The sequence below is a fragment of the Crocodylus siamensis genome, chromosome 10 (genome assembly GCF_052110815.1).
Source record: "Crocodylus siamensis isolate JL-2025a chromosome 10, ASM5211081v1, whole genome shotgun sequence".
Taxonomy (NCBI): domain Eukaryota; kingdom Metazoa; phylum Chordata; order Crocodylia; family Crocodylidae; genus Crocodylus; species Crocodylus siamensis.
Window position 1 is genome coordinate 60,244,549 of NC_143404.1, and position 70,432 is coordinate 60,314,980.

Below are 70,432 nucleotides of genomic sequence, written 5' to 3' on the forward strand. Positions count from 1 at the left end.
GGGTTTACCCAAAGAACCTGGTCTGGACTAAATATAGACATTTGATTTATGGCACATTATAACCTGCCTCCCATCTAATAACCCCAGGTAACCTGTCTGCATTTTACCAGCTATGTTCTGTCACCAGTTCAACATTCCCCCTTCCCCACCCACCTGTCTCATACCTATTGTCTCCCATTCCCTCTGATCCTCACTGCCACATATTTACATTTTCACAGACCTGAATTTGGCATATTGGCTTCTATCCTACACCAGAACACACCAGCGGACTCTCCCTGTTCCCACAAGCTTGCAAACAGTAATTTTTCCAACTATTTAGTTAGTTTAATAAAATGTATCTCACGTCTACCCAAAAAACTTGTCAGCCAGTGTTCCAGGCTGTTTGAAGATTTAAGATGAGAACCCTTAATTGGCTTATGCCACTTACATTTCAAAGGCTTTCTTTGAAACCATAGGCTGCTGAATTTAAAAATAAATAAATAAAATAAAAGTTTATGTTTGGAAAGCAAATCTACAGGGAGGAGTGCATGTTGCAGCTCTAACAATAATTCACACCTTGGCTGTCCCAGGTATAATGGGTCTCAGATGAGAAGGGAAGGCTACTGGACTCCCCAGTCTGAGAAATCCAACAAATTTTTGCCTAGTCCACTTTCAGTAGTGCTACAATTAAGGAATAAAAGACATGGCAACCCACTGTCAATGTGATCTGTAAGACACTGGCTCCAAAAACTCTTAGCTCAGGACAACTGGACTTCCTGCTTAATGCCAGCAAGTAAAACAATCACAAGAACTTTAATTTTGCCTATAGTTTGAAATCAGACCACCACACCACAGAGCTAAGGGAGTCATAATTAGATCATTTCAAAAAGCTACCCTTCAAAACCCCAAAATACATTCTGAGCCAAGATGTAACAGAAGGTTAACAGTCTCGCCGCCAGAGCAGAGCAAACAGCAACTTTCAGCACTGTCAATAGCTGCCTCAACTTCAGTTTAGCATTTGATTTGGCAAGTAGCTTCCAGATTCTCTTTAATCTCAGTTATCTTTTCTGTCAAAAATTTACAGCAGAAAAAAGCAGAGATAACACAAAGTCTGTGTGGGATGAGTGAACATATGGTTCCAGTAAGTAATGTCCCTTGCAGTCGAGTACAGTTGAAAGGTGTATTCTGACCAACATTCAAAATCTTATCTTGGAGCACAACCAGGAATAAATAAGTACTTAGTGGGCACATCTACATGAGGTTTACTGTGGAGCTAATCAGCTCTGCAGTAAAGTCTCTGCACCTACATTTGCAGCCCTATTAGGCCACCGTAAACTAATTAACTCTCCCATAGGTTGGTACTTGTAAATACAAGTACTTTCCTCCGGCAGCATTATTTACGGTGCTGCAACACACATGTAGATACTGATGGAGCTGGGTGGGGCACACGGGTGCTTCAGTGTAGGGACTGCCTGCCAGCTAGCCCCACACTGGAGCACCCTCATGTCCCAACCAGCCCCTCCACAGCATAGTGAGCCAGGTCAGAGAAGCTGCTCTGACCCAGCTCAATGTGCTGCAGTCCCAGGGCCTGGGAGTAATAAACCCTGGTGCGATGTGTGCCAGAATTTGTTGCTTCACATTAGTTGTGCATGTAGATGTGCCCATTGTATACAAGGATCACTATCGATAACATCTCGAAGAGATTCCTAGGGTTGGAATAGCCAAGAGCTCACAAGTTAAAACTGAAGTACAATGTGGAAGAAGATCTATGGAGCGCTTCACTATTTTGGAAAAGCTTCCCCTAAGAATGTAAAGGGGAGGTCCCATTGATGGCCTCCATTGGTATTCAAACAGTACACTAAATGGGTATGTTGTACAATGCAAGTTGAGGGGCAATGTCAGTTTAGAATTTAAAAAGAAGAAAAGCTTTATATTTTAAAAATCCACCTGCAGTGCTCATAGAATAAACAGTGCCACATCTACAACTGGAACACAAAAAAAAAAAAAGCAGCAAACTAGTTCACACTGGCTATGTCAGTGGTTCTTAACATTTCTGGACTCAAGGCAACCTTCACTGGATTCAAGGCACCACTCCACAATTTGTATGAATTGAGTGGCACCCAATGTCAAAAATGAATTTATATATTATAGTGCTTACCTCCCTACATAGGGGCTGGGCAGTATGGGTAGGGGACTGCCTAGACGGAGATAAGCAGATAAGCAAAGCTTAGGCTCATCTCCTCGCACCTCATGGCACCCTTCATAGGATCTGATGGCACCCTATGGTGCTCTAGCACCCTAGCTGAGAACAACTGGTCTAAGCTAAGCAACATGCAAGTATCTTTGCTATTTACATTATTTAAAAAAATATATTCTAGCATCAGCCAAAGACTCTACCACAGATGAAGAATTTGAAAGGCTATTAAACCCAGACTTCCATGCAAGTAGGATAAGAGACATTCTTAAAGAAATCCTCCTGTGGAAGCATGTCAGTTAGTATGAAACAAGTTCCTGGGGAACCAGGAGAGAAACAGCAGCAAGAGCTGTCCTTAATGACACAAAGCACACTTCACTATTAAAATTACATTGTGCCAAGTTAACAGCAGGTACAAACACCAAGTGCACGTACAAATCAACAACTCCCTCATCCTGGAGGAAGCGTCTTCCAGGTCAAAGCCAGAACACATTGATAGGGCAGCGTGAGAACAGTGTCACAACAATTATGCCCATGTTGTAGCTGCAGTTTGGACACAGAGGCCTTCAGGCTCCGTTGCCTCTATGGTACCTTTCATTAAAATCTACTCCATTCAATCTACAGTTTTCTAATACATCTGTTTATTATTTATCTATACACCTACTATACTATTTGAGAGTAAAATCAGAGGTCTAGCTATTCACACGGCAAATCATTCTCTTCTATTGCTACTCTCCAGGAAGGTTCTTACCTTAATAGTTTTGAATTCCTTTTTCCAGGGATAAAGAAAGACATTAATCCCAACTGTCTCCAGCATACTGAATGCACTATGGAGAGAATGTAAACTTGAAGATTTCAGAGATCTGAGGGAGTTTTCAGCCATCTCATAAAATTTTATCAACCGGAATCTATAATAGGGATCGATTTTGGGAAGGCAGAGCAAGGCTGATGCTGCCACTCGCAGATATTCATCATTAATAGGACACTGCTTATCAGAGGCATTCAGTTTGGATTCGTGGAACTGTACATATTTCCTAAATAAATCGTCTTTGTGTTTTGTATCCATCGAAATACGATTGTGGTTCACTCTTGGGCAGCTACCTTGCCTCTTTCATGGTTACTCTGGAGCAGGCTGGTTATCTGGCACTTGGAGTCCTCAGTAACAGCAATTCTTCTGAAATAAAAAACAAAAACACAAGAGAGAAGTCACACCATCTGTACTAGCATACCCTTAAAGTCTAGGAAATAGTTCACATAGCAGAGGACTCCAACCACAGGCCCTTCAACTTTCTGTGAATGTGGACACAAGCCTCTTGTTCTCCCTGGAGCACCCTTCCAAGTAATATACAGATGTTCCCAGTTGTGCCCAAGCTAACTGGATGCAGCCTCAGCCTGTAAAGAGGCAGCTGGGATGCCTTCAGGGTCCTACTCATCAGAACACAATGGTTTACTGACTAAAGGGCCTAGGTACTGTGAACACACTGGAGACTTTTGAGAGTCTTAGTAAAGTTGCATGAAGAGAAAAATTGTTTTACTTTGGCTGCAGAGGAAATGTTGCAAGACAGAATGCAGAGGATGTCTGTCTGCTTAACTTCAAATCACTCCCGTGTTTCTCTATAGCTGCAGGATGCTGATCCATGCACTGGAGAGACCGTCAGCCTTATCCCTTCTTATTCATGCCTTTCATACAAACTCAGCCAGCTACGTAGAGTCTAATCTGCCACCGGGCTGTAACTACCTAAACATCTCTCACAACGGTGGAACAGTGCCTATACAGCTTAACAGGAAGAGCGGGCATTGATTGGTACAGCCAAGGTTTTATTCTGCAACTGGCACTTGTATCCAAAGGCCAAAAAGTTGGTGCTGCTGCTTTCTTTGAAAGATAATGTTAGCATAGCGCAAACGAATCATTTATGGCTTTTACCTGGGAACTGACATTTGTACTTTGGCTTCACTGAATTAAGGTCTCCTGCACAAAAGAGCTCTTTCCCCCGACTTACAAAGTGCTATTTAACTAAATCCCTGAAGCACAGATGTCCAAGTGTGCAGACTGCACATGGATAACCTGCTGTATTTGTGGTCTGGACATCAGATCCAACATAATCTAAGCTTTCATTTTTAATCAACATACAGGTCTAATCTTTACTTTTACAAGCATAATCTCCCAACTGAGGCACATGTAAACTAACATAGTGTTGTCTTCCTGGGTTTGCAGTCAGCCTGAAGAATTGAGAAAGGTGAACTTCTCCACTACATATTAAAAGTTACTGCCATCAGTAACTACCTTGGTCTTTACAGAAAGAAAAGCAGCAGAATTCTGTTACTCAATTAAAAACAACGACAATTAGGCTACAGGACAACTCCAAAGGGAAATTGTTTACTTCATTCACGGCAAACTGTACCATTTACGATGGGGAACAAGCTGACACTGGTAGGGAGCTGAATGCTTTAACTCTTCTGTTTTTGAGAGAAGTATGATGAACCAGCTTTGGCAAGACAAAACATCCTCTGAAGGAAAAAAAAGGTGGGGTTCAGGGGTCTTTCATAAAGACCTCAGGCACTGTGACTTTCATAGCCACCTCCAGCTCCAATTACAGCTTGCCACTTGTGGATGTGCCAGGGTTCACTAAAAACATGGCTGCAAATCAAAATATTAAAGACGACAACAGACGGCAGCTTTCAAGAGCATCTGTTTTGCCTGTTAACACTTACAGTTTCTGGGAGTTCACACTCATCTCGACCAGTTTGCTAATCATGGGGTGGGTTCCCATAGGTGTTAGGTGGTAACAGTTTACTTTCAACATTGCTGATTAGAGTGCCTGGTAAGTACTGTACACAACTCGGCCTTGATTAATACAGCTGTAAGAATAGTGGTAGCTCAAGAGAATTCATCAAAATACAAAGCCCTTTCACTGCAAGTTACTTACAAGATTTTAATGTCTCATGGCTGATCTCTGACCTAGCAAATGGTGGCGAATACATAGTGAATGGTGGTGATCTTAGCCCAGTGTCCAGTGGACGTAAAGAAAAAACATCTAAATCTAGTCCCTTCAGTAAAAGTCATGGCAGGTAAATCAAAGGGTAGATGTGCCGGAGAGATTCAGTTACCCCAAGGTAAGACAGGAGTGAACATACGGTCACAGCAACATGAGGAAAACATAAAGATGATGGTCGAAGTAGCCACATTGTATGTGGGATAAAAAGGATTTTCATCTCTAAAGATTTTGCCGTACACTTAAAAAAGCTACAGAATTGCACTGAACATAGGAAAACACTTAACATTCCCAAACATTTTTTTTTTTGTGGTTAAGAAAGCCCAGCTGAAAAATGAAGATAAAAAAAAAAAGGCGCAAGAAACATGCATGTGCAACCATTATTCAACGACAACCATTTCCTCTAAAGTATTAAAATCCAGTTCCAAACAAATCTGAAGAAGCCTTGCTGGCGGATATTTGGGTGTGTTTTTTTCCTTACAAGAAGTGCCACCTTCACGGCTTTCTGTCTCAGCAAGAGTAGTGGCATCCCTCCCTCAGCTACTCTTGCTACAGCAGGCCAGCTGCTGAAAGCCGGCGTTTAAGGAAGGCTATCACTTCTGTCCCACAACACAAGCTGCTGTTTCGGATAAGTCTGCAAGGTCTGACTTTACACACAAGGTCTCAAAAGCAGCCAGGCAGAAAAAAAAATCCCGCACTCCACAGAAAAGCCTCCCCGCAGCCATTTCTGCCACCGGCGCAGGCTGCTCTGGAGCTGTTTTAACGAGGCATTTTTCAGAGGAAGCCCAGATGGAAACCCAGTGCTGCCCGGGAACCCGGAGCGACCCGCAGTTCTTCCCAGCCGGTGCGCGCTACTGGTCTCGACGCAGCAACAGGCCCGGCCCCGCGGGGGGATGCAGTTTAAGTCCAGCACCAGCGCAAGCAGCTTCTGAGCCCAGAAGGACAGCGACTGGAGCCGGACGGGGACGTTGCCTCCTGCTCCCTCCCGCAGCCCCTGGTCCCGCTCCCCCGGGAGCTCCGTCCCCCGCTGGCTCCCACCCCGGGCCCCACCCGGCCGCCCGCCCGTACTCACGGAGCGGAGCCGCGACCGCCACCAGCCGGAAGCCACCCGCGACCCGGATGCAGACCCCGAGCGCCCCCCGCAGCCGGAAGTGACCCCCGAGCTGCGCCAGCAGCGAACTCAGGCTCAGCGGCTCGCGCATGCGCGCTTCTCTCTCCGAATCCAGTGAGAAAAAAATCCCGCAGCCCCTTCCCCCACCAGGCTGAGCCCCCACCCGGAAACAGGGGAGTGACAGCTACGACTCGGAAGTAGATGGTTGGGGATGACGTAAGGAGTATACCGGCTTTTCATGCGCATGCGCCTTGCTAACGTCACGCCGCGGGTGATGTCATCGAGAGGATTTAAAGGGGGAGAGGCGAAGGTGCAGGGGATTTTGCTAGCTCTCTTCAGTCTGGGTTAGTACTGGAGCCCTGTCTCAGCTGAGGGGCCTGGGGCTGACCGCTCTCATAACAAGATGTGTCACAAGGACTACCATAGTAGGGTGACATGGGAAGGTGCCTTCATGTGCAACAGGCATCATCCCCTGCATGGGGCAGTACCAAGGCTCCCCACAGTCAGGGGAGCAGGGCTGTGAGGAGCCTCTGGAGGTCGTGTTGCCTAGTTCCTCCTGAGGCAGCATCACCCTTGTCCTAACCACCCTATATAAGCCTCCTCTAAACTTGGCATAAGGCTGTTGTCATTGCTAACACAGTGCAGGCCTTGTGCCCCAACCTGCTGTGGGTAAGGCAAAGGAACCAGGCAGTCAGTGTCCTGCTTCTGTGAGATGTCATTGGTATACGCTCAAGAGATCCTAGGCCAAGGGCTGCACCCTTGCTACAGAGGAAGGCAAACCCCCCAGGCTGTACCAGTGTGACCATGGGGTAAAATTTCTGTCGGACCCTGAGCAAAGGGCAAGAGCCTCTGGCTTTGGTCCCAGCAGGAGCATATGCACCCTCCACAAAGTCCCCCCAATCTTGGCTGTAGCTAACACCCAATGCCCAAGTCTTAAACCCCCCTGATACATGAAGCAGAAGGGGGTGGGGGAGTGACCAGCGAAGCCGAGAAATGTGGGAAATGCTTAATGGTTCTAAAGTCATGGTGCCTTTAAAGATGCTTCTATTTTAATTTGTCTTCTGAGCCCTTGGAGGTTCCCGTTGGTCTCATTCCTGATGTGTTCTGCAGCCACAAATGTTGGAAGTAGTTTAATGGAAATTGTGAGTCTTATGGCATTATAGGACTGGCAGTTGAGGCTTTGGGAGAAACATTAAATTATGTGAGACTTGTCATAAAACCCTCAAGAGTTGATGGGGGGGTGGATGATATTTGTTCTTGGGGCATCCATAGCACTTCAGTATATGTAGTATACAGCAGTGCTCCTCAGTGCAGCTGCCTGTGGGGTGACAAAGGATTTTGCACGTGAGTGGTAGGAAAGAAAAGTTTAACTAGGGCCATTAGATTACTAATCCAGTTTATATTCTCAGTGCTCTGGGATTTTTAATGACTCTAAATAGTCAGGTCTTTGTACTCTCATCTGAAAGAGATTAGGCCACTTCCAGCTGCATGATTTCCTCCATTCTCTCCACCTGGTTCAGTGCTGACTCGTGAGAAAAAACAAATTGCATCATACCCTGCTCTCTGCTAGGTGTTCTTGCATGGCTTCTGTTCAAGTACTAACACAACCCTATTTGAACAATGAGAGTTAACCATGCCATAGCACATTAAAAGGGTAAAGGTGCAACATATTAATGAGATATTCATTTTGTCAGATGGAAATTAAATGTGTGCTCATTAGTGATCATGTTTAGCAACATGTGGGGTATTTTCTGTGTTTCTGCAAGTTTAAATTCCATAGCAGCTGAGTTTGGTCCAGTCTGGCAAGATTATCAAATTCCACTGAGAGTCAATTCAGCATGTATAAATCTAAATCCCTGTTGAGTTCCAGATCAAACTGCATTAGGAGGAAGGGGTTGTGGTGAATACATCAGCCCAAATCAACAGAAATATTTAGGCTCCCATTCAAATCAGTGAGAGCTAGATACTTATGCAAGAGTTAATTGCCTAAATACCTATTGTGAATCTAGCCCTGTGGTTTATCTGTGATTAAAGCTAATGATGTACTTCCTAAGGTAAAAGAAATTTATTCCAGCATAAGCAAGACAAAAAATTAAGTGCTCTTTTAAATAATGTAGGATGTAGCTACTCAGTTACAACAGAAAGCAGTTATTGAATTGTTATACAATTATTTTATAAACTGATTTAATATCTACTTGTCTTGAAAACCACAGACTAAGAGCTGCATTATCCCTTTCTAAAAGGTCAATATTTATTCCAGAGCCAGAACAGTCTTGAAGGTAAATAAAGGGGAAAATAGAATCACATTTTGCTACTACAAGACACTCAAAACATATGTGAGTAATAACATAATGAATAAAATATGGACAATCTTCAGTCCTGGGGCTAATGTCAGAAACCAAATAGATTCTGTTTGCCAACACCAATTACTTACACTCTGCTGTTTTAGCTATTTTTAAAAGCATTTGTTTGCTTTCAGTAACATGGGGACATTTATCTCTTGCTCCTCTTAAACTCAGCCTGGGTCTAACCAACTCCAATTTCCTTTACATTCTGCCTGAAGGGAGTTGATTTTTAACCTAGAAGGCTGCAGCTTTTCCACTATATGAACCATAATAGGTTTGTTCTTCTACTGCCATCAATCACTTTTTAAGTTCTTAGCAGTGGGTGAGTGTGCTTTATGGCTGAATCAAAGCTGAGTGTTTCTCAGAAACACAGTTGTTCTCTCTGCAGCATCAGTACACTGTTTCATATACAGCAAGAGACTCCCATCTGAGAGAGCATTCAGTGAGCATGATGTTCTGGAAGCCTGCATAATTTTCAGCAACAGCAATGCAGAAATGAAATCTAACTTACATGATCCAGGTATCAGGAACCATGTCTGACATGATAAAAGCTCATACTGAATTGGAAATATTAAAACTTCTGCAAATGAGTCCTGTTACAGCTGGTTTACCAATTGAAATGGGAGATCATCTCTCCCCTTAGATGTACACGTGTAAGAGGGGTATGACGAACACAATTCTGATAAAAGAAAAGAGTCCTTCTGTCATTGGCAGTGTGTTTCTGGCTTTGATTTTTCTAATACAGCTAGTTTCATGACAACTGTCACTTGGCACAGTAATGGAAGCAGTTGGCTTCACATATACAGAATGTTTTCTTCTTTTATTTTTCCTGATTTACATTCCACACCACCCCCCTTCTCTCTTTGTCCCAACCAAATGTTAAAAAAAGGTTAAATTAAAACTCATAGAGTGGAATAGAGGATTGGGAAAATAGCTCTGTAATGCAAAACATGTATTGCAGTGACCCTTGGAAGAAGAGAGGCTTCTTTCTTGTATGAAAGGTATATAATTTTTCTATTTATTCAGTCTGAAAAGTTCTCTTCAGTACACAAAGTTTTCTGAATTGCTTTGGTCAGTCCTGCACGGCACAGCTGAAATGGTGCGTGTATAACTGATGGGCAGGAGTACAAGGGAATCTAATTTTGTATTCATAGATTTCATAGACACTAGGGCTGGAAAGGACCCCAGAGGATCATCGAGTCCAGCCCCCTGCCCCAGGGGTAGGAAGTCAGCAGGGGTCATAGGATCCCAGCAAGATAAACATCCAAATGTCTCTTGAAGGCGTTCAAAGTATTAACAGGGCTGTTGTGTGACCGACTCTTGCCTGGTAGGATGAAGGCAGCCACAGTATAGCTCCTTGGACACTCATTGTTCCCTGTGCCACTGCCTCTTTTTTTTAGCCTGTACTATATAAGGATGCAGGTATGAAAAGGACTTGCCTCTGATTCTTGCCCTTTATACAGAACTACTTTGGATCTGATCCAAATCTCACTGAAGACAATGGGACTCTTTAGATTTGCTTTCAGGTCAGCTTTCTATACTTAGCACTAGCACCCACATATAGCTTCTGCTCACACCTGGAGTGTAGCACCTTATGCTTCCTGCTGAACAGTGCAAAAGGACTTACAAAATCAAGTTCTAAAGCATAAGGTGACTTGCTGTGAATAGTAGCCAATATCTACTATTTCAGGGAAAAATGAAACCTCAGTTAGTATTCAGAATGAGGAAATTAGGCAACTAAGCCAGGAGGCATGAGATTTGGAGATTCGTATTTTAGCAGCACTACAGATATTTTCCGGCTTGTTGTAAAATCAAGATAGAGTTTCAGTCCCTGTTACTGAAAAATAAAGCAATTTATTAGTGGTAAGACACATGCACAGCTAGGTGAAAAGGAGCACTCAAAAAGTAGTCATCAATGATTTGTGGATGCAGGGAAAGCAGTTGGCATGATATACCTTGACTTCAGCAAGGCTTTTGATACCATCTCAAACAGCATACTTGCAAGCAAGCTAAGGAAGTATGATCTGGATAAATGCATTGTAAGGTGGATAGAAAGCTGGCTTGATTGTCAGGCTTAACGGGTAGTGATCAATGATTCATTGTCCAGTTAGAAGTCACTATCAAGTGGAGTGCCCCAGGGGTCGGTCCTGGGTCCAGTCTTGTTCAGTATCTTCATTAACGATCTGGAAGATGGAATGGATTACACCCTCAGCAAGTTCACAGATGACACCAAGCTGGGAGTAGTAGTAGGGTAGGTCTAGGATTTAGAGTGACCTAGACACATTAAAAGACTGAGCCAAAAGAAATCTCATAAGGTTCAACAGGGACAAGTGCAAAGTCCTGCACTTAGGTGTTACCAGATTTGCCCATCACTTTGGGGTATGCTCATTTATTAGGGATACATTTCTAGGGTCTTTGTAATTTACACACAGTGCAAAAGGACACACACACACAGATTAATGTGACATGCCTGACCTGGCCAGGTTGATCAGCATGTACAGGCTGACACCCTCATATGCCAGGAATCAGTTAATTAAGGTAACCATAAAGTACAGTTGGACACAAGCACACAGGTGAACAGAATACCTCTGAATCCAGTTGACACCCTCATGGGCCAGCATTCAGTTCATTAGGGCACGCCTGAGCCAAACTGGGTCAATCAGCCTATACAAGCTGATCTCCTTATCTGTCTTAAACTCAGCATGTTCCAATCTTTTGCCCTTAGTGTCCTAGTATTACTGATAGCCTCTTGATGAGGAGACCCCACAGTATTTCTGGGCTTCACAGGGATCTTTGTCTTAGGTAAAACAAGCGTTGCTGCAAAGCAAGTGGGGAAGGGAAGTAGAGAAGGAAAAATATACCCAGTTACCACCAGTTTGACTATAGAAGTTATTTATTGCTAAGTATATGACATTTATGATGGTACTAGTAGTAATAGACATGCAAGAAAAAACAAACAAAAACCAATTACAATATTACCCTGTTTTAATTGAGTATTTGGGGAAACCTAGCTCAAGCTTAACTCATAAAATTCAGGTTCAGAAAGGTATGCCTAGAGAGAAAAAGAAAAAGAAAGAGAGAGAGGGAGCAAGAGCTGGAATCTCACCATTCCAAGGCACTTGGGTGGTTTGTTGACAGGCAAAGTTCCTAGTACAATAGTTGAAGGTTAAACAGGCGACCGAAAGAGACGATCTGTTTCTCCCAGCTTCTCAAGAACAACAGTGGATGGTGTCTGAGATTTTTCTCTTGAAGCACACTGTTTGCTGCTTTACAGCTTTCTTGTACCCTTACAGTCCAGCCTCTTCAAAGCATTCATTTAATTGTGTAAATCAAGAGGGTCCCAAGCCATCATTGACAGGGAAGTTCCTGTTATATAAACAGTTTCAGTTTAGATTAATGACCTTTTTCAGTGACGAGGGATTATCTGGTTTGGAACATCTCAAGAAACTGATTAACAACCAGGAAAAACATAAAGTGTTTAAGGAGTAACCAGACACCTAGGAGCCAGCTTGAAATTATTATGAATATACAAGATATACTGGAAGGGATACCACATTGCACTGTGAAGTCAGCATCAGTGTTTTGTATTTTACCTGTTGTGAATAATCCTCAGCTTAGCATGACTTTCAGATCTTACTGTAGTCTTTTAACATAAGGGGCTTACTTGGAGTGTTCATTAACTTTGTGGGGGGGACTTGCACCAGTCATCCTGGGAAAAGTATGACATCATTTGTGCTCAGGGCTCCATTGGGCTGGATGGCCCCTGTGATTAACCCTTAACCATTGTTCAAATGTTGCCCATACCCGCTCTGACTCAGTCTCTTGCCTCAGCATTCCCTAACCCAGCAACTACGTTTTAGTCAATTAAGTTTAAATAGGCCTCCCATACTGGGACCGGGGAATGTACGGCCCCAGATGCCTATTCAACTTTTCTTCTGCTGAATTCTGGTTAGATGAGGTGTGTGTATGTGGGTGCGGGGGGTAGGAATACAAAAAGTCCGTTGTAAGGCCAGCAAGCTGGGTGCAAGGGCTCCCTCAGGAACACAGAGCTGACAGGTAACAGGACAGAAGAATCCCATGCATCGCTACAGGCTTGGGACTGACTGGCTAAGCAGCGGCTCTACAGAAAAGGACCTGGGGGTTCAAATTATGGGGCGACTGGCGCTGCATAAAAGCATAAAACTCCTGAAAGACCATCCACGTAACAACAAGAGCCCATCTCGGGCCCCCCAAAAGAAACAGGCCAGGGCGCTGTACCGCTTCAGGCTCTGAACCCAGCCAGCTCCACACCCCGTCCAGCACGGAAACCCCGCCCCCTCCCAGCGGCGCGGGGCGGAGCCAAGCACTCTGCGCCCCCACCGCCGCGAGGCGCAGGGTGCAGTCGCATCCGCGCATGTGCGGGGATCTGTGTGGGGGCGTGGCCGCGCCGGCGCCCGCGGGCCACCGTCAGCGGCGGGAGTGTCATGCGGAAGTCCTTCGCGGAAGTGCAGGCAGTGGAACATGGCGGGGGCTGACAACGGCTCCCGCTACCCGGCCGCGGCGGCGCCGCAAGACCCGCTATCGCGCTTCCTCTGCCCCGTGTGCCTGGAGGTCTACGAGAGCCCCGTGCGGGCGCCCTGCGGACACGTGTGAGCGGGGCGGGCGGTGCTGCGAGCGGGGGGAGCGATCCAGCGGGGCGGGGGCCTGGCAGCCCTGTGCGAGACGGTCGCGCCTTCTCGTCCGGTGAAACCCGCTGCCCAAGGGTGCCCCCCCACCCCGGGCCCATTTACCCCGCGGTAACCTCCCCCACCCGCACCCCCCGCAGGACCTGCTTAAGCCCGGCAGGGTGTGCCTGTGCAGGAAGGGGCGGGTTTTGTAGCCAGTTAAGTTTCGGGTTCCTGTCATGACCCGTCCAGAGAAAGCCCCTGTGTTTGCAGGACAGCACGCCCTGCCCTTTGCTGTCCTTGGCTTTTGTTGCTTGCTTGGGATGTTTCTGAAGCCCAAAACCTTCCAGTGGGAAACACATCAGCCATAAATTGGCCAGAGCCCTGGGGCATGGGGCCACACCTAACGTTTCCAATAATCGATTTGTTCTTGAAATGTAGCCCTCGATACCGTTTTGTCCCTTTTGAGCATGACACGGGTAGGGTGAAGTTTTTTGGTGTGCGTTGTCCCTTGTGACTTCCCTTTCGTTATAGGCCAAGTTTAAGGTATATCCGTGATGCTTTCATTGAGAACGGTGCAGGTGTTTTCTACAGCATGCGTTTTTAGAAACCTTGTATTTCTTCCCTATTAGTTTTTGCGCTCCATGCCTGCAGGAATGTCTTAAGCCGAAAAAGCCAGTGTGCGGAGTCTGCCGTAGTACCCTGTCTCCTGGCAGCACAGCTCTGGATCTGGAAAAACAAATTGAAATGACAGAAACTGCTTGCAGTGGCTGCAATAAAAAAGTATGAAAGCATTTAAAAACTTCAGTACACAATTCCCTATGTAGCCGCACCTGGAAAATAACATTTTTTTTTCAGCCTTCTGGAGACTCAGCTATCAGGATTTTAATGTTGTTAAATAATGCAGAGAAGTAATGCTTGGTAGCACACCAATGTCCTCTCCTCCTCCCCACTCCAACCTTGTCTTCTGTTTCTTCCTTTGGGAGGTGAATTTCAAATAAAGGAGCGAGTAATCAGCTAACAAACTGAAGTATGCAGCAAACGTGAAATGTAGAGATATCATGGGAACTTGTGTGCACGCGTTTCTGCAGGGAGAATGCTGTCTTATAAACGCAGCATTTGTCCTGGGAGAAATCAAGTGAAACCTGTCTGAAGAGTCTGTTGGACTGATTTTTGACAGAAGCACCTTTCTAATAGAGTTATTAGAAATTGCATTCAGTATATTAGGGGTAGTTTGCTATGGTGGTGCTGTGTGGTATCTAGTAAAAGTAATATCTTCTCCAGCTTCTGCTGTACAGAGAAGAATCTAATGCTGTGGAAATATGTAATCTGTAGACATAAATGTTGTTAGTCTCTTCTTCACCTTCCATGATACTATTAATACAGAGCCCAGACTTCATATGTTGTAGCATAGAAATTATAGAGCACTGCTGTTACGATGGCAGTGCTGTAGAAATAACAAATACTGATTACCTTTTTATTACTCTGCTACGTGGCAAATTAACTTGTTGATAGTCAGCATAGCTTAATATCTAACGTAGAGCTAGCTTCCACCAGGTAAAGCTAAAGCTAATTAGTTAAAAATCCTTAACGTGATAGTGTTCCTTCTAGATATACCTTATACAAATTCCTACCAACTAAAACTTTTTTTTTTTTAAATTGTATGCTTGCCTTTCATGCTGCATTTCCTGTAAATTGGATCTAGCCAGTTTCACTTTTGTTTCTAGGCAGTTTTGTTTTCTGACTTGCGGGTACTAGAAAAAATACAAGTGTTCAAGTTTGTAAAAAGGTTGATTTGTCATAAAAGAAAAAGAACTGTAGCCTCCATATTTTACTGTCTGAATAAAATATAAAGCCTCCAGATTTAGCACTGCTTTCTAGCAGTCTGCCACATTCATTTGTCAGAGTTCTGGAAAGCATCAGTATTCAAATACCTTCAATTCTTATTTAGTTATAGAACTCTTACTAGGTTTCTTTCCCAGTTTGACACTTGTCTTATCGGAATGACTAGAGAAACTACTTGCTAAATTTAATAAAATCTTATTATACACTCTTTGGAATTAATCAGAATAACATTAGCAGTAGAGGTGCACTGATACATTGGCTCCCTTATCGCAGGGACCTCAACTGTCTCCCCATCACACCCCTGCCTTCCCCACACCCGCTGCAGACTTACCAGCCAGACGCTGCTCTTCAAGTTGGCGGGCTGCATGTTGGCAATCAGATCAGCATTGGCCGATGTGGCTTGTTAATAATTGGCCATCAATATCACCCGAAAAAATCTTTATGGGTGCACCCCTGATTAGTAGGACATATCAATACTAACATTTTGTTTAGCAAAGAATCATTGTACCCTATGAGAGGAAGAAATGGTTACAGTATAAGCTTGTGATCATAAGCATTTTTCTAGCACATCTAATTTACATCTGGCCTAATACTCTGTTGTGTTTACTTTTATAGAATATATTGGCTAATGATTCAGTAGCTTGTCTCTATATTTGAGCCCATAACGGGGAAGAATGGCAGGCAGATCTGGAACATTGGCTTGGTTTAGTACAAAGTAGAAATTAGTTTATTTTCCTTCTGATGTAGAGGAAAAAAAAAGCAAGAATTATGGTACTCAGGTGAACAGGGAGTCAGCTGTTCTAAGCAGTATATTATACCATAATGTATCGCAAGCAGCACGTTAACCTAGTAAGTAGCCTCTGTTCAGAACGGACTGCCTTATGTGCCACAACATTCAGTTTTCCTTATTTTAATGTTCTCCAAACAGAATGTTTCCTGATTCCGGTGATTTGCAGTTCCTCTACTTAACCTTAATAACCTTCACATTCTGTCTCTTGTTTGCGTAGATGTACCTTTCAAAGTTACGCAGTCATGCAGCTTCTTGTTCGAAATACCAGAACTATATAATGGAAGGTGTGAAAGCTGTAACTAAAGAACCACCTTGTAACACCAGGTATTTCTATTTCTAGTCGTTTACAGGGAGGTTGCTGGTGGTGGAAGTTTTAGTTAATGCCAAAGCTTGCTTTCCTGATTTGTTTGTATATGTTTTGGTGCATTTGATGTGTTGCAGGCACTTTCTTGTGCAGCATGTGAGAGTACAAGCAAAGACGGTTAGATCTTCATTTAGTCTGGGAAGTAGTTCTTTTAATGCTGCATTACAATTAAACTAGGCTATAATCCCAGAAATTATATCGCCCAGGTGCACTGCTTTACCGACTTAAATTGCCCATGCGCAAACTGTTGCGAGATCAGGGTCCTGGGTAAGGCAATCTAAATTTTCTTTTAGTTTTAAACTTGTTATTCTGTCTCTGATTAATTACTGAAACGAGAAATGACTACATTGAACTGGTCATCCATATTGTAGACTATCTGGCAAACTTTTGTATGCTTCATAAAAATGGTGCAGACCAGGAAAGCAAGCTGAACTTGATATTTTTGTAAAGGAATAAATGTGTAATTGCCAGCTATATTAACTTTGCCCTTTGAGATGCCATTTCTTCACTGATGGAGAAAACGACTTCTTAAATTCAGCTTGCTCATATATCACACAATAAGGGCTGAACCTAAGTGCTCCGTATTTAAATATTCCCTCTCAAATTACCATGAGTAGCCAGTCCCTCATCAGGTATTAACTTTCGAAAATGTAAACATAATTTTTTTTTTTCTTTTCCCCCAGGAATGTTCCAAATCGCTTTACCTTTCCTTGTCCTTACTGCAGTGAGAGAAACCTTGATCAGGAAGGACTAGTTGAACATTGCAAAAAGTACCACATCATGGATGCAAAACAAGTGGTAATGCTTACAATATCAGATTCAGTACAACACTGGTGTTGCAGGAATATGCCAGTAGCCTGATGTTAGTTTGAGCATTGGATCCCTCGGTAATTTCTGCTCGGGGACCTTAGACACTTAAGTGTGCCTGATTTTAAGCTGCAGGTATTCCTTTTGAGTTAAATAGGACTCCCCTTGTGAATAAAGTTGTGTGTATACAAAAATGTTAATGTTTGGATATTACTCTTGTTCTGAAGATCTGGGAAAATTCAGACCCACTTCTTGAGGAGTCTGTGGGGAGGTAGACAAGTTTTCAGAAAGGTATCAAAGCATCTTTTAAGTGCCTATGCTTGCATTTAAAAAAAACATGTGCACTAGACTAGCCATCTTAACCTCTTGAAGCTACAGGTAATGCTAGAATGAAATTTTGACATCTAAGCCTTTTATGTACCATTCCCTAAATCCTGAGCAAAAGTTCATAACACCGTCTGATGTGTAAACTCTTTTTAATATTGTTACAAGCATTTACACAGATCTTTACCTGCAGATATGGCAGTAAGTAGAATAGAAACAGCAAAACTTGAATTTGTCTCTAACAATTGTTAGCTTTCTCTTATCCTGGGGTGTAGTTTTGAAAAACTTCTCAAGTTTTAATTTATGAAAATACAGTCTCTCTCTTCTATGAAGACATCAATATATGTTCTACAAGAGTATTGGGGTGCAGATATTTTATAATCTGTAGAAATGAAGGTTGAAGGATTTTAGAAAGCAAACTTAATTCAGTATTTTGCCCTCCACAAGAGGTTGGAGGCTCAAACTACCAGTCTTACTTCAAAGTCACAAACTTCTGGATTATGTTAATTCAGTGTCTGAGGAATCAGTTGGTTTATGTAGTGTTCTGTGGCTTGACAAAACACTCTCAATTCATTTTGCATACATAGTGAAATTCTGGTTATATGACCTGTGTTCATAATCTTCACAATCATATAGAAGCATTTTTTCTATTTCTTTGGCACTTCTTCCTCTCTCAATGTTTTTTAAATCAGTTTCTTAGAGGCAAATAACCTGGCCTTCAGGAGGGAAATATGAATTCTAAAAATTACCATGAAATAAGAAAGGCCTCTAAAGAGGTCTCTAGTTCTGAGGGTGTCCTTCTCAGCTGAACATGAAGGGAATTCAACATTGGCTTTTATGGCTTTTTTGAAAGGTTTGCCCAATTTGTGCCTCAATGCCATGGGGAGATCCCAGCTACAGGAGTGCCAATTTCATGGATCATCTTCAGAGGCGGCATCGGTTTTCCTATGATACTTTTGTGGTATGTAATTCCTTATTGGACTCGTAGAATATAGCAAAATGATTGCTGTGTTTGTATTAAAATGTAGTTTAGCCGTTCATGTAGATACCATCCTAATAGGGGCAACGTATCCCTTTCTGGAGATGGATAACATTCTGCTTGTTTTCTGTTGAAAGTCTGATGCTTCCTAAACTTGTTAAATGTTTGTAATGGGTAAACAGTGAAATCAAGTGAAGAGTCTAATGACTTCTGCCTTTTCTGTCCTTAGGATTATGATGCTGATGAAGATGATATGATGGCACAGGTTTTGCTACGGTCCTTGAGGGATAAATGAACTAAGTAGGAGAAAAACTGTAATACCAAGCTTCCATTAGGGGGAGTTCCCAGCATCCCTCACACTTCTCCCTACACAGTCCAAGATGAACTCAGGCATCCAAAAATAAATAAGGAAGATTTTTGAAGAGTCCCAGTCACCTAGCCTCAGCTCCTGATCTCGCTCTACATGTCATTGCTTAACACTAACAAGACAGGCTTTTTTGGCTGCTGCTCAGCCGTGTCAGGCTAGTACTCCTGCTCCTTTCATGCTAAGTTTAGCCAGTTGTCTCCTCTGTATTTCTGTTGCCTCTGTTCATTTTCCCTACCCTTGTGTCTGTCTGCTCGCTTTGTCCATTCTTACTTGACGAGAACATATGTGCTACTAGAGGAACTGCTATTGAGAGGGAATGGCCTACACTGGCAAGTGAAGATTATTTGGAAAAAAAAAAAAAATCTTTATGCTTCCTAAATGTTGATCAGATACCCTGGCATTTTTGGTCTATGGAAGCTGTTAGTCTGTTAGATGCAACTGTCAGAACTGGTTTGCATTTGAGACTGCCTAGAATGTCTGTGATTACACATTCTTTAGCAGTGTTTCTAATGCTGGTAGTTGGTCTTTTAACTAAACTTAGTACACTGCCTCAGTGATGAATCTTAAAACTTGTATTTTCATTGTAGTTCTGTTCATCTGCATAAGAAACTTGTTCATAATACCTGGTTCAGTACCTGCATGTTACGTACCAGCTTAAATATTCATACTTTGGTTAAAACATTTCTAGTCTAGAAAGTAAAATTCTGCATCCAAAAATTCTTAGTTTAAAAATCCACGATTTCCAGTGTTGTCACGTGTAATAATTATCTCATGTTCTGAACTGACAATTTAAGATCTTTCCTAGAACTTAAGCTACTAAGCATAACTTGCAAGCCTTCACTTGATAGAGGGATTCAAAACTAAAACATCTAAGAATCCAATTTGTTTTTTAAACTAAAATGTGGTTATTAGCTTCCAATTCTTCTGTCCCTCAAGATCATCTGATAGTAAAATGGATTAATGATCTTTAGCATTTCCTAAGCATTACTTGTGTTTTTACAAATTCTACAAAATACTTTGAACCCCTGAGCTTCATTTAAATTATTCAGCTATATTGTGAAATATTTAAGTGGATGATTCTGTATTTAGAATATAGTGTTCATATAATGTTTATTATATAGGTATTGTTTTTGAAAGGAACACCTGAAGAGTAGACAGGAAAGCAGAGACATAACTCAAAATGATATGCAAAGATAATGTACTTTCTACATGTATGAATACAATAGGCTGGTATTACCTTCTAGAAATCACTTTGGGTATTGAGGCTGAATATTCTTATTCACAAATTAACAGCAAGGAACTTCAGGTTCGTGAGGTCCTAGCTAAGGCTTCTGTATCCACTGGGCCTGCACACTAGTGTAGTGTAGCATACAGAGCTAGCTTGAGTTCTCAAAGCAAGCTGTTTTAGCCTGCCAAGAAGCTCTATTATCTTCACACAGTGCTGGGCTCTGTAATTTGACCAGACCTTCAAATTGTTTTTTAGAACAGTAAAAAGTTCCAGCTCAAAGTGGCTTGTTTGAAGCTTGAGTTTGCCCACACTGGCTGGGCAAACTAAGTATAAACCATTTCATATTGGGCTTAGTTTTCTTTTCTTTTTTTTTGTCTTTTTATGTGCTTTCACTCATTTGGTATGGACCAGTTTAGATCCATCAGAAGGTGAAATCTACTTGAGAATTGTATGTCAAATCCTGAAAACTTTTTCATGCAGTGCTCTGAACATGTACCATGTGGTTTTGGCATTATGTTCTGCAGAGATTATGGTCTCGAAGTGTTTGGGTAGAAGCTGTGGAATTTGTGAATTTTGGCTAGAGCCCAAAGTCACCACCTGACTCTATACCACATTTCTTCTAGTATTCTAAGTGCACTTCCATGTCATCTTGACAATGTTTCTGAGAGCTAAGCAATTAAATTGTCTTGTTCTGACTTTTTGAAGACAAGATATCAATAAATTTCATATAATTTATAAAACCTTCTCTTCATGGAAACTTTTGTGATTTATCATGTTTTGCAGTCCTTCCTGTTTTCTCCTTGCACATCTTTCCTGAAGGGAGGCTCTGGCTGGCTCCATCATGCATCACTAAGCCTAAGAGGCTACAGCTCAGTCAATGTTAAAGTATTTTTGTGTGCAGTCTTGTAGCATTAGAAGCACTCAAGTATTAGAAGCAAGTGACTCAAGTGCTAGCATAGACTGGGCAGCTCACCATTTGAGATGAGCATAATTCAGACCTAGCCAGAATGTAAACTGTAGAGGGGGTTGGCATCCACCGCCACATCAAACAATGCTATACTGGGTCAAACCAATGCTCAGTAGCCCTTCTCTGACAGTTGCAGGAGTGGATGCTTCAGGAAAGCACTAAACTGGCTGTATCTGGAATGCTCTGTCTCTGCTCATTACATTCCTTGGCATGTACCATCATCAGTTTAGAGAAGCTGGAGGAGACATCTCCAACTGCTGTTTAAAACCACATAACTGGTGATGCTTAAATGATGGACCAAATGCTTAGGGCAGCCCCAGCCCAGCTGATCAGACTTGACTTTCCCATGGGCTCCTTTTGGATTCCCTAGCCTCAGAATTTGTGCCTTTTTTTGGCTGCCATGGACAACGTTCATACCCCTGCTGCACTGCCTTGTGTCTAGAGGTAGATGGACAGAAGCTGGAACTTCCCCTTTAAGATAAAAAGGGGGAGGGAGAAAAAGGAATCAAATTCTGATGTCTAATTGAGTTGAATTGTTTACACTTAACAGTAGCAATATAGATGGTGGCTCTGATTAGATCATCCCTCAGTTGAAAGGGGATTAAGTGGTTGAATAATATATCAATGTATTGTTGAGGGTTTGGGTGTGGGTTGCAAATTTAGGGTAGGTGAGAAATAAATAAATTGGGAACCACAATGGTTGAGCTATCCTTATGGGGGAAAAAATTGAGCAGCATTCCTTCAGTTTGGCTTCTCAGCATGTAAAGAGGGCATGCAACTGTGTCTTTGCACCTGTTAACCTGACAACTAGGTTATACATTCCCTGGTGTGATATGTATTCATACAATTGTTCAAAGATAGTGACAAATTGAGCAATGGTATGAGAGAGTTTGCAAAACTCAAATTCCAGTTCTTTATAGATATTTTACTGTAGAAAAGTGTTTAACATGCCCTTGGCTGCTATTTTAGCAGATGAACAAAGAGAAAGTAGATAAAAAAAGATTGTGATGTTTGTGTCTTATGACTGCTCATAAAAATATGCAAGCACTTATGTATGTACTTAAGTGTCAAGTGGGTTGATTTTCTGTGTAATGTTTGTTCATCTGGTGGTTTTGTGTTGAGAAACTTTGGATTAAATATAGCCTCATTGTTCAACCATCTTTAGTTTCATTACTAAATCAAGGCCAGTATCTGCAGCAGGGTTGAGTACTCTGCCAGGGCACCTTTCAGTCATTGTCAGTTGTTGACCTTGTGGTCAAATGCCCATTCTTGGTGTTAATCTAATCTGGCCTGCTCTGGAACTGTGAAATGCCAGGGTCTTGCACTGAAATGGGATTAAAAGGAGAGTTAGCATGAAGCAAGGGAACATAAAATTAAACTAATCCCCTCCCCTCCTCTCTTTTTGGGTCAAAGATCAACCTTGTTAGGTTTAGTGATCCTTACAATGCTCTACCTTAAAAAATAGTGATGAAAGGGGATGCTAGCTGTCCTCATTTAAACACAGTCAACTTTGCTCCTGGAATCAAAATAATGAATTTCATTGGTCACTTTTTAAAATAAAAAATACAACACCAAGAAAATGTGTCCTGATGTTTGACATGTACAAGAGCTGTCCAGTGGCAAAAAGCAGCAAGGAACAGCATCACACTGGGGACAGTAGTGTTTGCATGCACACATGTGCATGTGCTCTCACTCTCCTACATTTATAATTTTGTATTGCATGTTTCATACTCCAGGGAGGGAGTGATAAAGGGAACAGCTCTTGGAGGTAGTGGCTGCAAAGACATTTTTTACATTGCACCCCAACTGTTGCATTGCTGGGATTTTAACAATCTCCACCAAGGCACAAAAGGCCTGTAGAGCACACCTTCTTGTTTATATTAGAAGTGGTGAGAAACATAATCTATCATCTTCACCTTGCAGTTAGATCATTTTCCTCCAATTTAGCTATAGCCATTGTACCTACTCCTGAACCAGGGAAGTCAAATGGAGGGGTTTCAGAGCCCCATCTGGCAGCAAGCTGGGAAATTTGGGAAATGGGCCCTGTTGTACATAGCCAACTGTGACTGCAAGGTAAGGACTGTGCCAGCATCTGGCTTGGAGCATGGTGAGTTGACACCCCTGCCTAAACCATTCTGCCACCTCTGGTTTTATAAACAGCTGGAAGCCAGCTGTTCTAGTAAAGCCAGCTGGAGGAAGCTGCAAAAACATGGTTAGTGAACTGTAGCAGCATCCCAAGGGCAAGTAGCAGCCCCTAAAGTCTGGGTATAGTCTTCTGTTCCATAGACCTGTAAGCATGTTGCCTGTTCCAGATAAAGGTACTACTTACACACTGGTGTACACAGTTCAGACCGGACCCTTTGTGTTGGCAGATGGAGTTTATAGATACCTTGGTCATGTGTAGGTGGCAGGGAGAAAAATGTGGCTTTAGCTAGATAGTTGCAGCTAGTTGGAGGTAAAGCACTTAGTTAACAGGCTGTAAAACCTTCCTATTAACAGGGCTATCTACTTACAACAATTCCATTCATTCCTATTTAATATGTTACAGTTAGGTTTTATAAATGAACAGTTCTGCTGGACAAAGTAATAGAATGGCTACCCTCTCCTCAACACTTAACACTGAGCACACTGCATGCCTACTTTTTCACATTTTACTGTTGCAAAGATTTGTGTGTGTGGAAAAAGGCCCCCTCTTTGCTGCAGTGCTTACGTTGTACAGAGCTGGTCATGTCTGGCGTCTGAGCCCCGTGAATCCAATTAACATGAATTGCAATTTCATGCTTAAATCCCCATGCTTTGAATGGAGGGTCCCTACATTCCTTCACAATGCCCTTTTTTGTTACATGGAAAAATCGTATTACAGGGGAACTGGAGTGGTCTTTGACCGGCAGAGGGAGCACTTGCATTTTAGAGAGAATCGGTGTAGTAGAGCTGTTTGGCCTGTCTGTATGCCACCTACACATCCTGACTCCTGGAAGTCCTCACTGTCATCTCCCCTCAGCAGTCCTTGTTTAGACTGCATTTCACAGAGCAGGGATGATTCTTGTGAAGGATAAGGGAAAGAGATCACCATTATAGGAAGGTTGCTTGGCTGGAACAGGTGTTGCTGGAAAATTGTACTGATGGCTTTGCCCTCCCCTCTACTGTGAGATTGTTTCCTGTACAGCAGAAAGTTTAAAATACCCTCATATGGTCAAATGTGGGGAAGATAAAACAGGAAGCCCCCAGTAAATCATTTTGCTTATCCCCTTGCTAGTGCAGGATTTTCCCCCAGGCTCTCTCAGTTATCCATTCAGAACGAGTGGAGAGGAGGCCCTTGCCCTGCAAAAGGAAGCTCTGTAGGTGTGCACCTTGTTACAATGCCCTGGAGACTGCAGTCGCACTGAGCTACGAGGGAATAACTAGGCAGCTGGAGGTGAACGCAGCAGCAAAAGCGCAACAGGAGTGGATGTACCAGAAAGGTCCGGTGGACCTGCCCGCAAAGGGTAGTTCCAGCACACCAGTTTCAGTAGGCCATGGGAGTGCTGTGCCATATGGGTAACATATGGGCCAGCCTTTGGCACAAGTCTTGGGCTCTAAAAAATGCCAAAACAGCTCTGCCATCACACCCCATGAGAGGACATGTACACCTGTGCGCTGCTGAGTGCAGGCAGTGGGTGCCGCCTGCCCAACCTCCTTGCTCTCGGCTCCTCCGCAGCTGTCCCAGCCAAAACCGGTATGACTTCAGGAAAGTTAATCCAGCCGCTTAGCCCCTCTCCTCCTCTTGTTTGGAGGAGCCATTCCCGGGGCCCGATACCGCCTCGACTCAGTACCAGTTTTGCTATTGTTAAGGGGCACGAGAACGGGTTTGCAACACAGGCGCTTGCTCGCCAGCTCTCTCGCGCTGGCAGGAAGCGGCATCTCTCTGGGGCTTGGCACAGCGAGGAAAGACTGTTCTGACACCCAAAGCCCAGCGAAATCCCGAAGCGTCTTCCCTACCTCCGCCTCCCTGCGCACCGAGAGGCGATCAGTGCAGGGGCTTGCAGAAGCCCCTGGACGACGGGCAGGACCAGCCGCTGCCCCCCGGCCCTTGGCTCTGCCTGGCCGGTGCCCCCTTGCCTGCCTTCCCGGCCCAGAAGGCAGGGGCCGGCAGGGCCCGAGCACGTGCGGCAGGAGCGGGCAGACTGACCCCCAGGGGAGAAGGGAAGGGGCCTGAGCGGGCGGCGGGGGAGGGCAGCTGGCACGTGCCCGCCCGACATCTGCAGCCGGCTAATCAACCAGGTGCCCTTCGCAGGCCTGTTCCCAGGCCTCCCCCGGGGGCAGAGCGTGCCCGGGGCGGCGGCTCCCCCGGGCCGGCGTCCTGGCCCGCACCTGCCGGCGAGGCGCAGGTGCGCGGGCGGCCACGTGGGCGCCCCCCGAGCGCAGCGCCGAGCACCTGCCGCGCCCGCGGCCCCGCCCCCGCCGCCCCATTGGGCGGCGCGGTGACACGGGGGCGTGGCCGGCCGCCCCGCCCCGCCCCGCCCGCGGGCCCATATGAGGGGCGGGCGGGCGCCGCGGGTGCGGGCGCTGGAGCGGGCGAGGCAAGATGCCGCGCTCCTTCCTGGTGAAGAAGCACTTCTCGGCCAGCAAGAAGCCCAACTACAGCGAGCTGGAGAGCCAGGCCGGTGCGTGGCGGGTGTGCGGGGCGGCGCGGCGCGGCGGGCGGGGCGGGACGGGGCTGGGCGCGGGCCGAGCTGACGCCGCTGTGTCCCGCAGGGCTGCTGTACGACAAGCACCCGCTGCTGCCCGGCTGCTGCCCGCCGCTGGCGTGGGGCGCGGGGCTGCTGTCCTCCTTCTTCCCCGAGGAGCCGGCGGGCGGCGCGGGCGGCGCCGAGCCCAAGCCGCTGGACCTCACGTCGCTGTCGAGCGAGGAGGACGAGGGCAGCAAGACGTCGGACCCGCCCAGCCCGGCCTCGCCCGCCGCCCCCGAGGCCGAGAAGTTCCAGTGCGGGCAGTGCCGCAAGCCCTACTCCACCTTCGCCGGCCTGGCCAAGCACCGCCAGCTGCACTGCGACGCGCAGCCCAGGAAGGCCTTCAGCTGCAAGTACTGCGAGAAGGAGTACGTCAGCCTGGGCGCGCTCAAGATGCACATCCGAAGCCACACGCTGCCCTGCGTCTGCAAGATGTGCGGCAAGGCCTTCTCCCGGCCCTGGCTGCTGCAGGGCCACATCCGCACGCACACGGGTACGTGGCCCCGCCGGGCGGGCGAGCGGGCCTGGGCCCTGCGTGGCTGGGCGGGGGCCGTGGCCCCCGGCAGACCCCTGGCACCGGGCGGGTGGTCGAGCGCTGGGCCGAGAGGCTGTAGGGGCTGAGGGGCCCTGAGCCAGCCCCAGGGCAAGGCAGGACTGTCCCAGGGATGGCAGACGCCACGGATTGAGCCCCTGCTGCTCTTGGCCCTGCTGGGACCCAGCAGAGCTAGTGGATGTGCCCCAGGCATGAGCAGACCAGGCAGTGTCCAGGTCCAAAAACAGTAAAAATGATGATGATGATGATTATTGTTACTATTTCTAAGTCTTTCCTTGGGGCCACCAGGAGTCTAGGTATGGTGCTAAGGGCAGAACAGGTGGTTTTCTCCACCCCCTCTAGCATCTCCTAACTTTGCCCCTGAAGATCGTCCCTGTGCCCCACATCCAGGGGCTGGGCTCTGCCTGGGGCTTTCTCCCCAGCCTGGGGCTGAGGGCACTGGGTGACTCCTACACCCCGAGCGTCTGAAACCCTCCTGATCCCAGGGGGGATGAGCGGAGTGCCAGCACAAAAGGTGCGGTTGTGATGCATCCTGGCCAGGCTCCCCAATGACTCATTGTTTGGCTAATGCTGCTATTGAGGCGCCCCTGGAGGCTCCTGGGCAGTGCTGGCAGGTGCTTTAATGTACCAGTGCTGCTAGCTTGGTGCACCTGTTACTGTAACGCCTGGGGCAGCCCCGCACTCGCAGCTGCCAGCCTCTCTGAGCTCTTGGCTTTTAATCCAAGAAGTATCCCATTTACAATGCATCCCCTCCACCGCCTTTGTGCTGGCCACGGGGCTCGTTTCATTGTCACTTGGCGCTGATTTCACACCCTCTCCAAGGCCCAAAGCTGAGGTCTGAAGGAAGCTGGGAAGACTTAATTGTGCTTTCCAAATTGAGCGTACACGTTTGTTTCCTCCACAAGAGCCTCTCGGGCAAGAATTTACTTGGCTGCAGGTTTTTAAGCAGGGCCTGGGGGAAGGGGAGCCTCTGAAAAGGAAATCGCTCCACTCCCAGGTTTAGGGCTGGCTGCCTTCAAGGAAGCCTGGCCGCGGTTCACTTCATAACCGTGAAGCTTGATGCTTCACTGGGTGGCAGCTCTGCAAGCCATTTCAGCTGCTGGCAGCCAGACCTTGACATGGTTCTGCTTTCTAATTTCTTAGTGAAACTGTCTTGACTTATTTATTTATTTTTAACCTTTTCCCCAGTGGGAAACTCTTGTAGCTTCATATAGTAACTGGAGTGTTTTTTTCTTCTTTTTATGCTAAATTTCCAAGCAGAGCATTTTCTGTATGTGAATTGCATGCATTCAAAAAAAAAAAAAAAATCAATAGGAAAAGATCTGTGTGGTGATCTCTGTATAACACCCAGCCCTCTTTTTGCATGCCCAGCCCCTCTCTCTCCCTCTCTCTCTTTTTTTTTTAACTGAGTTTTGGACTAACAAGTGGGCCATGCTTTGATATTTCCTGCCCCCTTCCCCACCCCCGGGAGCTAATGGTGAAGCATTCTCTTTTGTCTTCTAGGTGAAAAGCCTTTTTCCTGTACGCACTGCAATAGGGCCTTTGCTGACCGCTCTAATCTCCGTGCCCACCTGCAAACCCATTCAGATGTAAAGAAGTATCAGTGCAAAACCTGCTCCCGGACTTTCTCCAGAATGTCACTTCTTCACAAACACGAGGAAACGGGCTGCTCTGGAACTCGCTGAAAGACACTAAACCCCCTCCCTCCCCCCCGAGGACTTTTTACATGCAAATACATATATTTTGTAATTTTAGTTTCTGTAGGAGATAGTTTCCTTCATGTTGCCATGACAGTGTGTATCAAGCCCTGTATATCCAGCTGCTTCAGGCCTTAAAAGACTCCTTCCCCGCCACCCCCCTCCATTTTTTTTTGTTCCTCTTGCACAGTCTGAAGACCTGATCCTTCTTCCACGGGAGTCGGTGGCAAAACTGTAAGTGCCCTGTGGGTGTAGGATCGGACTCTGCTATGCTTGACTGTCTCTCTCTCTCAAGGAGAGCCAGTGGATCACGCAAACTAGCCAAGGTCTGTGGGTGCAGGATTGGGCCCCTGGATTCAATGTGAGCCTTTCCAGAGCCTTAACAGGTGCCTGTCAGTTGCTGAAGGCACTCAGCACCATGTAGGATCTGGCCTTGAATTATGACCACACAGCTGGTCTGAAATGTATTTGGCAGTTGTGTGGTTTTTGTTTTTTACCATAACCACTTGGTAACTGATTATGAACTAAGACTTTCTTTTTTCCAGCGCATGGTGGGTTTTTTTTTTTTCCATTTTATTTTAAATGAAGGACAAAAGCAAAGTGTTACTGTCACCCCCTTCTCCCTGGATTGTACATACGCCGCCTGTAGAAGGTGTTACTATGCAATAATACAGTATCACATTAGTTCTGAAGCAGCTGCTTCTTCCCCAGCACAATGACAATTTGCAATGCCTTCCAGATTAACAATGTCCGTAAAAGGCATTGGTAGCCATTTCAAACAAGAATCCTGTTTACAGAGCAGCTATGCACTCAAGCACCTGTTAATATGACTCTTAACAACTGCTTTTCAAGAGAACTGTGACTAATAGCAGGCACTTGTCAGATGATACAATGGTGCCCTATGCAAAGGCCTGGCCATTGACAGGTGTGTGCCAAAAGAACTATTTATGGTTATTGACAGGTGCCTACTGAATGCATCTTTCTTTGTACATTGTTTTCACAGATTCATAACAAAGAGTATGTTTACATTTCAAAGGTACACTGGTATTTATATTTTTGTGCCACATTTTGTACTGATGAAACTTTTTATATAATTATATACAGTTTATTGATATTCAATAAAACGGTTAATTTATAATATGCTCTCATGGCTTTTTTTTAAAGTCAAATGCATGCACAGCTGGATCTTGGCAGCATGAAAACGGGACCAGATTGTGACTTGATCCCTCTGTTGCCTCATTCTGGCATTGTGCGCGAGTAGCTGCTTAAAGTGACAGCCTTTTAAATGACCAAAAGACTGTCTGGCCTGTGGAGCTAAATTTGGGACTGGTAGGTTTAACAGATTTTAAAAGGGGTGCTGGAAGGAGAACCCTTGGGATGTTCCAGATTCTGCTTGCTGGGTTAGTAGAAGTGAAACAAAGTTGTGGTGCAGATGCAAGGAGCCTTTGTTGGGGTAAAGTTACACATATTTTTGGGGGGAAGTTCAGGATGACTGAGTCATGGAAATCGGCTAAGTCCCTCCAGACTCTTCCAGCTGAGTGACAGAGCAGAGGAATGGAAAACACCTGTTAGCTGCTTAAATCCCATTCCTTCCCCCAACTGAGGCAACATTGTTCCTTGCAGAATACTTTTCTCATGCTCTTTTCTAGATGCAGCCTGCTACCCGCCTGCTTCCTTTGGGATGTTATTCAGGCAGCAGGTTGATACCAAAACTCGGTTTCTTTGATACCACTACTTGTACTACCAGAAAGTAGTGGCTGGTCACGAGCCAAATATAGAACTGTGGTGCAGGTGAGCTGGGAGCTATGGCTGCTTTTACCATTGAAACCGTGGGCTTGAAAGTTTCTTTGCATAAAGTAGGATGAGACTCTTAAGGCACAATAACTACTCGAGAATAATTCTGTGGACAAGCCCATTAATTCAGTTTCCCTAGATGCCATAGTGGTGAAAAATGCTTAAGTCCTGTCTACACTGCTTGTTCCATGATTGCTAATTCTGTTGGAGTTGCACCAGTGGGAGTTACCTCTAGTGCCCCTGGTGCAGACAGGGTGCTTTATGTGATGGCTATGTGATCTGCAAAATGAATAATAATACTCCCAGTCCCGGAGGTAAAACTTGGCTTGTGGAGTATTTGCAAAGCACTCGAAGTCCTTGGTTGCTCCAGAATGGCCAAGTCCTACCATTAAACAATTCCTTTCCCTTGCTGAGCTTATAGGGTCTAGAAATACTCTGCGAAGAAGAGTAGAGTTAGTGAAGGGCTCTGATAGAAGCCACTCCAGAGGAAATCCTGCTATGTTAAATGCATTCACGGAGCCACTTTAGGGGCCCGGTCCTGCACTTCACACACAAGCCTTCCTAAAGGGGTGAAGTTGTTGGATATTTAAGTGCAGTGTTGGCTTCTTAAGACAGCACATCTAAATTTACCATGACTTCCCTACAGGCTGAGCTTTCGTTTTTGTCTCATTTCCTCCCGCTTCCCCTGGTTTTCATTATCCTGATCTTTGGGCAGAGAAAGGTAGGTATTGTTTTTAAATGTCAGGAACAAAGCCAGCCATTCCATTCCCAGCAATCTGTGTCTCTGTGTCACCTTTTTAAAGGTGGAAGTGGATAACATCAGGCCAGCAGGTCCCATTCTCCTGTCTACTGCACCGTTTCCTTTGGGTTTCAAAAGGCATTTTTATAAAACAGGAAGATGTGTGGTTGTAAAATGGAACAGATCTGCTGCATGCTCATTCTTTAATTAAGCGCTTGCCTGGTACAAACCAACTTTCCCATCTGAGCTTAGCTCATTACAGTCTTTATGACTGAGCAAGGCAGGAAGGTTTGGGGTTTTTTGTTTCTCCTTTTCCCAACAGGAAATGGTGAGGAAGAGGGAGGGGGGAAGGTACATTCCATTAATTACTTTCAGCTTTTCATCCATAAAATTCTGGATTTTCAGAAGTAACTAAGCTGTTAAAAGGAAGGATTTCAGGTATGGACCACCTTCAGGCCAGGCGTGGGTGTACAGTACCAGGAGCTGATGTATAGAGAGAGTAAATATCTATAGACACACTTACTCACAGGTATGTGTTGTATGCACTTAAAAAGCCACATTGGGAAGGTACTAAAGGTTTCTAATTGTTCTGTCCTTTGGCACAAGATTATATAGATCGCTTCTGGCTTATGATTCTTAACTAAATCTTGGGGGCCATTCTTGCAACTGCTCATATTGATCCAGCAGATAAGGCTGCTAGGCTGCCCCAACCAATTGGTTTTAGGCTGTCCAACAAAGTTTTCCCTGGAGGGTGCATCTAGCACATGGTCTGAGTCATAGTGAGATTCACCACAGCAGTCCCTAGCAATCCTGCTGGATTCCACTGGGATTCATGGTTCTTCCCTGCGTTTCTGTCCATCAGGGCTAAATTATCTGTGCCCTATTTAGTGGGATTAAAAATATAGTAAGAGCGGCAAGAAGGCTTTGTTCCTTGTATGAAAACCCACCACCTCCTGACGTCCCAAAAATGCCATGGTAAGCTGCATTCTTGTCTAGCCGGAGGGTAGCAGGGGCTACAAGGCTCTTACAGTGAGGGTTTAAAATGGACAGGGGACTGCCTAGGCTCCAACAGATCAATCCCATTCATGTTAAACAAGCACCACATTAAACAAGTAGAAAGGAGAGGTACAGACTGTTTGGCATCCAAGTAAGCCAGGTCATTGCCCCTTATGTTGGACCTATGTCACCTGTTCCCACTCTGCTGGGCTGGGGCAGGCCAGAGTGTGACCAAAGCACCTTGCATTCCAGTGCTGCCGGGGAGTGGAAGTGTCCCCATGAGACTTACTGTTATTTAGGCAGCCCTTGGGCTGCTTTAGTTTTACACGTGGATCTGGACTGGACCATGCCCTACTCTGAGCTGTGAGAAGATGTTCAGAGTCACCTCCCTTCATTTCCTGGGCTAATATGCTGAACATAGCTCAGTTGGCCTCCTTAAGGAGGCACTCTTCAGGTGCCATTTCTAACCTCCAAGCAAGTTTCTTTGCCCTTCCCCTGCCAGGCAGGCCAGTTGTAGGTGTTATCAAGTCCTCTTAGATTTTATATGGCATTATTTGTACCATGTCCCACACTGGCAATCACTCACTAAACTAGTGAATTTAATAAATGGCCTCTCATTGGGAGGCAGAGCAGCTGACTAGCTAAAGCCCTGTACCAAGGCTTAGGGCTACGGACAGAAGTTACACATAAACTGGTTTAAGTAATCAGAAACTGGTTTACACCTGTAACAGAACAGAAGTTCAGTGCATATAAACCAGTTTCAAACTGTCTGAAACTGGTTTAAGATTAAGCTGGTTGAATGTAGTATCAGACTTAACTGATTTGGGTCAAACTGGTTTGTGAAACTTCTGTCCCAGCCCCCTTCCTGGTTCAAGTTAAATCACAGTCCCCCCCAGCATCTCGGCATGCTTTCCAGCCCTGGGCTGGGCTGGGCTGTCTGCTCCAGCAGAGAAGGGCTGGTGGGGCGGAGGGGGGTAAGGCAGGGACTGCCATCCCAGACAAACCCCAGCTGGGGTCTGGGGCCAGGGCAGGGGGTTAAACTTCCCTTCCTCCAAGTACAGAGTTGCCCTGCCCTGCTAAAAACTTACTGCTGGCTGCAACTGTAGACAACAAATCCCAGAGGTACCTGGAAGCAGGAAGAGGCTGTGAGGAGCAACCCTGCAGAGTCCTGATGCTGTGATTCTGGACTGCAAATCCCAGACACCTCTGGGGCAGCAGAAAGAGGAAACAAACACACAGCCCATGCTGGCTACATGCCAGAGAGCTGTGCTCTAGTGCCCTCCTGGCTTCTAGCCTGAGCCACTGCAGGCATGTGGCTGCACTTCCTGCATCAAAGATAAATGTGTGTCCAGTTGTTTTACAGTTTAATCTCTGCAGTTTAGATAAATCTGCAAAGACTGAATTGATTCAGCCTTGGGCTTTTTGATTATCTGTAATTAGCCCAGGAGACTCACTCCCTAGGTGCTCTTCCCAGGTCCTGTGAGATGCACTTGAACACTTCCTCATGCCTCAGTTTCCTTACATGCACAGCAGGGATGAGGATACACTGCTCTGTAAAGCACTTGGAGATCTGCTAGTGAAAAGCACTAGCTAGCAAAAAGAACTTCTGAATGAACGCCAGGGCCAGGAGATGCCTTCACAAGCGATGCTCAGTCCAAAACCCTTAGTAGCCCCAAAGCACATCATGCATGAAGTGTTCATCGCTGTCTCACTGCCTGAGCCTGTAAAACACACACTTGATGACTAAGGCAGAGGTTCCTGCTGAAGTATGTGATTCTTGTGCTTTATGATTTCAGGAAATAAACACACTGTAAAGCTGCTCCCTTGAGCCCACGTGTTTTATCCAGGTAGAGCAGGCTGCAGTGGCTGAAGCAAGGGGGTGGCAAGGGGGGGACCTGTGATTAACAGGAGGAGCCATTTGGCGACCACCTTGTGTGACCATCTGCAACAGATTACACTGTCAGTGCTAATAAAAGCTGGGATTCAATCAACTGAACTCCAGGTACCGCAAGGGGCCCCCGCACTCCGGGGGCTGCAATTGTTGAAGACCACGAACCCCAGCGAGCGGGGCTGGCTGGTTCAGCATCGGCATTCTCCTCAGCTCGGAGCTGTTTTGCTTCATATTATGCTGACAGAGTAAGTGTTTGAACTCCCCTTTTTAATTTCCACGGACTCCGAAGGACCTTTTAAACAAACATGTACGTCCTCTCGCCTCTTGGAGCCCATTCAAAAGTTCAAGGGAAAGCCCCAAAGTGCATTTTCTTCCCAGAGATGATCCCCTCCCCTCCCATTGACCTGCCCAGCACTGCATTAAGGGTGATTTGAAAGCAGGTCCAATGAAGGTCTCTGTGTCACAAGAGGAGGATGCGCTAACCCCGGTGACTGGAAACAGGCATGGAGCATCTGGGCCCCCAAGCTACTCGAGATTATAATGCCCCATACAGGGTCCAAGATGGGAGAGTTTTAAGCAAAACAAAAGCTTTAGGATTTCCCTTCACATCAAAGGAAAGTTGCCTATGGAAGCATCCCCCCTGCTTCTTGCTGTACTGACTGCTAGGATGAGTCCTCAGGGACCGCAGCCTATTTTTATTCATCCTGACTCAAGCAAAACTCCCAGGGAAGCCAATTAATGCCCGCGCCCCACCACCACCACTCCCCGCATGTGAGCATGTTGGGCATTCAGGGCCCAGTGGTGCGGTGGTCGTGTTTCCTTAACGAATCACATTCAACTGCATAGGAGCAGAGTGAGGGGTCCTTACCTGAGAAGGAGCCAAAATCCTGAGGTCTTGATCAGCTTTTATTCAAGCTCCTCCAGTGCCTTCACTGGGAGCATTGCCTGAGAAAGGACTGAATAAAAACTGACCTTCAGCATCTGACCTGAAGTTATTCACATGGGAATTATCAGGGTTAGTTATTTTTGAAAGCATCAATACTATGAGATGGGTTTATTGGAACAAATACATCTCCCTGGTTCCATTTTTTTTTGATTACTGCCTTCTCTTGGTTAGCACCTGTAAAGCTCGAGAGAGCCCGGTGAAGGACCACCCATATGATCAGAGATTTGCACGGCAAGCCATATGAGGAAAGGCTGAGGGACCTGGGACTCTTCAGCCTGAAAAAGTGAAGGCAGAGAGGGGACTTGGTAGCGTCTTACCGCTACATCAGGGGCGTACATGAAGGGCTCAATGAACAACTGTTCACCAGGGTGCCCTTGGGGAAAACCAGGAGTAATGGCCATAAACTCCTGGAAGACCGTTTCAGGCTCAACATTCAGAAAAACTTCTTCACAGTCAGGGCGTCCAGACTGTGGAATAAGCTCCCTCCATGGGTGGTGCAATCACCTACCCTGGAAATCTTCAAGAGGAGACTGGACGGTCACCTTGAAGTTGTCTTTCCTGCCTGATGCAGGGGGCTGGACTCGATGATCTTCCGAGGTCCCTTCCAGCCTTCCTCAACTGAGACCCTGCTTTGCTAGCCTGTGCAGACACAAGGGATCCTGTGAAGACAACATGAGTTTTGTTATTGGCTTCAATGGTGTCAGGATTTTACAAAAAGCTTACAATTAAGGCTATAAATGAGACATTTGAAGGCTATTATACCCATTTTACAGTTCGTGAATGGTCACTTGCCCAAGGTGGCACTCTCATACCCATCCATAGGCACTGGATACCTATGGTAATGACAAACAATGATAGCTGATTTCAGATGATACCGAAAGCTGCCATGGAGACATCTGAGGTTATAGTCTTGAACATCTCTTCAGCAAGACATTCAGAGAAGCGTGTTGCCTCCTGAGGAAAGAAACTAACTAATTCCTTTTGGGCCTGTTGTTGCATGCTATCAATGAGATAACAATGGACAGGTTGCAGCAAATGTTTTACAAGGTGGATCTTCATTTGAACTGTCCACATCCTCGCAGGAATTGCAGATGATTCCCCACCTCCTCACTTCTGTAGATGCCCATGCAGTGGGTTAGAGGGCTGAAGCTGGAGGAGCAGGTTCCCAATAGCAGAGCAAGGGCATTATGATGCACTGAGGTGCAGAAAAAAGCAGCTTGGGACCTCATACATTCATTCTTGAGGACTTTGTTCTCACAATGGGAGTTTTAGCTATGTAGAAAGGAAAGAAAAACACCAGAAGAGCTGGAATGTGTTTAAACCCAAGGAGACCGGAAGCATGGCAAGGCCTTTTCATGCTCAGCTGAGCGTCAGGGTTCCTTGTGGAGTTCATCTCATGGACTAGGAGCCAGGACTGCATTTGAATTACAGTTCATTAGAATTTACAGCCCATTAGAAAAGTTTATGAAGGCCCTTTATGCTGCAGTTTGGAAATCCAGAGCATTTTCTCTTCTCAAGCACAGATGCTAAGGGGGTTTATTAAACTGGAGGGATCCAGATTAGCTTTAACAGTGGATGCCAGGTAAAAGAAGTGAGATGCAAACAAGAAGTTGAAAAGTGCCTACTGTTCCATTCCCCAGGGCTGGGCACTGTGAGAGCATGTGCCCAGCCTCCAGCATGGCCGTTCAAAATGCGGTCTTCCCACTGCCTGGAGAGGTAGGTAAGTAGGGATGGGCAGGAACAGGATTTCCAGTTCCAACCATTCTGAAGCATGTGCAGCTTTGAAACATGTCCTGGTGTAACAATGGAACAAAAAGAAAAAAAAATTAAAAATTTTCTGCAGCTCAAAATCTTCAAGTCATTCCAGGCTGATGAAAACATTTCAATAAAATCCAAACATTTCCTTTTCTTTTTCATTTTGACCTTCAAAAGCTTTGAAAAACAATGAATTCTGACTCAGTTTGATGCAAAAAAAAATCAAAACTCTTAGCTCCAAAAGCAATGGACCAAGACATTATTTCAGGGTCCCCAGCTTCCCCCCCTCTCCCAAATGAAATGACTTTTTAAAACATTTTTGTTTTTACTAAAAAATGGTATTTTTATTTGCTCAGCAAACAGGTTGATGAAACATTTCTAACTGGCTCCTTAAAAAGGGAGGAGAGGATAAAGACCTTGTGAAGTGCTCCAGGCAGTCCGGGTAGTGCCTGTGCATCCACCGCATTAGTTTCACCAGCTAAATGGCTCCGTTTTGGTTATTGCACCTGAAGCAGAGGGTTGAATAAGTCAGAGAGACTGAGCTCCCCTTGCTCCAGCACCACAACATCCTTCAAATGGACCCCAACTTTATTGTCTAGCCTGAGCCTTCGCAAAATGTGTGGCTCAACCCATCTCCTTTCCTCTCTGTCTCTCTCTGTCCTTGAACATGACTCCTGGTGTTTCTGCTGGTGGCTGGGCATGGAAGCCACGCTGTCATCTGCTCCTTCTCCTGGAGGGCTGTGCCTCCTACACCATGTATCTATTTCTTCCATGATTGTGCCAGGTCCCAAGAGGAGAACAGAGGGCAGTGGAGATGCTGGCTGAGTCGTGGGAGAGCGATTTCAAAGATACTTTCAGCCTTTCTTCCCTGGAGCTACATCAAGGTTTCTGCGGGGATGGTGGGTGTCTGGCACACTTCTTACCATACTGTTAATCCCCTGCCTCATCTCTTCATCATTTCCTTCTTCTTTCCCCTCCACACTGAGCAGTCAGATTGGGAAGGACTTGGAGCCCGAGGCTGGTCCTGTAGCAATGGGCCTCATGGGGTTATGGGTCAGCAAGCCTGTCCGCCCTGGCGGTAAGCTCTTGAGCCGTCCACAGTTAGACTTCAGGCACTGAAGTGGGGAAAGCTAAGGGAAGTTTGCTTGGGCACTGGCTATTTGGCGCTAGTTCTGTATACAAAGAGGAGACTTGAGGGCTTTCCCTGAGCACTTTTTCTCAGCAATATGTTCCCCGGGAATAGTGAAACGGAGAAAAGGCAGTAACAAGGGGTCAGCTCCTCTGCCGGTATAAAGCAGCACAGGGCATCTGAACTGCAAGGGTTCACTCCAGTTGAGGAATTGGCCTTTGGGCTACAACCTGTCTATGGAAGAGCTGACTCAACCCAGAATACAAAGTGCATTTGCCTAATTCTTCCCTTGGCTCTCACCTTACTGAGAAAAACCTGAAAAAACAAAGAGACTCAGGGCAAGATCCAAGCAAAGACCTATTAATAAAATGAATCTGTGGGCAAATGCTTTTGATTTGGGGAATGGAATGACATGAGTTTTGCAAAATAAGCCAGACAGACTTAAACAGTAAGCCACAGCAAAACCAACCCAAAGGTTTCCCTTTTCATTGACATGGTGATTATAGAAGGGCTTGAAAGATTTGTGCATTTATTCTCTGTTCTTTGAGATGGGCAGCAGGTGCAGGTACTAGTTTAGGTTTATAATTGTAAGTTATGTGTCAACATGCATTTATAGTGAGCGACTCGATCCATTAACAGTTGCCCGTACAGAGTCAAGTTCACAAACATGCTGCAGGTGTAGCTATTGTTTTTCTAACTCTGTGCTATTGAAATGAACAATAATCTTAAATTAATCGTTATTCAGATGATAAAGTGGAATATTGGGTCATTTTGGGCTGGGAGATGCAATTCTTTTCACTGGAACAAAAAACTTCATAAATATATGGAATATGTATATGCGAGAGACAAGGAATGAGAAAGGGGTGTGAAGGATTAAAAGGGACCTGGATAGATTCATTGAATAGTTACATTCACTTTTGATTCCAGTGTCAAAATTATTCTTTGATTTCCAGGCAGGCGTTGTCTTGCCCTCTATGTACTCATCCTCCAGCCTCCAAGAAAATTCTAAGCTGATCTACTCCCGGTCTCTGACTGTCACTCAAAGGCCATCTCAGTCATTTTTTATCTTCGCTGCACCAGATCTGAGGTATGTGATCATGCAGGCAAAAGCCATGAATGGCTGGCACGTGCAGTTAGCACAACTACTCATGAAAATCAAATAACTGTCTACACAAATGAACACGAAGGTGTGCAATCACAAAAGCCTCATGTGTGTATTAGATGTGCAACTGCATACACCTCATTTATATAAACATCAGGTACTGAAGCTTCATAATGGAGTTCCAGTTTTTTCAGTGATAAGCAACAAAGAAAAGTCATCCTTGTCCCTGGACTGGAATTATTCCTTTGCTCAAAGAGATCAAAGCCTCTCTAAATAGGTGAGTCAGGATTGAGAAACACCCTTCTAGAACTACCTAATCTTCCAACCATCCGTTTATCCTGTGCAAATATTGCTTTGCAGGTCACCTGCTCAGGTGGGGGGGGTTTCCTGAGTTTCTTGCACTTGCAGACTTTAAAAGACTGCAGAGAAGAGAACGAGCACAATATTGTTAAGCATTTAATTGATCACTTTTGTTTCACGTTCAGCTGGTCCGTGATTGTCATGGCATTCAGTGCTGCGTCTGTCTGTGTCTATCCGTTGTTCAGGCTGTTCTTCCTATTGGAGTTGGCTTGGACAGGGCATGTTAGGGAGCTGTTGTTTGCCTGTGAGTGTTTGCAGTGGGCAACAAACAGATGCGTAAATCTACAGGAGCATGAAGGGAGAGCCATGAAGGGCATGTCTACACATCGCCCTATGTCACCATATGGCATGCTACAGCAACACAGTGTTCACATAGGTCTACATGTGATTGGCAGCTATGTCGCCATAGCAGCACACTCTCCCGTTTTAGCGTGCCGCCGTGGTGATGTAGCGGAGAGATCTAATTGTGCACTGCATGCACATGCAGTACGGGTAGTTACTTAAAGCACTGAGCCATAGCAAGATCGCCATTCGGCAACATGTAGATGTGCCCAAAATGTATCTGCAGAAATAGTCTTACCAGTGTCTTGAAAACCTTTTTCAGTGCCCTTTTAACTGGTCAATTAAAAATAAAACCCACTTCTTCTCTTAAGAAATAACTAGTTGGCCTTAAAAAAATATTATCCTCTATACAATAATGCGTACAAGTTTCCTCGGCCTGATACTATAGCTTTACAATAGCAATGCTGTGCTGTAACTTATTGGAGATCTGCCTAGAAAATCATCAGAAAGTATTTTAAATCCAGCATAACATACATATTTATGGATCACCTTCTGTTTTACTGGGCTCACTGAAAGCAATGTGAGGCCTGTTCTACTTTTCTCAATAAAAAAGCTCACATTTCACATGTGAAGAGATTGGCGTCTCCCGAGCTAATTAATATGGGTTCCCCTCCACCTCTGGATTTTCCACGCAGGGTTATGCTGGCGACACTTTGTCTGTTGCTTCTATAAAGACCACGGTGTTGAACATTAGTCTCACTTGTTGACAATGTGCTGGAGGCACAACGGGGCAAGGCAAGGAAGCAGTGGTGTGGAGCAGGATAGAGTTATAAAGAGCTTCAAGGCCTGCATTATGTCATTACTCAATTAGCCTGTTGGTAGTAGCACTTCATTAAAGAGACAGGTTCTATTCACAGGCTATAATCCACTTTCTAAAGAGGATCCATAGCCATTGATCACCTTCCTCTGCTTTATTAAATATGCTGAAATTTTGGTTTTGGACACTTCCTGAACCATGTCGGCAGAAAATGAGTTGTTCCATCGTCCCAGATCAAACCCAGAGAAGGCCCCAGATTGCAAGGAAAATATGACCCATAGCTTTAGTATGACAGACACAAAAGCTGTAGACTCAGATGCCCAATGTCAGGCAGCTGAATGTATATTTTATTATCTAAATAAGCCGGCCGTTTTAGGTGTCTAAGCACACAAACCACAACTCAGGATACAATGTTTGATGAGCTGAACAAGGAGGATAAATGTTTACAAAAAGTGCCTTAGCTGAGGCATTAACTCTCTAGGAACATGCACAGGCTGTCATCTGGGGAGACTAATTCCTGTAGCTGCTACAATTTCGAACCGGAATTATCTGCAAGTCTTTTTCTGATGCTTTTTTTTATCACCACATGGGTCAAGACACATGAGACCTGAAACAGTAGATACTAGAGATAACTCTAGGTGTACTATGCAAAAAGCTTCCTGTCCAGCACACACAAACTGAATGCTAAATTAATGCAGGAAGTTTGAGTTTCACCCAAAACCTTTAGAAAGAACCCAGCTGAAGCAGACTTTCCTTCAGAGAAAACTGCCTGGATCATTGTGTGTTCCTACAACAGGAGTTTTACACTGCCAAACAGCTCTAGGCAGCTCTGGAGCACTCCAAGGGGAAGCAAGGGCCATAAAGCTAAGCACCCATTTCTCTGTGAAGTGCAATGCTAGGTGGAAATTAAGCACAGATAGAAGACAGAGGGGCACTATAGTTGCAAGCAGGAAACCAAAGCGTGTCAAGAAAGGATGTCATCTTTATAGGTGGAAGGACTCAAATGGTGAACATATCACATGGGGAACTCCCCTTTCCTTCTGGTGATTGATAGATTAGACAGACAGGAAATGAAACACGGCAATTAGGCATCTATAAATAAGGTTGCTTGCTTTGATTCTGAGCTGGTTAAAGCGCAGGCCAAACAACATGTGCAGCCCAGCCCACAGAGCTCTGCACAACAGCTGCTCTCTGAAGCGTGCCCCGCGGTGACTGCAGATGCCTGCAGCGCAGCCTGCAGCTCCGAACTGGCCAGGGCACTGCATGCCAACCTGCAGGCCATCCCTTCCTGCAGAACAGCAGGCTCCTTGGAGTCTGTGCCAGACTGGGGCTGGGGGAGAGTTGCTGCTGCGATCCACACATCCATCCACACAGCTAAAACCCAGATGCCCGCAGACTCCCGTCATCTCCATTACTGCTTCCAGGAACCTCCTTTCTCCTCTGGGCCTGACAAATACCCTGGTTCTCTCCATTCAGAATACAGCTGCAAATGCTGCTTTCCTAACCAGCTGCCGTAGCAGCCTTCTCTCGGCTTCTCCAACTCTCTCCTGCTTCTGTAGTCCAGTGCATCCAGCCTAAGATGCTCATCTCCACTTCCAAAGCCCTTCACAGTCCCATCGCCTCCCCCCACTCACCTTTCCCACCCCATCACTTCAGTACCAGAAGGTCAGGTCTCAGCCCCAGTCACCCCATGACCTCTGCCTCCATCACCCGCGTGCTGATTTTCAAATCAGCATCTTTGTGCTCCCTCCCATGCTGCCCTCAGACCTGGGCAGAGCTCCCTGGAAATGTCCACAGGGTGACTTCCTCATCCTGCGTCCGGTCCTGCCTGAAGCCTCCTCTCTGCTGTGGTGCCCATAACAATCTGGACAATGCTGAGGCTGTGGATGAGTCCCGCTGTGCACCTGTCATGCTGGCTAATGAGGTCTCATAATTTCCTTGCGTGGTTTTGTCTGGCTGATTGCTTTTGTTTCACACAAAGCTGTTTGGGAGGGCAGCCTCTTTGCTCTGTGTTTGCACAGTACCGAGCACACTGGTGCTATGGTCCATGAGCAGGACTCACCGTGTCCCCTGCTCTCTCAGGGAGAGCTGGTCCTGAGTCTGTCCCTCCCACCCCTTCCCAAGCGCTAATCTTCGGATGCAGCAAGGAAGCAGCTTTGGGGTAGCCACCCTCCATCATTATCATGCTTGAGAGAGCTTGTGGGAGTCCCACCCAGAAGGCTTCACCTCTGCACTTCTGAGTCCAGGCACAGCTGGGCACATCTGCTCTCTTAAAATGCCTGGAGCGTTCTGGCTCGGGCCCAGAAACGAGTAATCTTTGGCCCCTCCTCTTACGCAGTTCTTGAGGTTAGAAATGAAATGGGCCAATTCCCTCTTCACTGTTTCTATTTGCACAGTATCAATCATAATATGGGTTGTTCCCTCCAACCTCCAGCCCTTGCAACTGGGCATGGGTTAAACACCTGGGGCCCAATACTCCACACCCTTACTCTTCACTCAGACTGTCTTTACACCTGGGGCAAGCAAGTTTAACGCACTGTCTGCACCTCCATGTCAACCCCTGGCTGCCACAGTAGCAACAAAACTGGATGGAAGACGGGTGGAGACAAGACCATACAGTATGTCTCCATTGCAACCTCTGCTTTGACTGACCTGTGCAGCTGTGATGTGAGCTGTGGTCACATCAATGACTGCAGTGCAGTGGTACCCTGGTCACCACGAGCAGTTCAACATTTGCTAGAACTGGGCTAGGGGCCTCTGTTCAGCACTGACTCAGAAAACAGCTGACTTGCCTGTACTGTTCAGCACCTGGGTTTACCCTAGAGGCTTTTCCTCAATGTACTGACCCAGTTTGATGTGTGAGTGCTGATACGTCTGAGGTGATACATCTTCCTGGGAAGTTCTCCAGACACTTAGGAGCATACAGCCTTCCAACGAGTATCTCAGCTGCTCATGGAGTGGATAAACTGGTCCAGGAAATTCTGTAGATGGGAATAATTCATTGCTTCTTAGATGTTTAGGACAAATGGTAAGCTATCCTGGTAGCTCGAATGTGGAGGAATGAAGCATTCCCTTCCCAAAAGACAGGAGCAAAATGGTCTGAGGCTTGATGCAAAGGTAAAAAACGTCATGCAGACAGGCATTTTGTTTGACTGAATAGACTTATATGCTAAAATATCACCTCAAAACAATACGGTGGCAACTTAAGACCTGGGGAAACATGCTTCTTCTCTAAATACCACTAACAAAAATAAAGAGAGGGTTATTGCTCAGGATTTTAGAGTGGAGATAAAGTATGAAAAATGTTAGGCCGTAGGTGAAGCATTCATACCTTAGGAGTGTCTGAAAGGAAGGGCTTATCATGGAAACAGTTTTGCACCCTTAATTGCAGCAGCTGCTCCCTGCTATCAATGTCAGCCAAATCCCCAATTAAAAAGTCACTTTACAGCCACCTTGTGCCACCACCTCCAGGGAGCCAAGGAGTTGCAATTCTGGGACTCTATTCTCCTGAACAATTGAAGGATTAAGACACGTAGCTCTGGACAAGAGCAGAGGCCATGCTAATACCTTCAGAAAAGGTATTTAGGCTCTTTAAGATGTGGAGCGGTGCCTGAATAGATGCCCGTGGCTCCTAGGGCAGCTCTAATCAAAGCGCCCAGAGCATCTTGTGTATAAGCATCCCCGCGCTTCAAAATGGTGGCGGAGGCGTTTTTCTAAATCTCATCAAATGAGCTTTAGTTAAAGTGCCCCCACCACCATTATGAAGCGTGGGGATGCTGACACACAAGACATGGAGGCTGCTGGAGCGTGGTAATTATAACACTCCAACAGACTCGATTAATCGAGACTGCTCCAACTCGCAGTAATTACAGTGTGTCAGAGCAGCTTCCCAGCTTGTATACAGGCATCCTAAAAGTCTGGCCTGAGGGACTTGAATTCAGGGACTGGTACTCCTTCTTGCAAATGCACACACGTGACATCACGTATACGATGGATTCACCGAGTTTACGTGTGAAGAACCACAGCCCGTAAGTAAGTAAAAGCAGAGCCAGCCAACAAGAACTAGCCATTCACATCTGCTCCCCAAGCGAAGGGCAGCAGTTTTGGTGGTGACCGTTCACCTCACCTGGCCCCCGTGGTGACCGAAGCTGTTTGGGAGCAGGCTGCTTGGCTAGGGGCGAGAAGTGTGTGCGCGTGCGTGTGTGTGTGTGTAGTCTGCCTCTCAAGGGAAGAGGCCACGCCATGCCAAGTATCAGGTCAAAATAAAACCCTCCCATTTCTGTTATGCCTGGGGCTGCTTAAAATGAAGGGATCTTTCTCAAGCCCAGGGCCCAGTGGGTACAGCTCTTGCTTATTTACCATTTTTCTTTCATTCATAAGTAAGGGAGTCCGCTTCACTTGTTTCCAGCCATTCACTGCTCTCTCAGGCATAAGCCGGACACTGCAGCTTTTTGAATAACATTCAGCTTTGGGGCCTAGTTGGCCTGCCGATGGCCCTCCAGAGCACTGTGACCAACAAGGAGAGCATCACCCCTGCCTTTCTGATTCTGCAGTCCTGTGGGTACTTGTAGGGGGCTGGCGCATTTGCCGATGGTGGTTTCCAGTCCATCCCTTTGTTGCCACGTGAAGGCTGTGTAAATCTGCTCTCTTCCATGCTTTAAAAAGGGCCAGCCCCCTGCTCTCATTCAAACAAGTGGTGCAGTTTCACAATACTGGCTACCTCTTTGCAAAAGGAAATAGCTGTCCCATAAATAATGGAAGGTGGAGAATGTGTGGGAGGGCATGAAAGCAAGCAGAGCGAACGGAGAATGCTGTTCCCTGAGTGCTCCAAAAGCGACAGCTTGCAGTCCAAAGAACAGGGAAAATTAAGAGAGGAGCGGCTAGGATTTGGAAGTAAGGTATACATGTGTGTACAGGCTTAGATGCACAGAGGCACATACATTCACCCAGAGATGAACACGGACCCACACATGCACATTTATACACTCAGACATGTGCACAAGCACACTCAAATGTACATGCACTAAAACCCCTGCATGCACACATGTGCTCACCTAGTAGGATGGTGTGTCTGATACTATGCAACATACCTTAGCCATGATCATTCGTGCCAGTGTCAGGTCACATCAGAGCCTTTTAATTGACAACATATTCTGATACAACATTCAGCTATACAAGTGGCACACCGACAGTTCAGTCAGCTGTCAGCCTGTGTCCTAACCCATAGATAAGCAGGATAACAATGACATATAACTGCTTGCTTCCACACATGAATGTTGTGTACGATGAAGAAAAACATGGCTGCTTCGGATGGTGGGGAGAGGTTGTGGTTCAATGAGGTTGCAAGACAGGTGTGATTTGGGGCGTAAGTGTGTGTGAAAGTAAAAGTGTGAATCTAGTTCTGTATGCGAGTGACAAAAAGTGTGGGGCATTATGTGCACTGGTGAGACACAGCTTACAGTCTGAACACATGTGCCTTGAACATGTGTGTGGAGGAGACAGTGTGGTGTGGGTTTGTGTGTGTCAGAAAAAGGGCACGCACTGGTGCTTACCTGGGCAAGAAAGAGACTAAACACAGCCCGGGGGGGGGGGCAGTGTGTGTGTGGGGGGGCTGCATGTACCATATGGAAGAATCAGGGTTGTGGGGAAGGGGTTCAAGTTTTGCTTCCTCTCTCCTGGGAAGGACTCAGGTTGTTTGATGTTTGTTTTCCCCACTCCTGGTTCCTAAAGGAAAGATAGACCCATAATGAGGGATGTGTGGGATGGAGAGTTTGGGGAGCAGAATAAACACTTGCTTCAAATCCAGCCAGGATGACTGAATGCTTGATCCACTCCTCCAGGATCCACTTTGCTCATGGGCTCCTAACTCTTTCCCAGCCCTTTGGGCATAACCGGGAAGCCTGCGTTGCAGGGTACACTGAGAAGTTCAAGGCGACAGCCCAGGGAATGACCGGTTACAAGTGCTTTGAGCCAGAATCTGGCAGCCCTCCCACCCCTACTACCCCTAGGCCTGATGGAGACAAAAGCTGAGAGGCATTAAGCAAAGACAGGAAAAGCCAGTTGTTTGTTACCTGAGCTGAAGGAGGAGGAAGACAAGGGATGGGGTCTGTGCCATGACTGTAGGAATCATTTAAGATGACCACCACATGCCAGCAGATGCAAAGCTGATAGACAACATCCTGCCTGGCCCAGAGCTGGAACTGCACATGTTTGCAAAGGCAGAGACAAGTCAGGAGCTTGGAAAATGTATTTTGTACAGTGTAATTTTATCCTAGTGGAAGGGAACGGTTATTTTAGCAGGGAATTGCAATAATGATGTTGGAAACAATTCATGCATCACACAGACTTGAAAGTTCCCAAGGGGAGAGGGGGCAGAGAACAGGCAGCAGTACAGACAGTGCTCCCCACATGAGAGCAGGCTTGCTCTCAAAGGGCTGCAAGTGTGGTTTTCTGAGTCGGAGCAGAGTCCAGTATAACCCCAAATATGTGTCTGAGCTCAGGGCAGTAAATCAGTTCCACTGGAATGATGTGGCTGGAAATGTACATTTTAGGTCACGTGAACTGAGCCAAGTACCAGGCATTTGGCTTGGCAGAGCAGAGTCCTGCTGTGATTCAGCACCGAGATAGCTCAGCCAGGGACACTGCCTCGCCTGCCCTTCGGACCTGCTGGCAGGCAGAACTGAGAGCACTGATGCTGAGCATCTGCACGGCTCCTCCAGGGAGCCCAGAGCAAAACCCACAGCGATGTGCTGGAGCCAGACCCCACATCCAACATGACCTCCTCTGAGAGAGGTAGTTTATGGGCTGAAACCAGGTCCCCATTTCAACTGTTCAGTTGACTTTGCCTAGCTCTGGATTGTGTAGTGAAGATCTAGCCACTTCTCCTGCTTCTCTAGCCCCCTCAGAGCTGCTTCACAGCTACTCCATGAGCAGGTTCCCCCAGTCCTTTTGGGAGGTTTGCTTCTGGATCTTACTAGTTCAGGATCTAGGAGCCAGGACCCCACCACTGCCCCTTATCTGTCCCAGTCCTGCCTCCCACAGGCCTTCTGCATAGTTACAGACTCATGCAAGGGCGGCCTTTGTAGATCCTAGAACAGCTCCCATGGCATGTATAGGGAACACAAACCAATCTGTTACTCTGGGGAGTACTGCTTCCCAGCTCTCCTCTACCAGTGATTAGGCCACCACAAGCCGTCTCTCCACTAGTTGCCCATGGTTGTCCTGGATCCTCTGTTGAGTAACCATAAAAGTCTCTTAGCCACATGTGGGGGGCAGCCTAGCAGCATAAGCAGTGTGGTTTAGTGGACAAATCATGGCAGCGAAACAAAGGACTCCTGCATTCTGCTCCCAGTCCTGACACTGGCCCTCTCTTTGCCCTTAGTCAAGTTACTTGACTTTTTGGTTTACTTTTTCCTCTGGCCTATGCAAGTTATATATTTATAGCCAGATCTGGGCAATGATGGCCAGGAATTGGCTTAGCTGGGAGGAATACAGGTGGGACTTGGCTTCACAAGATCAGGAGAGAATGCCGAAGGCAGCATAGCAGGGACTGGCCGTGTGGCCTAATCTCCCCTCTTGAATCCCCCTCTTGAAGTCCCCCAGCCAGACAGAAGGTGAAGTTTTCTCTTCTAGCGATAGCTGGCCTACCTGCTTGCCCTCCCCAACAGCAGCTGGACTGCTGTCTCTGGACTGCAACTTCTTCTGGGACTGAACAACTCAAAGCACTGGCTGTAAGTCACTGTTTCCAATCTAGTTCTAACAGCGGTGATCAAAAGCTCCTGTCAGCTGTGGTGTCTCTTGGCCTGTTTGTAAGGATTGGTGTGGGTTTTCAGTGCAATTCCCAGTGAAGAAGCCTCCACATCATAAAAACCACACTTCAGTGGCACCAGCGAGCATCTCAGTACAGATTCCTAGGACTGAATGGGCCACAGAGCCGGAGCCCCTTGCTCCCTCCTCCAGGCCAGGGCTGAGGTGTGTGGGCAGGGTAAGCATGTGCGGGGCTGTCAGTCTGCTCTGAAGATCCCAGACATTCTGCAAAGATCTTTATCATCTGCTGCCCTGTCCCACATCCCCTGGTTTCTTTTGAACTAAAAAATATAATGAGAATTGTTTTCCTCGCCACATTTTCTGCTTCCTTCTATCTTTTCTGCTGGCCAAGTAACATCTTTCCCTTGTGCCAAATGGTGTCTGTGCAGTTTATCAGTTTATCTCTTGAAGTACATGTCTCGCTCTTAATCTGTGCTCGGGAGAGCTCAAGTAATTGCCGAAAACTAGTCTGACAGAGATCCAGAAGCAGAGAAGACAAATAAATAGGGACCATATGCAACACTCAAGTCAAACTCACCACACAAAGATACTCTCATTCAAAGTGTCCAAATAGGAGGAGGCTGTGTTGATAAAAGTTACTCTGAAGTTTAGACTGTTTTGGCTCTGCACTCCCCAACACAAAGTCTGCCTGAGAAGTGGGATATTTTCTGGCTTGAAACATTCTCCTGTATTTAAAGCCTTCTCTGTGTTTATATAGTAGACTAGATATATGCATTTTTACTGTAACTAGGCACATTCACCAGTGTCAAAAAGATCTCAGACGTGAGGTGGAGTAAAGGAGATATTGCTCTTTTTTAACCTGTGGACCTCAATGCTATAGGATGCTTCTGGTAAAAAAGCTGAATACGTTTTAAAGAGGAAGTGTTGGCCCAGAGACAAGGCCCCTTGATTTCTTCTCATGATATTCTTCTCAAACATGACCCCTCATGATTTCTTCTCACCGAGGACAGCCAGAAGGGAAGAGCCAGCTCTGGCCATTGTGTTTTGATTCACTTGCAAGCAATTCAAAGTAACACCAGTGATATTTAAACTGTGTGTGTGCATTACCTGATGTCAGGAGCCCAGAGCTCTGGAGCGGCACCACTGAACCCCAGCAAGTTCCCCGTGATCTGAATTCTCTCTCCTTTTATCTTTGATCTCTTATGACATTGGATTCCCTCCACTTGAAGTCTTTCTCTTCCTGACAGTCCTCCTCCACAACCCCTTCTGACACAGTTCATTGTGGGGCAGTTCATCATGACCCCCATCCTACGTTGCCCTGCTAAGTACTCAGCTGAGTCTTTTTCAGAAGCTGCACTAACTTCCCTCGAGCAACAATTCCTGCTTTGTACCAGCCTGGAGAAAGGGATGAGCTGATGTATCTCCAGACTAGATGTCCCCTCTTGATTTATGGGCCATTCCCATGATAATTAAGAGGGCTGAAAACAGCGGGGTTCTACAACAATGCCATAGGAGCCTATAGAAATGACAGCGAGGTCCAACCAAATGTAACAAGAGTGAGAGCCTTTTTCTAGGCTTCTTTCCAGCCACCCAGCAGGGATCTATAACAAGGACAGAAACTTCTGTTACTTTCTACAGACTAATTTCAAAAAGTGTCCATGCTGTATTACAGCCTGAAGAAGTTTTCCAACATGATCTGGCTTCAGGTGACCAGGAAAAATAGGCATCTCCCCAGAAATCTAGGAGAAGGTCCTGTAGGTTCAAATTCAGCCCTCCTGGCTATCCATCTGACTTGGTCACTGACCTGCTGGGCTAGGGACAGAAGTTATACATAAACTGGTTTAAGTGATCAGAAACTAGTTTAAACCTGTAACAGAACAGAAGTTCAGTGCACATAAACCAGTTTCAAAATGGCTGAAACTAGTTAAAGATAAACTTGGTTGCATGTAGTATCAGACTTCGCTGATCTGGGTCAAACTGCTTTATGAAACTTCTGTCCCAGCCCCCTTCCTGGTTCAAGTTAAATCACAGTCTCCTGGCATCCTGGCAGCTGGGGTTTGCCTGCGGGTAGGCGGCCGTAAGCTAGCCAGAGACCAGTGAGCCAGCTGTCACTGCTCCAGACAGGGAGCAGCTGTGCAAGGCCAGCCCTGCTCTCTGGAGCAGACAGCACAGCACAGCACAGCACAGGGCCGCAAAGAATGCTGGTCCAGGGCCAGGGATGGGAATTAAACACCCCTTCTCCTACTCAACCTTACTGCTGGCTGCGACTGTGGACTATAAATCCCAGAGTCACCTGGAAGCAGGAAGAGGAAGTGATGAGCAACCCTGCAGAGTCCTGCTGCTAGGATTGCGGCCTGCAAATCCCACAGACCTCAGGGGCAGCAGAAGGAAAAAGTTGAACAGACGGCCAGAGAACCGTGATCTAAGACTTCCCCCCTCCCCCTGCCCTGGCTTCTGGCCTGAACCATGGCAGGCATGTGGCTGCATTTCCTGAATCAAAGGTAAATGTGTATCCAGTTGTTTTTCAGTTTAATCTTTGCACCTGAGACTAACCCGCAAAGACTGAATCAATTCAGTCTTGGACTTTTTGTGACTGTCTATACTTTGCCCTGGAGACCTTAGGGAAGTACTGGTAATCTTCTAAACCTGTTTCTGTAGCCGTAAAAGAGGGATAATAACACTGACCTCATTTGTAAAGAACTTTGAGATCCAAGTGCCTGGGTATGATGATGATGAATATGATGATATCCAGTTGCAGGGCATGTGCTGATGCATACACAGAACATGGCAGCCTGCACACAGCTCAGCCATGCTGCTTGCTCACAGACAGAAAATGCTTTGGGTGATGGTTAGTTATGTGCTGGGTTGTTATCACTGAGGTCTTGGCTTCTCTCACCGTGCAAAGTTTACCATTCACATGGGAAGCTATATAATACAGCAAGACCTTACGCAGAGAGAAGCCTCCGAACCAAACCTCTAAATCCAGCCTTCCCTAAAAACTCTGTGGTGCTTGACAACCCCTCACTGTCAGCTCAGGCCTCTCTCCACTCCTGTGCCTTACAGCTGAAGGGCACGCTTTATCTGGGTTACATTCGAGTCCTGTTTCACCCTGCTTTGGAAGCCCGCAATGAAGGGGACATTGTAATGATCCTCAGTGCTCTGCCTGTGCCAAGGAGGTCCTGCTTAACATGCTCAGATGAAATGAAGCACAAGACAGCTAACGTACAGCCATCCTCCTTAGCCTCGATCTCTGCTTTAAATCAAGGCACTGCAGTGCAGATCAAAGTGTGCCGAGGCTTTTCTTAACCAGCCTGAAACATTCTTGTATGACGATATTCTGCTGTCAGCAGTGCTCTCTCCCTCTTGGGACAGCAGTTCTCCCCACCCCATCACAGCCGCCTCCTTATCTTCCACTGTCCGAGCGGGGAGATAGGAGGTCTATGTCTGGGTCCTAGGGCTATGCTGGAAAAGCAGAAATCTTCATCCCTGTTCTCTTTGCAAAGGCATAGATCAGGCTTCTAAACCAATCCAGCTCTTATTAAGCATTGCTTAGCACATGCCTTGTGAAGAGGAAGAGCCAATTCAATTTATGAAAGTGCTGAGTTTTCTCTTCCTGCCTTCTAGTTTTGTATCTACAAACAGTATCTTAGAATCCGCATGTTTAACACAGGCGAGAGTCGCCAAATCTGTCGGATACATGTTTTCTGGAGATGAGGCACGAAGGCAGAGTCCAACAGCATCTCCAGTGTTCAGGATGCAGGGACATGGAAGCCACCCCAACTTTCACGTTCCCGACCTTTGCCAAATTCAGGCCAGTCACATGTTCGCCTTGCAAAGATAAAAGGAAGGGTGTGTTTGCTTGTTTCCCCGTTCTGTGCAATCCCAGTCTTTGGGGACCCCTGAGGTAGGGGGGTTGGCTTCTGATAAATGCCTCTGGCTTTGCGCATGTTTGTCCCAGCCAGAGCCCTAGCTGGCATAAAGCACACTCCTCCTCTTAGCCTTTTCAGGCATTGCTCCTGAGGACACTGCTGCGCAAACTTCTCTGCGTGCATATGTGAGCATGCCTCGATGGTACTACTTCTTGGACTTCACAAAGCAACACACAGGGCAAGCGTTTGCAGGACTCAGGCCTTGGGTTGAGCCCTTTTCAGCTGCTCTGTTAGAAAAGCGTGTGCACGGAGGAGACCTCTGTCACAGAGGACATGTTCTGCAACAGGAAGGAAATAGAGAACTAGGCTGAGTCCTCATTTGCCTCCTCAGCCCTTGACTCACATGAATCTCCTTGACGCTGTCTGGCATTGTTGGTTAATCGGAGTAGACGGGTCCTGCCCCTTGAGCCTGCCTTCAGTAGCAGGCTGCCTGCTCACACGTGACGCAGCTTTCCTATGGGAGGAGGGTGATTGCAATTAAGCGGTGTGAAGGGCTGAGCTTGTTGGTATTTCTGTGTGCTGGACACCTGTCAAAGACCTGTCGTGGAGGGCTGCCCTGCTCTGAGTCCCAGATAGGGTGAGGAGGCACCTGAAACTGTGGGCAGAAGCTCCACTGGGAAACAGACCCCTTTTCCTGGGGAAAGGGGTGCAGCCTTCAAGCCAGCCTGGCCCTCGCTGCAGCAAAAGGTTGCTTTGAACTGAACAATCAGAACTCAGGACCGTCTCTACATTTCATGTTAAAGGCCCTTGAAGGCCTGTGTCTAGGCTGCACACAGCGGGGTTGGGAGCATGCACGTCTTGAGGAGCCTGGTTATAGTGCCCAAGGAGATTCCCTTGTCTCTCCCTATTGGCGTCATGTCACCCAGGGCTGTGGGCACCCGCTGTATCCTGGCAATCTTAGAGCAACTCTCCTACGTGAAAGCAGCTGCCTATGCTGTTCTCCTTGCTGCCACCTGCATCCGTGTCTCCCCAGTTTCTGTTCCTGACTCCTGCCGAAGATGTCCTCTTTGTGTTGTCCATGCTGCGATGCAGCTGGTGAGGGGCATTGGCTTGGCTCTGCCAGCCCTTGTTGCCCATGTTCAGCAGACGCAGGTCATTCGGGCTGTCAGTCTGCTTGCCGTGCACCTTGTCCCTTACACCTCTGACCACTGGAGCTCTGTCTATCTGTTTCTCAAAGGAGATGAAGAAGGGGCTACAAACAAGTAGGTCAGCCCATCTGCTGCCAGCCAAGCACTTAGCTTGCTTCTGGCTAGGACTGATAGCCTGGCCTCTGTAAATATTTTCCTGAAATATCTGCACTTTTCTGTATGACTTCAGACCAGCCCATTGTTCCCTGCTGGGTCTAACGATACCAATGAAGCAGCTGAAGACGTTCCTAGTGACATCTCTGTTCCTGTCCATTACCAGCCTCAGGCAGACTTGGCAACACTAGTCCTCTGCCTTTGTGGTATCCAGCCCACTCCTCCCCTAGGTGCTCTTCCACCTGGGCTGGGGCTCTTTCCAGGGAACGCTGTGCAGGGCACGTTGCTGAGCACTTGGGAACAAGAAGGCAGCCAACTAACAAACATTTCAGATGGCCTCACCCCAAGGTGGCCCTCGTGGATTTATGGCAGGGATCTCACTCTATTAAATATTAAAGCATGTGATGAAGAAGAGTTGCTTCCAAGCCCTCAGAAAATTCTGGATTCTGTATCAAGGGAATATTAGGATTTAAAAAAATCAGGGCTGAGGTTTGCAATGTGACTGGTAGCTCCGGCAGCCTCCATTAGGGAGCCAATTGATATTTCTTAAAGGCATTGTACTGTATTGATATTCCTTATCTGGTCTGTTCCAGCCCCCCTTTGGGGTCTCTAGTCAGGAGCCCCAAACCATGAGCTGCCTGGCTGGATATGCCTGCCTGCCTGGAGCTGCATAATGAGCTGTGATGCTTGTGTGGCAGGGAGGTGGCTTCTTACAAAGTCCTCAGGGTTTCCTACTGGTTAAAATGACTGTGTCATCAATAATGGGCTAGTGTTACACTGGGGTTGGGCGTTACCATGAGCAAGGTTTCTGAAAATATTCCTTGGCACCTCTCCATCCTCCGTGTCCAGGCCAAGCGTCTACAGGAGACGCTTCCAGCTTCTCACTTAACCCCACTCTGGGATAGACTCGCTCTCTCTCCTGCATTTAGTCTCACTTCTCACTCTCCCTTTGCGCGCTCTCCCATCTGTCTGGCACCATCTTGTCCCCACGCAGGCTCTGAAGTGCTGTATGCTGCTAGCCCGCATGTGCAGCACTGCACATCTTTACAAATAGCTCTAGAGAGAGATGGGGCCTGGGTATATAAAATTAGCACCCTAGCAGGAGGCTACAAGAGGAAACCTGCTCTGAGCGGCTGCAATGGGAAGCAGATGCTCTCTGATTAAGCCCACATGGGAAGGGGAGCACAGTCTTGTGAGCGTGGCTCTGTTCAGGAACAGGAAGCACCGCTCAAAGTGCGCCTCGTCCAGGGCCCACAGGACGCAGGGGCGGTTCAGTGTTCAGATCCTGCAGCAGTGGCCTCACAGAGGTGATTGGTTGGACTGAAGGAGGGGCTGGGGCTGCCGGGATTTGGATCGAGTTTCTGTGCAGGTGGCGAGTGGGACTTTGCATCCAAGGCCGGCGCGGTGTTGCGGCTTGGGCTCGGCGTTGACAGGGCCAGAACCTCGGGAGAGCGGTGGAAAGTTCACGTGACGGGCTGTTTTCAACAAACTTCAAGCAGGATGACACGTCCTTCCAGGGGCCGGACCTAGAGCGTGGGGTTTGGATGTGGCATTTTGAATCTGAATCCCTTCCCTGGAGTTCTTCTTTGGGTCTTTTTCTCACTGCATGTATGACTTGGCCATCATGCACATGCAAAACTGCTGGCCCCTGGATCACTTCAGAATGACTGAGCCTGTGTGTCATGGGCCCCATCCTGCCAGAAGTCGAGGGTGATTCTCCTACTGTCCCGTCGGCAGGAACCCATGCTTTGGAGCAGGGAAATTGTGATCTGTTCCTGCCACTGCTGTGAAATTCTGTGTGTTCATAATGTGTTTTGGGGTTACTATGATATTGTAGTTGGAAGTGGATTCAAGTCCTGCTCCACGGACAATAACAGGCCTGGACTGAGGGACTCAGACCCTGCTCCTGTGCTCAACTGTCTGTAGGAGAGGGGGACTGAACGGGCACTACATTCAATGCTGACAAGGGAGTGGGGACCGGGTTCGAGCATGAATCCGGATGAGGACTCGAACCTATTACCTGTGCTGGAGTGTAAGAGAGTTTCCTGTGTGGACAGATACCGAGCTCTCATCATGATTACCATCTAGAGCACACAGGCAGGAATAAGCATGCAGCCTGCCAGCAGCCCAGCTCCTGAAAGCTTTTCTTGTCGTCCTGGCCCTAGGACACTGAAATGCAGCACATCTCTCCCCCTTCCCACAAAAAATATACCCCTCAGTTTCAGAAATCTGAGGCCAGTGACCCCGAGACGGGCCTCTGGCTGTCATATTTGGAAGCGCATATGGAACATGCAGGGATCCCTGTCTGCAGGCACCTCTTGCAATGCACCAGGAGTTAAAAGCCCCTCACTGAACAGCTCTGTAACTTGAGAGCCATTTCCTTGATAAGATCTGTGCAAACTGGGTGAGTTTGCAAAGGTCAGGTCATCTGGGGGGCTGACTTGCTCCTTTGTACACAAGCCCAGGCATTGCGATGCCACCTGGGTGAGCACTGCAAGGGCTTGGTGCTGCCGACTTTCATTTCTGTACTCCTTTGCGAGGCTGCTTGGGGAGGTTGGCATGGTGTCCCTACTTATCGCCTGCCCACCTCCATTTGCACGTTCAGTTTCTCCAGCCCCACAAGACGGATGACTACTTCTGTTTCTTCTCAAGACATTTTTCCACCCACCCTCGCTGGCCCTGGTGGGAATTGTCAGCGTGGAGATAACAAGAAGGATGAATTGTTAGTACAGGATGTTGCATGAAGCCCTGGTGCTATTTGCAGGCAGCTTTAATAAGCCATAATAAGGAGCAAGAACTCCAAAGGAAGTAACCTGGTACAGCAGACAAGTCAGATTTATCAAGGCCAGGAGGAAATACTCCCCAGAAATGAATCTGGCATAAGTTCCTGCACACCAGTCCCACGATCCTGTCTGCCACCACAGGCAACTCTTATCTGAAACAGTCCAGTTTTAAAATAGACTGGAAAATAAATAGTCTTCCAGTTCTCCTGATCCTCAAGAGCCTGCAGTTCATCCCAGCAGCATTTACAGTTTTCTCTGGAGTGTTTCCGACATGTACATCAAGACTATCCAACTCTCTCCTCCTCCTCTGCCTGTGACATTAATGAACCTTAAGGGATTCTTAAAGCACATTTTATGTGAATGTATTTTTAAGAGCAAGAGAAAAAGGGGGAGTGAGGAAAGTTCCCAGCCCTTCTTGTCTTGGGTGGATGGAGAGTCACTTTGCAAGGCATATTCCAAACAGAAATCGATCAAACGCCAGGCTTAAGTGTTGCTGCAGCAGCTCTCCTCGCTGCAAAGTTGTTTAATGTTCGTTGTTCACAGCTGTGTCATCCTAATCGAGTATTTTATTGTTTTTCCAGTTGTACTTAAAGCCATCATTCATTATCCTGCCCAGGCAGCCAGTGGCTCAGGTTGAATCGACGACACAAGACAAACGCTTGGTAAAAATTTCCAGCGTCTTCCCTGCTGGTGGAACTGGCTCCCAGCCATTGCACACCGGCCCGGGCATTTCATCCTGGGAGCACGAGGCTCAAGAGAGCCATTTGTTTGTATTAGTTGGGGGGGGGGGCGGGACTGAGTCCATCACGCCTAAGAGAACGGGTCTCCCCAAGACATGCTGAACACTGATTGCTGCTAACGGCCTCCACGTAGTCGTTAATCCTGTGCCTCTGTTCTAAGAAATCAGCTGCTCTTCTTCAGATTAGGACTGCAGAACCAGCAGGTGCCAAAACAGCACTGGCCTTGCACTGAACAGAGCACGATGCACTCAGGGAAGCAGCCCAGGGTCTGGGAGGTGCCCCCAGGGATTGCTGTGATGAAGGCCATGCGGCGTGGGTCTGGCAGCAGGTTCAAGCTGCTTCAGGATAACAGGGAGTGCAATGCTGGCGCTGTGCAGTGTCTGGGGGCAGCTTCCGATGATGCAGTGCTGGCTCTGGGGAGAAGACCGGGGAACTGCAGGGCTGGCTGGGGCTGGGAGCTCGGGGCAGTGAGACTGCAGCAGTGAGCTGGGGAGATCGGCACGTCGGTGAACGTTCTCCGTGTGTCGAGCGGGTGCACCTTTAAAACCATCTCCCTGCACGGGGGCCCTGCCTGCAACACCCACTGGGTAATGCCTGTTTCTGAGATTCCCAGTCACTCACACCACAGCCCCCCAGTTGATGCGATCATGCACTGAAAGGAGATCATTACTGTTCCCTGAGCATCAGCATCCACCCCCCTCCCTTCCCAGCAGCTTTCCCTGAAATGATAGGCTGTCGTTTGGCTAATGGCACCCAGGCACTGCCTTCAAGAGACACTGTCAAGTTAAAAAACACTTTTAAAGGAACACAGCTCCATTATCTGCCACATACTGCAGGCTATTAGGAGGGAAAGAATTTTTAAACTGTCACTACAGCACAAAAGCTGTGTGTAGACCAAGCCCCCTGGCCTGTCTCCGTGGGGGAAAAAAAGGGTGTGTGCTTCAATCATGTTAATTTGATTGAGTTAGTTCAACTCTGATGGAAAAGCTTGTTAAGATACAGGCTTATAATAAGGTAGAAGCCAGGTTGGCTGGCCAGGCATTAGCTTTTGGGGAGCCCCAAGACAGGCCTATGCTTGAATGTTCTTCCAGATTAAGGCAAAATGACAAAAGTGCAAAAGATATTCCTAAATCGCTCCATGTGCAGACACCTTTATTCTGGAATAGGACTGCCTTGTCCCTGTTGAATAGGAATGTCAGCATATGGGTTAGGAGGCACTATTGCAGAAGAACGCTCTGTGTAGGCAGGCCCTGGCAAAATGGAACCACACGCTCTTTCTGTCCTTCACAACGTCCCCAAGAAGTGATCAACACTCGGGTTTTGTACGAGGATGACAATTGTGGATCAGGGTTTGATTTTATACCAGCTAGACCAGTACAAATCATAGTGTAGATGACACTGTACCAGTGCAAAGGTGGCTTATACTGGTATGGTGTATTCTCTTGCATACAAAAATAATCCATCTTGCATAAAGCCCCTTTATATGCAAACAATGTTGTTCACATGAACGGGATTGTTCTTTAACTAGGTTTGGATAGTTAGAACGGTTCACACCCTACTCCACACCTTTCAGATCCAGTGCTATTTACCAATTGCTAAATCACTGATATATTTTGATGGCTAAATATGCAGGTCAAAAGTCCCCAACCAACACAGCCCTGCTCACAAAAGTTTTGCCAATATAGCCTTTTCTATTTAGGGAACTGATTTAAGCTATACCCGCAAATGAACCCTTTTGCCAGTATACGGGGCATCTCCATAGAGGGGGCAGCTGGTATACTTGCCCCCACATACTGGTAAACCCTTATTAGTGAAGACAAGACATACTGCCCACTTACAGCATGCTCCTGGGCATGTTACTAAATAGCAGAAGAACTTGCAAAGAAATCAGAAACCCGCTGTGTGGGAATGATAACTCACCACAGTCACTGCCTTTCCAGATTCACTTTGGAGCAGAACTGTTATCGGGCAGGGAATTTCTCTCCTGCTCTGTGTAAAGTCCTGACAGGCTCTCTACAGTAGTTAAAAGGAACAGCATTAAAACAAAAAGAACTTAAAAACCCCGAAGTGAAGGCCCTGTAATTTATTTACTCCCCCAATGAATGCTGGTTGCAAATCACTCTGTATAAAAATAACTCCTTTCTCCAACTTTTGATCTCTGATATTCCTGTATTTCCCTGGGGAAAATGTAAATCTATGAACTTATTACTAATGTTTCCTGTCCCTGACAGTGGAGCCAGTTGATATTTTACTTGAGAAGCTAGGGGGGGAGCATATGCTTAATGACTGCAGACTGTTTTCAATCGTAGTTTCACTTTTCAGATGGAGAGTTTCCATCTTACAACAGGCAGAGAGAGATTTTTAAATAAAACATGATTTAACTTTAGCCAAACTTCCTCCCAGTGTTTATGCTTTTGGCTCAGGGCTTGATCCATTTAAAACTGGCTCCTTTTGAAGCAGCCGCATCTCATCACCAAGCACCAACACAATGGCTTGTAAATTGTCTGTTACACTTTTAAATTGTAATTCTTTTGGCCTCTCTCCATTTCACTTTCCTTCCCCAACACCCCCTACCCCCACCCTCCTTCCCAAGGCTCCAGGGCTCGCATGGATCCGATCCTGTTCTCAGTTATTTGCAAGGTGAATAGCAAAGCTTTAGAAAGGCAGGACTGGATGGTGCCTCTTGGGCTAGTTAACTGTGTTGACAGATAACCATTTGTTGAAGGAGGCCCCAAAATTGCTAATTGAAACCCTTAGGTTGCACTTCCAGGCACAATACCAGACACTCCACACCAAGCCTTAGGTCAAAACACAGGAGACTGGGGCCAGGTACAGACATTACACTTTTACCGGCATATGTGATCAGAAACCAGACTATGCTCATAACAGAACAGAAGTTCGACACACACAGACTGGTTTAAAAACGGTGGAGCTCAATCTAAGATTTGCTCCCCCACCAAAGAGCGAATATGTATTCTGTTCACTATTGATCTAAACTATGCTGCTTACAGACAACCATGTAACTTAGATCAATTCCAACTTGGGCTTTTTGAATTTCTTTACCTAGCCAATGACACTGCCAATGCCCTGTCCCTGCAGCCTCTGGGAAGTAGATTACCCCATGCTATAGAGAAAGGCAAAATCCGCCACAGGCTGTATCAACCTGACCTACAGGAAAACTTCCTTCCTGACCCAAACTGAAAGATCAATGGGACCCTGAGGCATAGGGCAAGGCCCTCCAGCCAGGAACAATAAATGGGATTAGCTTTCCAGCTCCAAAATAGGAGCAGCATAAATTATGGTGGGCCAGATTTGAGGCGGTCACATCTACCGCAGAACAGGGAAGCAAGATTGCAGCAGAACTGATGTTTCTGGGCCAGGCTGATGAGTCATGACCAAGAGTCATGGGGATGTGGCTGCATGGACTTCAGTGCAGACAAGCTACTCAAAATACGCCCAGAGTCTGCAAAGGGGCTTGTCTAGCCTGTGCTGAAGCCTGCCTGTGCTTTCCCTGCTCCAGCAGCCCATGCTGACAGCTACCTGAGCTGTAATCACAGCCCCCCCACTGCAGTGTATCCATCTCACTCTATGACAAGTCCCAGTGATTCCCGGGGGCAACCCGCAGAGCAAAGTACTGCCTCACATGACAGGCATAGTCTAGCTCAGGTGCTATGCTTAGCACTCACTCTTTGGAAAACACAGGAGGGACATAGATAGATAGCTCTTAAGCACCCACTGGAACAGCAACCCACCATCAGTCCATAGGCTGCTTCTTCCCGCTGCCATCTGCTCACCCCAGCTTCTGGACCTTCCCGTACCTACAGGCTTCTCCTCTTCATGAGGTCAATCCTGTGCCACTCCTTTTTGACTAGCTACAGATTATGAATCAAGGCCCCAGCAGGGGACAGAGAGACTGGGAAAGATTTCATAGATTTAATAGATTTCATAGACATTAGGGCTGGAAGGGACCTCGGAAGATCATCGAGTCCAGCCCCCTGCCCAAGGGGCAGGAAGTCAGCTGGGGTCATAGGATCCCAGCAAGATAAGCATCCAATTTACTCCTGAAGGTGTTCAATGCAGGTGCTTGAACCACCTCCACTGGCAGACTGTTCCAGACCTTGGGGGCTCGGACAGTAAAGAAATTCTTCCTTATGTCCAGCCTGAAACGGTCTTGCAGGAGTTTGTGACCGTTCGACCTTGTCATCCCTTGGGGCGCTCTGGTGAACAAACGTTCCCCCAGATCCTGGTGGTCACCCCTGATAAACTTATAGGTGGCCATCAGATCACCCCTGAGCCTGCGCTTTTCCAGGCTAAAGAGCCCCATGGCTCTCAGCCTGTCATCGTAAGATCCGTTTTCCTGACCTCTGATCATGTGCGTGGCTCTCCTCTGAACTCTCTCAAGCTTCTCCACATCCTTTTTGAATTGTGGAGCCCAAAACTGGACGCAGCACTCCAGCTGCGGCCTCACCAAGGCCGAGTACAAGGGTGGAGTGTGTCTGTGGGGACCTGGGACACAGCTGGTATTCTTCAATGGATGAAATATTTCACAGTCAGAAATGCCCATGCATCCAAACTGGGACCTTTCCCCAGGAAACAACTGGACAAATTGCTCAACACAAAAAAAAGTTTAAATTAGAGTTTCCAAATATGCTACATTCTAAACAATGTACCAAAATTCAGAACAACTAACTGTTTGGAAACAGAAGAGAATTAAAGTCAAACGATTAAAAATGGTCAACACGAAAACTAAAATGTTTCAAAAGGACCCAATTAACTGTTTGGATGGTGCTGCATTTATTTCTGGATTTTCTGTTCAGGGAATTATTCCAGGGTTTGACCGACCATGGACAGGAAACATTTCAAAATCTTGAAAATTTCATGGATGGGCAATCCATTTCCTGTCCAGCTCCATTGTTGTGTAGCTTCCATGTCCAGGTGGGCCCATTGAAAACATTCCCTCTTCTGTTTCTCTCTGTCTCTTTTCCTCAAGCTATTTTTTTTAGACCCAGACCACCAACTCCACTTTGGGACACTTGGACCCAAACTTTGCAGCTTGGGTCCTTCTCCAGACTTATTATCTCTTATAGTTACTTTTCTCGTTTCTTCTCTCTCTGTTTCGCCACATGCCCCAGTGTCTGCCTGTTCTGTCTATACCTTCTGGTTAGAGGGTCTACTTAATTTGCAGTGTCATGGTTTTCATGGAAATCACAAAAAAATGGCATTGTCCACAATTGCCAGGAAACCGTGCACTGGCCATGATTTCCCACAAAATCAACTTAATCCCCCCATCCAGTGTATTCATATAATATGCTGGAGCATTCGTATAATATGTAGTTTTAGAACGTCCCATTGCTTACCACAATACAAGGACAATGCAACAATCATTGCAGCCATACATCATGTGATTGAGAGTTACTGTCTGCTAGTGCCGTAGACTAGGTGAAGGTGCCAGACAATGAAGTGAAAGTGTTTCTGTTAAAGTTAGCATTAATTAGTATTTCTAAACTTTCTGTAGAACGCTACATATAATAATAAATTATGGTGCTATAAGTTACAAGCCACGCTGTATATGAACATATATTTACAACATATTTAAATTTAGATTTAAATCTAAATAATAATATGATAAATGATATGATATAATTTCGTTCCCGTGGAATTTGCTATTAAATTATATGGTATATGCCTCTCTGCCAATCAGCAGCAAGGGGCGGGACTGCCAGAAAATGCCCACGAAATCAGCTCTTCATGCCACAACCAAGCCATGAAAACCGTTCTGTCTGGCGGTGCATTTAGTAAGGCATCTACTCCTGAGTGCTTCTCTAGCTTCTCTATCTGCACATGCCTGTGAGTGCAAAGATGCCCTGCTCCAGCTGTACAACCCTCAGGGACTGGCAGCGTGCTTCCCAGACATACCGAGATCACAGTCTCCAGGCTGGGGCATTCCCTTGCCCCCAGTGGAGCCGGGTGGAGGGGCACAACAGCAGCTAAGCCACACCGCCTGGCCATGTCATTTGGGGGATGTGCAGCCCTGCTAATATTTACCTGCATTGAAGAAGCCCAGGCCCCTGGTGGCTCCTGTGCCCTGCAACTGGGTGCATGAATGTGCCGTGACCTGATGCCAGCATGGACTCTGTCTCCAGCAGGGACAATTCAATTGCTGCTACAGCTAGAGCCAACATCAATGAATAAAAGGAACTTTAATGGGAGCTAAACTGAGTTCTGCACCGTCGAGGATTCCTGGCTGCCTCTGTTTGTGTCAGACAAATATCCCTGTGAATACCCTAATATTTAGCGTCCCCTCTTATTATCTCACTGGCATCTGCGGGCTCCTGTAAGGATTTCAGCCAGGCCTCAGCCACTTCTTTCACTTCATTCCCAGTCCCACAAACTACACTTCAGCAGCACTTAAGAGCATTTTTGAAATGCAGCCTGATCCAGGTCTTAGGGGAAAAAAAAGCTCACGTCAACAGGCTGCGTCCAAAGCTGTTCTTTGCCACTGGAGGGATGAGGAGACAGCCAGGTCCTCTCCCACCAGTGGGAAAGCTGCAAGGTTTCAGCAGTAGGATCCTTCCGTCCATTTGCAAAGCTGTTAAAGCAACATTAGTCTAAACGCCCTTTCTAGTCTGACAGGCTGATAATAACATGGTGTGTGAAGTAGGCTGGATGAGAGCGCTCTCAGGTTTCTTGTTGCTGCAGAAATGGTTTGTTTCAAGGGCCTCAGCTTGGCACAGTAAATGTCAGGATTTTTCAGCTGAACTCCATGCTGACAGAAACCAGCCCAGCCAAGCCTGGGCAATACGGACATGGGCCAGGCACTGACATTACACTTTTACTGCTGTAAGTGATTGGAAACTGGTCGATACCCATAACACAACAAAAGTTCGGCATATATAGACTGGTTTAAAAATGGCAGGACCCGTTTGCCCCCCCGACAAAAAGGGCCGTGGAGCTAAACCACGCCGCTTACAGAAAACTGCGTAACTTAGATTAATTCCACCGTGGGCTTTTTGAATGTCTGTACCTAGCCTTCATTGTGAGGTGTGGGAGAACTTGAACTAAAAAAGGAAAGCAAGGCGTGCATGCAGGAGAGGAGAGAGTGGGTTGGTTTTTTTCAGGGGAAGGCTGAGATCCAGGCACTAGACTGGGAGAGAAATCTGAAAGGATGAGCCGGCCAGTTCAGATACACTCCAAACTAAAATGAAAGGTCCTTCCCCCCACCCCGTGCAACGTGAGACCCATGGGAGGCAACGTTTTGTGGCTAAAGCAGAGGACAGATGAGACCTGGGTTCTTCTTTTGGTTCTTCCATGGCTCATTGGGTGGCCTGAGCAGCATCATTTCAGCTCTTTGCGCCTCCATCCTTTCTACCTGTAAGTGAACGGTAGTGACTGGTTAGGTCAGTAGCGAACTCTTACAAAGTCCTTTGAAAGCTAGGGAATGAAAGGGTAGGTAAGAGCTAAACCGCATTGAAATCCCAAAGGCTTCCTGGCTTTCTCCCACCCACTACTCCCAGTGTGGGATCAGGTCACACACCCCTCTCCCAGACCCCTTACCTGAGGGTCCCTTTTGAGGGAAAGATTTTGATTTGGGGAGGGCTGGAAAATAACACCTCGAAAAATGACCCCCTGTGGAAGGGGCAAACCTAAAGCCCACAGTGTGTTTGTAGGGGCCTGAACAAGGGAGGATTCAGTCACCTAACCTGTCTGCCTCTAAAGGGCTGCTTGTGCTCCAGGGGACCACCAGCATGATGGAGCTGCACCAGGAGAGACTGTCTCCCCAGGCTTCCGACCCCCTGCCGACGCTGTGTTCAGAGGAAATGTCTTTAACTAACCACACATTCCTTAACCTCGCCAGCTGACCTCCAGCTCCTTCCCTTCAGTCTCCTAAGCTCGGCCTGCCATTTCCCACACACGGCCCCGTCTGTGCTTGCAAAACTACTGCATAGTGGGATGGTGGTTTGACATGGTGACAAACCGATGCCTTCTCATGCGTTCCCATGTGGCTCGCAGCACAGTGATCCCTGCAAGAGGAGCCAGACAGCTGAGCTGCAGCCCCAGAGAAGGGCTTTAGCTATGCAGGGCTTTTTTTTTTCTTTTTTTTTTTTTTGCTAAGGTAGATGGGCCTGTCTTGTTTACAGGAAAGCCTGGGGATTTTGTTTTCTTTCCCACGACATCTGATAATGAAAACAGACACAGCGCAGCACCCTTCCCCTCTGTGCTCTGGCTCTTCCACTCCTGGCTTGAGCAGCAACTGAGTGCAGAAGCATGCGAAACTTTTTCCAACCCAAGTGATGTGGGGCAACTGAGAGCAAGGGCAGTTCCTATCAAGAACGGTTCACCAGAGCCGCCTTAGTCCAGGGGTCGAGACAAAGTGAGCCAAAGCTTCCTGAAGGCTCTTGCCCAGTTAAGGGAGCAGCGATTGCAAGACTAAGCCAGGAAAGCTTTTTAGCATAGGGATTTTCACAACTAACTGAAGGTGCCACGGGTCAGATAAAGCCCCTTCTGTGCAGTCTGTGCCTGAGATGCCACGAAGGGAGAACTGCCTGCTCACGAGCAGCCCTGGCTCCACCTTCAGCCACACTCAAGAGTCAGGGCACAGAGAATATTGTGGCTGAAAATGGCTTGTGTGTGGAAACATAATTACAGGTGGCAGTGCACATAGTATAGTAACCGGTTGCAAATTGCCTTTCCCTTTGTTACACAAATGGGCCCCTCAGTGCGGCAGGCTTCCAGGGGATGGATGAGTTTTTCAAGTCAGCTCTATTAAGGCAACACAAAATTCTTCCCAGATCTACTGACATTTTTATCAAGGCTATTGTTTAATATTATGTACACAGCTTCCGAAGCCTTTCCGATTTGTTGCAGAACTGCTTACAATTACCAGCCAGCTATAAAAGGCGCTTTATTAGTATGCAGCTTACACAACAGATGTGTTTTTCTGCAATTTGACACTCCTGAATAAGCCAAGTCACTGGCAGCTTGTCTTCCAACATCTGCCCTGCTTTCTAATAAAGTATTGTTCCTGCAACCCAGACGTCACCGTTTCACTGGCCAGAGAAGAGCACCTAGGATCAAATGCTTATCATTGATATTCTTTTAACTAATATAAAGCATTATCAATCTTGTATCTTCACCAGGTCTGTGTATGTGCCTAGGGCCAGGATATGAGCATGCCAACGTGCCAATGTGTGTGCAGAGGACCAAGGGGCTGTAAGCTGGTCTAGGATGACCCCTCTTTCTCCTGTGCCAGCTACTTTTGTTGCAAGAAGCAATGCAGGGGAGAGTAGCTTCAGTGGGGTTGCTGGTGCCCCCATCCAGAGAACTAGCAGCCTCTATCTCCTCCTGTACTGCTAATGTGTCGTGAGACTGTGGGCAGGTCATGGAGCCACTTGGTATTAGACTTTGCCAGCTGAAGGGTGGTCTTTCTCATCTTTCTTTGCTGACCAGGCTATTTGTTCATCTGGAAGGAGAGGTGCTGGACTTACCCATTAATTCCATTCAGTTCAGATGGGTAAGTCTGTCTGATCCAGTACACCTGGAGCAACAAAGGTTGGAGGCAGAAAAAAAAAAAGTGTGGCTGGTACAGCTCTGTCCTCTCCAACAGACACAGAAACAACAGAGCTGGGCTGTTTGATGGCCTCTAACTCATCCATGCTCATCTGTCCTGCCCTGGGCAGGCATTCCTTGGCTTGGTACAGGTCACTGAAAAACAGATGGTGAAACAGAGAGAGCAACACACTCAGACTGTCCTGACAGTCATGGGAATAGGGGAACTGTTGTCTAGATTCATAGATGTTAGGGTCGGAAGGGACCTCAGTAGGTTATCGAGTCCAACCCCCTGCCTTGGGCAGGAAAGAGCACTGGGGTCAGACGACCCCAGCTAAATGCTTGTCCAATCTCCTCTTGAAGACCCCAAGGTAGGGGAGAGCACCACGTCCCTTGGAAGTCCATTGCAGATTCTGGCAACCCTTACTGCGAGGAATTTCTTTCTAACGTCCAACCTAAATCTGCTCTCCGTCAATTTGAGGCCATTGTTCGTAGTTACTCCAGGGGGTGCCCTAGTAAATAGAGCATCTCCAATTCCTTGCTGCCCTCCCCAATGAATTTATAGGCAGCCACAAGATCGCCTCGCAGCCCTCTCTTGCGAAGGCTGAAGAGCTCTAGGTCTCTCAGTCTCTCCTTGTAGGGTCTATCCTGCAGGCCTCTGACCATACGACTGGCCTCCTCTGAACCTGCTCAAGATTCTCCATGCCCCTTTGAAGTGCAGCACCCAAAACTGGATGCAGTACTCTGACTGCAGCCTGACCAATGCCGCATAGAGGGGAAGCATCACCTTCCTGGACCTGTTCCTCATGCATTGCTAATACTTGATAAAGTGCGGTTAGCCTTATTGATCACTTCGTCCCATTGATGACTCGTGTTCATCTTGGAGTCAACTATGACTTCAAGATCCCTTTCTGCTGCTGGGCCGCTGAGAAAGTCATCCCCCAGCTTGGAAGTGTGTTGGTGTGCCCAGGTGCAGCACTTTGCACTTGTCTTTGCTGAACTGCATCCTATTTCATTCTGCTCATTTTTCCAACCTGTCCAGATCCACCTGATGTGTTAACTTTGCCCCATAATTTGTGAACTTGGACAGGGTGCTCTTCACACCCTTGTCCAAGTCACTGGTGAAGACACTGAAGAGCACCAGTCCAAGGACTGAGCCTTGCGGGATTCCACTGCCCACATCTCTCCAGGTCAATACTGACCCACCCACCACCACTCTCTGGGCGTGACCCCTAAGCCAATTTGCCCCCACCTGACTGTGTAATCATCTACACTGCAGCCTGTCACTTTATTTCTGAGAACAGAATGAGATACTGTAACAAAGGCCTTCTTAAAGTCTAGGTAGATAACCTCTACCTCGACTCCTGTGTCAAAGCATTTTGTGACTTGGTCATAAAAAGAAACAAGGTTAGTCAGGCAGATCTACCTGCAATGAATCCATGCTGATTTCCTTTCAGCATTATTTCCCCTGCTGGGCAACCACAAATGTGATCCATAATGATTTTTTCCAGAGTTTTCCCAAGGATAGAGGTGAGACTAACTGGCCTATAGTTTCCAGGTTCCTCCCTCCTCCCCTTCTTGAAAATAGGGACCACATTGGCCCTTTTGCAGTCCTCTGGGACCTGACCGGAGCACCATGAGTGCTCAAACAGCCATGCTAATAGGTCTGCTATGACACTGGCCAATTCCTTCAGCACCCTTGAATGAAATTCATCTGGGTCCACTGATTTGAGTGCATCCAGCCCCTCCAAATTCTCCTTTACTAAGTCTGTGCTAACAGTTGGTGGGCTGGTGTCCCTCCTGTGTCTATCTATGATCCAGTTGGGAGATTTGTCTTGGCCTGTGTCTAGGAATACAGATGCAAAGAACTCATCAAAGAGCTCAGCCTTGTCCCCCCTCCCTGTCACCATTTGCCCTAGTTTGTCCTGTAGGGGCCCCTGCGCCTACCTTTTGCTCCCTGTACACCTGAAGAAGGACTTCTTGTTGTCCTTAATTTTTGTTGCCCGCCTAAGCTCTAACCCTGGATTGGCCGTCCTGACTGATTCCCTGCAAGTGCAAGCCAGGGAGGTATACTCCTCCTTGGTAGCTACCTCGTTTCCACAGCCTGTAAACCTCGTTCTTGGCCCTTAGACTTCTCTGGACTTCCCTGTTCAGCCAAGAGGGCTGTTTTGCCCCCTTCAATGCACAATGGGATTGTTTCTTTCTGCACCTGTAGGATCGCTCCCTTGAAGAACAACCACGCTTCCTGGACCCACATTTCACCAATGCTCTTGAGCTTTAATGCCTCATTAACTAATCTCCTGAGCACACTGAAGTTAGCCTTTCTGAAGTCCTGCTCGTTAGTTTACCCACCCTTCACCGGATAGTGAATTCAATCAATCGATGGTCACTATCCCCAGGTTACCTTGTGCCTGCAGATTCCCCACTTGCATTAGTGTGGAGACATTTAAGCCCCCCGATGGGTGCCCTTGGTACCCCCCCCCCCCGTCCTGATGTCTATCGGGCCCCTTAGTGTTTACCTTAGTGCTTACCTGGGCTGATCCAGTGCATTGCTCCTGGCTTGCTTATCCTCTGCTTCCCCATCCCCCGACGAACCTAGTTTAAAGCCCTTCAGAGGAGATCAGCCAACCTGTAAGAGAACAGACTCCTACCTTTAGAATATCTCCCGGGGTCTTGTCTCAGGACATTCCCATCCCCAATCTGTTCTCCAATACTTTGGGGATCGAGAAGTCCAGGGATCCAAATAAACAGGGGGTTCTCCACAAAGGAGGGGCAGCCTGGTGAGCATCCATCCATTTCCACTCCTTGTTGGCCTCCAGATTGGAGTCAGACCATGGACTGTTGAATTCAAGCAGTGACAGGCTCCTCAGACACAGGAGAGGAAACAAATCTCCTCTGCAGAACTGCGTCGATGCAAGACGCTCTAGGAAATGTTTCTTTTCGGCTTTTCCTCCCTTGCACTGTTACACGTGAGGCCAAGCTGACCTCCTGGACTTGAAGGCTCCTGATCTTTGGATTACTGGAATTCCAGCTCCAGATGCAGGTCTTGTGGCCCATCCCCACTCCTTACACTGAAGCTTTTCCTACCTTGTTTAACAAAAACTCTCTGGGAGTAATAAAGGCTCAAAAACATCTGCTGCATCTTCAATGTGAATAATCAAATGTATCTGAAAGTGCACTGCCAAGCCTTTGGGGGAGACTGGGAAAAGAAACACCTTTTCCAAAGGAAATATTTATTGCTCAATGGGAGTAGAAATAGAATAAGCTGCTTTTCTTAGAAAAGAACAACAGGTGGCTGATCTGAACCGCTAACTCCCCAAGAAACCATAGATCTATCTGCCACTGTGTCTCCTTTCCATCTGTTAGGCCGTCTTCTGTAATATCCGTTATCTAATTTGATGCTTAGCTAGTCTGCAGCTTGGTGAAAATGTGCTGTGCAGATCGTTTATCCAACAGGGCTTTCCCACCTTGGCACACATCTACCAGAACCTAAGCTGGCTCATGTAAAGCTAGGTCAGGCATCCTACATGACACAGCAGGCACCTCCTCTGCCTGCTTAGATGTTCAGTTTTCCCATCGTGTTTTTGGGACGAGAGCATCACAGGCGGCTTTGCAAGAGGAACATTAACATTCATCATAAGCCAAAACCAAGCCTCATGCAACAGCAACAGCTACATTTCTTTCACCTAGTTCCAGATGCCCGAGAGGTTCCTTTTGTTCATCAAAGAGCAGCCTTTCCCCATAAAACCTCCAGCTAAGTGTCAGGTAACAGCTCCCCATTTGGGCTTGCTTTGCTGCTGGGGTTTCCAATAAAAAAGTAGGCGTTTTCCTTAGCTGCTGCTTCCAAGAAAACTCCGTGAGAGATCTCCCATCTCCCCAGCAGCCTCCCCCGCTCCAGGGCTCGGTGAAGCAGAGTTAAGACTACCAGTGCAGTTAATCCCCACTGCTCTGTCACGGAAGGCACCGCAGCACGCAGCCCAAACTGGGCTACACAAGGACACGTACCCCAGTGCGAACAAAAAGAGAAATCAGAAGGTCCACTGAATTGGCACCTTCTAACAAGGCTGAGAGATGGGCAAAAACCAGCTTCCTCTCCTCCCCACACCACATTCAATCCACTGGTGTGTGCGTGTGAAAAGGACCCAAACAGAAGAACCAAGACATCATGTCTGACACACTCATGGCTCCAAGGAGCTCTGTAAACACCCTCGTTTACCCTCCGTACACAGCCCCCAAATGGCTTCCTGGCAGTTGGAGTTTAGGTTACATCACTAGTACTTGTGAACTAACAAATGCCTTTATTAACACCTAGGTGGTGAGCCTGGGCTGGTAGACTGCATCTTTGCAAATCAATGTGGTGTTTGCCAGGTCTTCAGCCTGCCTCAGCACAACTCCAGCGGCCCTGGGATGAGGCCTATCCCAACTTATGAGCTCCTGCTGCAGGGTTAGCTGGGAAGGCAGGGTGAATTTTCTAGCGTTCTTCTTCTTTTGGTTGTCTGATGCTGTGTGGGAAGCAAGGAGGGGGAAATGAGATGAAGGGACAGAGATAGAGAGAACAGACCCGGTGCAAAACAGAGATGGGGTGAGACAAGCAAGTAGGCAAGCTAGCTCGTGCTGCAAAATGGGCACAGGGTATAAAGCCCATTGATACCATTATATATGGAGAACCAGCTCTTGGTAGAGATGAGCATGGGGCAGAGCCCATGAGATGAGCTCTGCT

The 70,432-nt window shown here is 46.9% G+C and overlaps 3 protein-coding genes and 2 long non-coding RNA genes across 8 annotated transcripts in view; 2 read left to right on the top strand and 3 right to left on the bottom strand.

Moving 5' to 3' along the window:
* SPATA2 (spermatogenesis associated 2) overlaps positions 1-6,390 on the bottom strand; it is an 11,020-nt gene extending 4,630 nt beyond the window's left edge. Inside the window, exons 1-2 of one of the 3 annotated variants that reach the window (XM_090064783.1) lie at positions 6,239-6,390; positions 2,925-3,347 (exon numbers count right to left, since the gene is read on the bottom strand). In XM_090064783.1, coding sequence (XP_089920909.1) covers positions 2,925-3,239 — 315 coding nt within the window. In that variant the 5' untranslated portion in view covers positions 3,240-3,347; positions 6,239-6,390. The other 2 variants (XM_090064784.1, XM_090064785.1) reach the window with 2 other exon arrangements.
* A 6,651-nt stretch (positions 6,391-13,041) lies between these two features.
* RNF114 (ring finger protein 114) lies at positions 13,042-22,504 on the top strand. Its single transcript, XM_090064786.1, has 6 exons — positions 13,042-13,250; positions 13,898-14,048; positions 16,118-16,224; positions 16,948-17,062; positions 18,249-18,356; positions 18,604-22,504. The coding sequence occupies exons 1-6, from the start codon at positions 13,123-13,125 to the stop codon at positions 18,667-18,669; spliced, it is 675 nt and encodes a 224-aa protein (XP_089920912.1). The 5' UTR covers positions 13,042-13,122; the 3' UTR covers positions 18,670-22,504.
* Positions 22,505-25,433: 2,929 nt separating this feature from the next.
* Positions 25,434-28,966, top strand: SNAI1 (snail family transcriptional repressor 1). The gene is made up of 3 exons (XM_090065314.1): positions 25,434-25,579; positions 25,671-26,138; positions 27,702-28,966. Exons 1-3 carry the CDS (start codon positions 25,501-25,503, stop codon positions 27,881-27,883), a joined length of 729 nt encoding a protein of 242 aa, XP_089921440.1. The 5' UTR covers positions 25,434-25,500; the 3' UTR covers positions 27,884-28,966.
* Positions 28,379-58,527, bottom strand: LOC149856681 (uncharacterized). Its single transcript, XR_016444513.1, has 3 exons — positions 58,087-58,527; positions 42,553-42,687; positions 28,379-34,920 (listed from the first exon to the last, which is right to left on the bottom strand). It is a non-coding gene; the product is annotated as an uncharacterized LOC149856681 (long non-coding RNA).
* Positions 58,528-61,812: 3,285 nt separating this feature from the next.
* On the bottom strand, positions 61,813-69,417 carry LOC149856682 (uncharacterized). 2 transcript variants are annotated; one of them, XR_016444456.1, is made up of 3 exons: positions 68,244-69,417; positions 65,652-65,701; positions 61,813-63,535 (listed from the first exon to the last, which is right to left on the bottom strand). It is a non-coding gene; the product is annotated as an uncharacterized LOC149856682 (long non-coding RNA). The 2 variants fall into 2 exon arrangements; XR_016444455.1 differs by having other exon boundaries at positions 65,652-65,868.
* Positions 69,418-70,432: the final 1,015 nt, after the last annotated feature.

Bases quoted from the DNA above. Each gene is read 5' to 3' on its own strand.
- SNAI1 (XM_090065314.1), top strand. From the start codon at position 25,501: ATGCCGCGCTCCTTCCTGGTGAAGAAGCACTTCTCGGCCAGCAAGAAG. The intron at 25,580-25,670 runs GTGCGTGGCGGG...TGTGTCCCGCAG, and splicing joins CGAGCTGGAGAGCCAGGCCG to GGCTGCTGTACGACAAGCAC. The intron at 26,139-27,701 runs GTACGTGGCCCC...TTTGTCTTCTAG, and splicing joins CCACATCCGCACGCACACGG to GTGAAAAGCCTTTTTCCTGT.
- RNF114 (XM_090064786.1), top strand. From the start codon at position 13,123: ATGGCGGGGGCTGACAACGGCTCCCGCTACCCGGCCGCGGCGGCGCCG. The intron at 13,251-13,897 runs GTGAGCGGGGCG...CTTCCCTATTAG, and splicing joins CGGGCGCCCTGCGGACACGT to TTTTTGCGCTCCATGCCTGC. The intron at 18,357-18,603 runs GTATGTAATTCC...TTCTGTCCTTAG, and splicing joins TTTCCTATGATACTTTTGTG to GATTATGATGCTGATGAAGA.